This window comes from Lutra lutra, chromosome 4 (assembly GCF_902655055.1).
Source record: "Lutra lutra chromosome 4, mLutLut1.2, whole genome shotgun sequence".
NCBI classification, from domain to species: Eukaryota; Metazoa; Chordata; class Mammalia; order Carnivora; family Mustelidae; genus Lutra; species Lutra lutra.
In genome coordinates this window covers 135046597-135107544 of record NC_062281.1, presented here as the reverse complement: position 1 = coordinate 135107544, position 60948 = coordinate 135046597, and the positions used below count along the sequence as shown (strand labels likewise).

General features: G+C 39.2%; 2 protein-coding genes across 3 annotated transcripts; one reads left to right on the top strand and one right to left on the bottom strand.

Moving 5' to 3' along the window:
* Positions 1–2732: 2732 nt before the first annotated feature.
* CRYZ (crystallin zeta) lies at positions 2733–35695 on the bottom strand. Of its 2 annotated transcripts, XM_047726181.1 has the most exons (9): positions 35549–35623; positions 31293–31409; positions 29505–29657; positions 26140–26303; positions 21535–21586; positions 17455–17604; positions 13098–13199; positions 12904–12999; positions 10542–12459 (listed from the first exon to the last, which is right to left on the bottom strand). In XM_047726181.1, exons 2-9 carry the CDS (start codon positions 31401–31403, stop codon positions 12295–12297), a joined length of 993 nt encoding a protein of 330 aa, XP_047582137.1. In that variant the 5' UTR covers positions 31404–31409; positions 35549–35623; the 3' UTR covers positions 10542–12294. The 2 variants fall into 2 exon arrangements, with proteins under 2 accessions (XP_047582136.1, XP_047582137.1); XM_047726180.1 differs by lacking the exons at positions 10542–12459; positions 29505–29657 and adding an exon at positions 2733–4057 and having other exon boundaries at positions 35548–35695.
* A 12-nt stretch (positions 35696–35707) lies between these two features.
* Positions 35708–53401, top strand: TYW3 (tRNA-yW synthesizing protein 3 homolog). Its single transcript, XM_047726182.1, has 6 exons — positions 35708–35982; positions 38703–38783; positions 40669–40767; positions 41206–41277; positions 43585–43718; positions 52354–53401. The coding sequence occupies exons 1-6, from the start codon at positions 35809–35811 to the stop codon at positions 52571–52573; spliced, it is 780 nt and encodes a 259-aa protein (XP_047582138.1). The 5' UTR covers positions 35708–35808; the 3' UTR covers positions 52574–53401.
* Positions 53402–60948: the final 7547 nt, after the last annotated feature.

The following is a 60948-nucleotide window of genomic DNA, read 5'->3' as shown; positions in this document are numbered from 1 at the left end:
GATTTCCTCTGCTGTCAGAATAAATCTAAGGAATACGTGGTATCCACTGTCAGACAAGGGCATGCACTTTCTCCCTATATAAACCACTCTCTGCTTTGGGTAGCAGAGCATTTTTCCTTCTGTATCCAAATGCTAATGGATACTTTTTTCCCCATCTAACTCAGATTTAATCTAAATATTTCCATTGATCTGCAAGGCTCCCTGTTACCTTCTGGTGTTAATCTCTGTTACCCTCTCACTCCCTCATCCCACCCCATCAGAGAACCTCGGTCTTTTGGAAACACACCAAGGATGTTCCTTCCTCAAGGCTTTTGCATCTACGACTCCCTCTGCCCGGAAAGCTCTGTGTCCAGATATCTATCTGCACCACTGACTCCCTCATTTCCTTTAGGTCCTTCCTTTCTACGAAGGTTTCTGTGACCACACTACATAAAATAGCACCTGCTCTCGACATTCTCTTGCCCTTTACTCTGCATTAGCTGTCTGTATAGCTCTTATCATCACTCAACAGTCCATGTACTTAACCTGTTTATCACTGCCTCCCTCCACTAACATCCAAATGCTATGGAACCACAGGCTGTCACTGATGGATAGCCAGGGAGCGGAACGGTGCCTGGTTCAGAGTAGGTGCTTAACAAATATATTAAATGAATAATATTTATTGAAAGTATTTATTGGGTTTTTAGTCAGATGGGCAAGCTGGAGGCTTTCAATCAATTTACCAACCATGTACTATGTGGCAGGTGCTGTTCTCTACCTTTCATGAGAAAAAAGACCAACCTTGGATCCCCGGATAAACAGAACCGTGGGAGTCAGATAAGTTAGCTGATAATTATTGTCAGTTATATTTCAATAAAGCTGGGGGAAAAAACCAGATAGCTGTAATCCACCCGTTCATTCAACAAATATTTACCAAGTACTTAATGGAAGAGAGCTAAGTTTCTTGCAGGCTTTTTATGTGCTAACATTACGCAAAGGCATAGGAAGATGCATCTATTATATTTTTTAGAGCAACTAGTAAGGTAACTATTTTCTCTGATTTAGACCCATGAAACTGGAAGCTTATGAAAGCCCAAGGTTGTCACACTAGACCAGGTCTAGGTCTATCTAACTCTGTATTAGTTATTCTGCTAAAGGAACTCAGAGAAAAACCATCTAACCTATTAGTGGGGTCAGAACAGCCTTCCAAAGAGAAGTAACACCTAAGGTAAACCTTCAAAGTAATGTGTTAGATCTGGGCAAGAGTGGAGGGTAGGGTGTGCTGAGTGTGATGGATAGGGTGACATTGTACTTTCCATAAAGAAGGAAACTTCTGGGCCTTTGTTTTCATTAATAAAGTAGGTTAAATTTTGGCTCTTTGAATTACTGAAATAAAAAATACAAACACACACATACACATCCCATTATAAACAATAGCAAAATCAATTTAATATGTGATATAACTCAATCATGCAATGCAAATAATTAGCATGAAGGAATAATATAAACACAAGATTGAGGGAGATCTAGTATTCCAGATTCTAACAAAAGAGATGTGATTGCCTATAAACAACATTTTCCATTTATAGCATATAATTAAATAACTTATGTGGCAATTAAATTACATGCCAATTAAATAGAATTGCAAGCTTTAATAAAACAAGTTAAAAACAAGTGGAAGTTATTACTGAAGCACATCAATTGCCTTTTGCCTACTAAGTTGAATTGACATTTAAAAATTAATACTTACCTGTGTTATGTACTTTCTATATTTAGAATATAAGTTTAAGAATTAGGCTATTAAAGGCTTTCAAGCTAAAATTAATTAAGGTTTAGAAGTTCAGATGCTTGCTCCATTCAAATAAAATAATAAAGAAAACAAATTGTTTTAATCGGTTTTACTTTTATTTTCTTTAAAATTCCATGTTTTTTTCCTCTTAACCATCCAAAGTGAGATTATCTTTGAAGCAAGATGGCAGGTACCCAGAGCTGAGCTCTGACAGTATATAAAGCCAATTATTTCATACCTGATCCAAATACTAAATCTGCAATTTACAGTTAATGTATCAATATATTTACATATCTCTGTGGTTTTTCTGCGATAGTTTAAACTTCAAATTAAATATATATACATAATATACATTGTGTGTGTGTGTGTTTATAATACTTGGGATACAGCATTGTTTTTTAATAATGCTTAATAAACAAGTATTATTTCTGGAAGATGGGCTTCCACCTTGTTTGCGGTTGCCCCGGGTTATATTGCATAACTGGGACTTTATATGCTTCAAAGAGTTTAGATAAACACTGGTCAGGATTATTGGGAGTTAAATTCACATACACATACATATATTTGAAGGTATGGAAAAGCAGGCACACAGAGCACTTGACCTCCTTTGTACACCTGTCTGGAGAAAAAATATAAGTAATATGTGTGTGTATATATATGTATGTTTATATATATAATATATATAATATACATATATAAACATATAATATGTACATATATGTATGTACATACATTATATGTATGTACATATACATACATATAATATGTATAATATGTACATATGTACATATAATATGTACATATATAATATGTACATATATAATATACATATATAAACATATGTATACATATTATATATGTATATATATAAACATATATGTTTATATATGTATATATATAAACACTAGCCAGGATTACTGAGAGTTAAATAATTACATATATATACATAATATATATATAAATATAAATAATGTGCATTTATATATTACATAGAATAATATATAAATGTTATATATTATAAATAATTTGAATTAAATATAATTGTGTGTGTGTGTGTGTGTGTGTGTGTGTATGGTATGGAAAAGCATGCACACAGAGCACTTGAACCTCCTTTGTACCCGTCTGGAGAAAATATATAAATAGTATACTAAACCTAACTAAGGCTATTACGGTCGGGTTATTTGAAGTACCATTTTCCTCTCCTCCTGTCTTTTTTCCTACTTTCCAATGTACTCAAGAAAATTGAAAAATTATAATGGATCAATTAAAATATTTTCTTTTCTAAAAGCCTTTTTTGCCTGTTGTAAGGTACAGCACTCTACTCCTTTGATAGTAGAGACAGGCAGTTATCTGAATCTAGTTTAAAAAGGTTATGTAAAATAAAAAGAAATTGTAATGAAAGGGATACTCTGCTTTCCGAGTCCTTGTTTTCTCTTATTCTAGATAGGGCATATCAAAAATAGTTATGTAAAAAAAAAAAAAAAGTTGTCTTTATGGAAAAAATGAAAATGTTTAAAAATATATATTCATCTAAATATAAATGGCGCTATAAATAGAACTTGATATAGCAAAGTTTACAGGCAGGAAAACCTAACCCACCATTATAATCCTTCACTCCTCAAATACGTGAATGCCTGTCCTCTACAGCACTGTGTTGGGTTTTAGTTCCTCACCTCAAGAAGCTTAAATTCTACTTAAGCAAAGAAGTTCAATCACAAGATGAAAATATTCACTCTTCCTGATTAGCAACTGCTTACCATTCTAAGCTTCAGCCATTTCCCATTTCTTCCCACATGTGGTTTATAGCCATTTGCTTTCATTAGTGGTTTGAGTGACAGCTGATTCACAGCTGCTCCCACATACTACCTACCTTCCAGAGGGTAAAGTACCTTGCTCATCTTCCAAATACTTCACATGGGGATATATAAAGATCGTCTTGTAATTAATCAAATGCTTAATTTCTGAGTGTATTTGGAGAAAGGGTAATAAATGGGGCATAAATGGCACGAAGGGGTACACACAGAAAGTTCTGGGTTTGAAGGGCAAATGAGAGGAGACGGCTCGGCAGTACATGCTGTATTTGGCTGGCTAGAGCTTGGGCAGATGAAGTGAAATGATCCCGTAAGGTTGGGAACTGGAGGTTGATTCCAGGTTTGATGTTGGGTTAGGTTTTGCTGAGTGGTTCTGTACAACGATGGTGGTTTGTACATAGTTGACCATATTCCAGGGACGGCCTGGTGCAACGTGAGGGCTGGTTCGGGCTGGTTCAGGCTGGTTCAGGCTAACGGACTGAAAAGCAACGAAGGGTCAAATAAGTGGAAGGGCTGAATGCAGTCAAAGAGCAGGTAGGATCCATATTTTTAAAAAAGGGCTTTAAACCACCTCTGCTCCGAAGCTGATTTCTTCACTCTCTTGATGACGTTAGAAAGGCATGTTAATTTAAATTTCCCCAGTCCTCACCATTCGGGGGGCCAGGAGTAAAGCAAATGAGGTCACAGTAATAGTGAGAACACAAATTCTACTATTTCAGTGAGTCCAATGTCTGACCTAAGGTATCCAGCTCCCTGAAAACTCTTCCCCAAGTATTTCTGGGGGACCCAGAGCTACCTAGACTATGGCTCTTTCCTGGTCCTGTGGCTGATGCTTTTCTTCTGCACACCCCCATCCCCCGGGCAGCCTCTGAGAGGCCTCTAGCAAAAACAGGCACAGAGCTAGGTTGCAAATCCCCCATTCCTTGGTAAAACCACAGTGTTTGGAATTTTTACTTTAAAAATGTATTCTAGGGGCACCTGGGTGTGTCAGTGGGTTAAAGCCTTTGCCTTCGGCTCAGGTCATGATCCCAGTGTCCTGGGATCGAGCCCCGCGTCGGGCTCCCTGCTTGGCGGGGAACCTGCTTCCCCCCCTCTCTCTGCCTGCCTCTTTGCCTACTTGTGATCTCTGTCAAATAAAATAAATAAATAAATAAGTAAATAAGTAAAATAAAATCTTTAAAAAAATTTTAAAAAATGTATTCTAAATACATTTTCATGCAGAAGTTAAGGTACATTCTACAAATCAGTGCATAATAAATATTGATTAACTTATTCAATAAATGTTTGCTAAGTTCCTTCCATCAGTGAGGCATAGAGATGGGTTTAGGAAATGAAAGACGGAGTTCCTTCACTCAAGAAATACAGACCACTCCAGTCAGGAAAGCAGGCAAATAAACAGTAAATTGCAATAGTGTTAGTTGTGGTTTTTTTTTGTTTCTATGTTTGCGTGGTGTGTGTGTGTATGTGTGTGTGTACCCATCTTCTTTTACAAAGAATTTAATACCCTAGGCAGGGTGGCAAATGTTCAGATTTATTCTAGGGGCAGAGAGGCAGGGGACTAAACTCTGATTAAGGGTGGTCAAGGAGGATTTTTCTCTGGGAGGTTATCACATTTAGTGGGGCATGAAATTCTAAATACTGCCTTCACGTCTTTGAGACTGGCAAGGCCCTAAAGGCTTAGCTGTAAGCCCCCTACTCTTGGCAGATATGCCCCTGACCTGGTGGGAAAGGCTCACCCCACCCACCTTCACCTCTGTCAGCTGGAATAGCTACAACCAATTCTGTCCTCCACGTAATCCCACACATTAAGGGGTTTTAGTCAGACATTTCACAAAGATCACTCTGGTACTATGTGGCCAGTGGATTCAAAGTAGGGCAAGAAGAAAGGGCGGGTAGCCAGTGAGAGTGCCATGAAAGAGAGCCAGGCAGGAAGCAATGAGGGCTGAGACCCAAGCACTGACACTGAGTCAGGTTCTGTAGGTACAAAGACTGGACGCCACTCAAGTCAATGGCCAATGGCCGACAGGATGCAGTAGTGGGGATAAGGGAGAGGGAAGAATCAAAAATGCCTCCTGGACTTGGGTAGCCAGGTACAAGCCATTGTCTTTCACTGAGCTAGGGAAGAATTCAATTCTGGGCATACTGATTCTGAGAAGTTTGTGGAACATCCAAGCACTGTCTAGTGGACGGTCTGTATGTGGGCCTTAGAACAGGTTGGAGATACAGGCTTGAGTGTACAAAGGAGATAGTGATGCCTGGGCTCTGATTTCAGTCAAGAGTAATGTACGGAGAAAAAAAAAATCCCAAAGTAAAGCATGTCAACATTTAATAGGTGAGTGGAAGAAGACATGTTTACATAGGAAACTGAGAAGGGAAAAGGGGTATCAGGAGAATGTTGTTCTAGAAGTCAGGGTAGAAAACAATTTAAGGTGTTTCTATGTGTAGGGAGATGATGAAGCTGCGGGATTCAGGGAATAATTTTTAAAGGAAAGTTCATGAAGAGGCCAAAGCAAAGCGATCCAGAGGAAAGATAGAGAAGTTAATGCTTAATAAGCAGGATGGTCATCACTTCCAATGAAAGAGGAGATGAAGACAAAAAGGATACAAATAAATTTGTAAGTATAAATGGCTTAGTGTTTTCTTCATTGTGAAATAAGAATTCCAGATAAATTGCCTACCACTGAGTGGAACAACACTGGAAAACAGTGCTCCTCATTTAGTTAACCAGCAGGCTGAAGACAGAGGCAAAGAATTCTAGCAACTTAAGAGTTTTCATTTATGTGGAAATGTAGTTTGATGGACATAAAAAAGGAACATAATCTGAGAAGCACTTAGAAGCTATAGTGATAGGTCTATAAACAAGACTATGTGAAACCAGCTAATAAACTCAAACCTACTTTAGGATAAAAGAAACTGCAAGACATGTAAAAACCCAAATTACATGGATAAACTGTGAAATAGAATTACAGTGTTAATTCCTAAGCAAAATAATATTTCACCAAATAATACATGGGTGCAGTTTTGTTAAAATGCATTTGTCACACCTACTAACAGTGCTTTGATTACAAGTGATGCTTACAGTTGGATTTCAAATGTGATGCTGCAATCAAAATAAACATCCAAGACAAACTGATAAGCCCAAATTCATCTTGGTTTTTTTATTAACCATAAGTTAAATCTGGGAGTTCATTGCTAGAAATGTACACACACAGTTCTCAGATAGTTCTCATCATCTGAATATCTTTTTAAAGCAAAATGAAGCATTTTCTGAGGACAATTTATTATTTCAAAAAACAAGAATAAAGTAAATCGTTATGATACATTTAGTATAAATTTAACACATACACTGACATTATTTTTTACAGAGCATGTCATAAGAATAAACCATAAATTATCAACCCAGATAAAAATGAATTCTGAATATGCAGGCATATAATTGCAGAAGATTCTATATATATATACACACACACACATATATATATGTGCTCTGAAACTTAGTCATTTATTTTGATTTGTGATATTAAATTCTTTAGTTCCTAATATTTACTATTTAAGGAAGCATTTCTTTTTTTTTTTAAGATTTTATTTATTTATTTGACAGACAGAGATCACAAGTAGGTGGAGAGGCAGGCAGAGAGAGAGAGGAGGAAGCAGGCTCCCCGCCGAGCAGAGAGCCCGATGCGGGGCTCGATCCCAGGACCCTGGGATCATGACCTGAGCCGAAGGCAGAGGCTTTAACCCACTGAGCCACCCAGGCGCCCTAAGGAAGCATTTCTTTAAAATAAAATTTTGCTGATTTCCTAGAAGTAACTTCTGCTAAAAAATATTTGAAAATGTTGAAAAAAGTGCCAGGGGGAAATCTTTGTAATTCTACTACTAAATCAAGCCCTTCTGAAAAGTATTTAACAGGCATCTCTTGAAATGCATAGGTAAACACAATGAAATAGAACTGTAATTATACATATTTTGTATCTGCTTTTTAAACTTAGTATTTTTAATACTGTGCCCTGAACATCTTCCCATGTTAGTAGCTATATATCTACATGATATTCTAATAGCTACATCATACTGTGCTGTACAAATACATCAGCTTTTAATCACTTAATTGATGAAAATCTGGGTCGTTTCCAATATTTTACTATGATTAGCTAGGCTGCAGTGAAAGCAATCTTGACATATGCCTCTACAGACATGTCCCTCTCATTAGGACAAATGCCTGTAGTGGAATTAATGGGTCAAAGGAGATCCACATTTTAAACTTAATACACCTTCTATCTGCTCCCCAGAAGAGAAACAACTGTATACTTCCATCAATAGTCCATAAGTGCCCATTACTTGTATTACTAATGAGGGTGAACAACACTTTCCCTAAGTTTGCCAGCTGTATGCATCTATTCTCGCATTGATTTTCCACTCATTTCCATGTCTCCTGTGGGGTGTTCATCAATTGCTAATTAATTTGAATAATTTTTTTTTCTTTTTTTAGATTAGTAATCTTTATCTGTTACTACAGATCTTTTTTAATTTTTTCTATTTTCCTCTTTCTTTGATAGTTTGGGCTTCTGATTAATGATGTAAGGGGCTGTTCACCTCTCAAGATTATAAAAAAAATGTTCTACCATGTTTTTGTTTTATATAATTTTATTTATATTTAAAATTTTGAACCATCTCAAAGTCTATTGAGATTACATGTGAAGTAAGATTCTAGCTTATTATTTTTTCCCAAATGGGAAGCCAGGTCTCTCTTTTTTTTTTTTTTTTTAAAGATTTTATTTATTTATTTGACAGAGAGAGATCACAAGCAGGCAGAGAGGCAGGCAGAGAGAGAGGAGGAAGCAGGCTCCCTGCTGAGCAGAGAGCCCGATGCGGGGCTCGATCCCAGGACCCTGAGATCATGACCTGAGCCGAAGGCAGCGGCTTAACCCACTGAGCCACCCAGGCGCCCCTGAAGCCAGGTCTCTTAATAAGTAACTTTTTTCTCCACTTAAAAGCTGTATTTGTGGGCGCCTGGGTGAAAACATTTTTCAAGTTTCTAAAAAGTCCTATTGAAATTTTGGTATGAATTAATTTGAATTTTCAGAGTATGAGGGAAAAATCTATACATGAATCCAACCAAGAAATCTTTTGTTATATTTTGTTATCTTATGTTATGTTCCCCAGGAGTTTTACAGTTCTCTTTTTAAGGGTCCTGTACGTTTTTTGTAAATTTGGTCACTTATATTTCACTGTTTTTTAAATTGGTAATAGTAGTACTTCTATCATGAATAGACCATTTTCCATTATATTTTCTGATTAATAGGTTTATATTAATCTTTGTATATTTATTATGCAATTGGCTACCTTTCTGAACTCTTAGTAGTCTTTCCATTTGTTCTCTTGCTTTCTCCAGGTCTTGAATAATATAACGGCAAATGTGATTCTTCTGTATGCTCCCTTTCAATATCTGTATGTGTGACTTTTAAAAATTTTAAAGGCTCTGTCTTATTACCAGTAGTTTTCATTAATTTTGCATAGATCTAATAAAAACTGTCTGTAAATAAACGTAGCTCTTTGCGTTAGTTCAGGAAAGTTTTCTTTAATTATTGCTTCTTTCATTTTTCTGTGTTCTTTGGGGTAGCCCACACAGAATTCAAAAATTGTATTTTCCTTTTTTCTTCTTTTGTTTGCCATACCTTAATTTTTTCTCATCTTTTTTTTTTTTTTTTGAGTGATCAAATTTTTTGAGTGATCAAATTTACCCATATGACCTGTAAAGTTTTCAGTAGTGTCAGTTATGCGGATTTGTCCTCCTAAGAGAATTTGCTTTTGGAATTTCCTTTTATTTTTTTTTCATATTTCAGGATGCTCCCTTTTCATTCCTTCTCTTTAACTCAATTTATTCCTTCTTCATGGCTGATAAAAATGAAAGTAATTATTTAAACACTCCTTTGTACACACCAGAGCACTAAGTACCTCACAGACTTTAACTTGCTTACTTCCTACAAATGCTGTAATAGATATCATTCCCATGTTATGTGTGAGGAAACAGAAATTCTGGATGATGAGGCAATTTGCCCAGGACTCTGTGACTGATCAGTAGGAGAGCCAGGTCTTCTGCCTCCATAACCCATGGTTTTAACAACCCTGTTTCCACAGGTCCGTGGGCCTCCTCCCTGTTCACAGGCTTAATCACTAAGCTAACTGCCACAGCCAAATATTATTTGAACAAGTGTTATGCACTCTCAGCATTTGCTACAATTTAGGGATCCTCCACCTTCCATCCATTTTTAAGACTTCTTTGTGGTGACTGTATATCCAGGGGTGCAAAGTGCCCCTCACTCCTGAATCTGCAGTTGTACCAAAAATGGAAATCTGTAGTTTCCATCATGCAGGTGAAAGAAAGGGGCTGAGGAATACTGCACGGGTGGACAGTATTCAATTCTGGCTAGCACTGCTAGCAACAGGGACTTGATTTTCTAGATGGTGTAGCTTCTGTGCCCTGAGTTAGTGACTGAGTTGGGGCTTCTTCTTAACTTTTCTCCAGCTAATCTGATCAATGAATCAAATGATGGGCACTGGAGTTAATACAAATCCCCACTGGATTTTGGCACAGGATTTCCTCTTTAGCTTGTAGTACTGTCACAATCTTTGTGGGTATTTTTGCATGAAGCTGGGAAAGGATAACCAGGGACTGCCAACCTCTGACATGTTTAACATGTTTGACAAGCATTTGTATCCCACAGTGGCTTTGAGATTTAGACTCACCATTAAAGAGAATACATGGGCTGTCCCACCAATACCCGGCAGCCTGACTCTAGACCACAGTGAATCCAGATCCTTTTTTAAAATTCCTAACATTTTTGGGCTCTTTTCTTGGATGTGGGAAATTCCCCAAATATGCGCTCTTCCTAAATAGCTCATATTTTCCTATGGATTAGTAAAATCATCCTATGACAATTTTCAAATGATGTATTTTTTTAAAAAAATCACTATGCTAAAAAATGGCAGTGTGGGAAAAATAATGAAGGTTTGAGCTGACGTGTTTTCCCGTCTGCGAGATGTAGGTGAGGAGGCAGGCAGAGCCAGGTCAAAGTGACTCGACAGGTTTGGTTATTCTTGAATGTTATCCTGCACAGAAAAAAGGTTCTTTACACTGTGAATTATGGAAGCCCCTTGGCACACATAGCCCCTTGCCTCAGGAAAGCTAAGCTAAGGACATTATAAAATGTTACCACCCCCCCCCCCCCACCACCTTTTTCTGTCTTCAGAAGCTTGCATGTTATTTTGTACTTCCAGGGCCAAAGCTACTCTGGATGAAGGCAGCTAACAAATACATCAAAAATATTAAACATGTAATTAGAAATCCCAACCTACACTAAGTGCCCCTCATCTGTGTCTCTGTGTCACCTTCTTGTGATGATTGGTTTTATGTATCAACATAATATTGCCATGTTTCGTTTAGGGGTTTACAAAGAGTCACCAGGTGATTTTAGGTAGATTATGCTCAATAACGCAGGTGGGCTTCACTCATTGGGTTGAAAGCCTTCAGAATGAAACCTGAGGTTTCCCAGAGAAAGAATACTGCAAATTAGAAATCCTGCTAGCCCACCCTATGGATTTAGGCTTATCAGCCCCCATAACTATGAGAAAATTCCATAAATCTCTTTATACATATATGTGTGTGTATGTGCGTGTGTGTTTGTACGCATACAGGAGGCTACGCGCATATGGAGAAAAGAACAAAATTAACAAACTTCATTTCCTTGCACATGACATTGATGTCAAGATTTCTAAGAAATCATTCCTTTTTTAGTTTCGATAAGGACTTCCAGCACAGAACACTGTTAGAAATTAACCAATAGGAATTATGTAAAAGAGATGTAAGACAAGTACTATATCAAGACCAAATAGATAAACACAGGTTTTATTTTTTCTACAGAATTTACTGCAGGTCACCATGTAATGAAGACAAAAGCAGATCACTCTTCATGTGTCAGACTTGTTTATTAATTTAAACAAAAACATATGACTCCCATTACACAGATAATTCTAAATCTAGTTTGAAAATCAAATCAATCAAGAAGTATCTGTCAGGAGACTACGTACCTACCTATCTTACTACACCAAAAGTAAGGCTGTCCTCTTCCCAGAATATATGGATAATGAGCAATCAACCATCAACACAGTGGATGTGCTAATATTTGGGGAAATACTGGAAAACTATTTGTTAAAAAACAAATTTCTCTAGACATTATCTTGCCCTTGCAAAAGACTTGCAGATCCAGATGAGAGAAGTTTAGAAAAGGGGTCTTATTTAGTCCAGAAAATCTTCAGAGTATGATACAGTTCTGAGCTAACCAGATACTAAAGAACCTTCATAAGAACAAGTAGGCTTGGAAACCACACAGCCTCATTTTGAATTAACTTGCTTTTGTCAAAGGTGTGGAATTAATGACCAAGTACCAGGCATTTCTGTAATGTACCCAATGCCAAATGACTACTGACACTCTACTTCCTACTATAATGACTTCTTGATTCAAGGCAGGCGGGAGGCGTAAAGAATATTGTGAGCTGTAAAATAAATTGTACTCCAATGACCGCATCTCTAAAGATAAATCTTGTTTTTTAACATGAGAAACTCACTGAATCCAACAAATGCTGATTAGAGCAAAGGTAGTGTGAGTAAAACTGGGGCAGGAACCCTCTAACTACATTAGGAAGACATGAAAGAATTAGTCATTCTAAGAGAAGAATCATTTTCCCACTAGTTCCACTGTTATGGATGATATTTTTGTGAGCCTGGGCCACCTTCTCCAGCGAATACTGAGAACCTATTACAGGTTTCAACCAACCAATTTCCATTCCAGCTTGAAGGGCTGCTGCAAATTGCCTAAACTCCTCCTACATGAAAGAAAAAGGTCTTTTTGTAGAAGAACACATGACTTAATTTTCAGAAGGATTAAAAATTTTCAGATTCTAAGAGTCAGAACATAAACAGTTCCTTACAAATATGTGGCTTTTGTCATTTGTCCAGAACTACAGAAAAAGTTTTCTACAGACTAACCATAAGTACAATTTGCCTGAGGCAGTGTCAGCTTACAAAAACCCTATTGTCCTGAAGTAATTACTAACAGTATCTCCTTTCTCTCTCAAAAGTGTCTTGCCTTGGAAAATAAATTACATCTCCCCCCACCCCCACCCCAGTTATCTTGTAGTGACTAATCCTTAACATACCCACCCAGTCAGATAACTAAGTTCAACATCTACTGGAACTGTCAGTCTGCTTGAGTAGGCAAACTGTATCAATGTTTAAGTTATCAAAATCAGAGTCACTTCTTTTCCTACCTTAGTTGATGAATACAGAGCAACTCCAATTATACTAGATTCCTTTGCCATGGTGTCCCGTGGGTTTATTTCAATAGGACCTCTGCTGCCAACAACCTAGTAATTAAAACAACTTGTCTATAGTTAAGGGTCACTGAAAAATAGTACTGAATTATGGTAAAGCCTCAAAGTGGTAAAAAAAACAAAATACTTACTATTACTCGTCCTCCATATGACAGAAGATTCAAATCATTACTAAGATTTACATTAGCTAACATTTCAATGATCACATCAATTCCTTTTTCACCAACAGATTTCTATGTAATAAATAAGAATGCAGAGTAAGATAAGAGAGAACAAGTAAAAAAACCTGTAAAAGTTATCACAGTCACATATATTACAGAAATATGTTTCAAAAGACATAAAATGCTACATTTTTAAGACGAATAACACTAATTTTTAAATGATCTAATTATATAGTGTTGATGTAATTCCAAGGGACCAGTCACAACATCTAAAGTGATAAAGATTTATACTAAATAAATTGCAAGTGCTTTGACTCAACTTAACTATAAAATACTTCTCCTCAGTTGAAAATTTTCTGTTTTCAAAACGTATTTTTTTTAAAGATTTTATTTATTTATTTGACAGAGAGAGATCACAAGTAGGCAGAGAGAGAGACAGAGAGAGAGGGAAGCAGGCCCCCTGCTGAGCAGAGAGCCCAGATGCAGGACTTGATCCTAGGACCCTGAGATCACAACCTGAGCTGAGGGCAGAGGCTTAACCCATTGAGCCACCCAGGTGCCCCTCAAAACGTATTTTCACAGAGAAGCAAACAACAAATATCAAATCCCAAAAAGGCTTCCACTTTTGTTAAAAAACAAAAGACAGAAGAAGGAAATCATTGGCTATCTGGTGTTGCAGTATTTTCTTTGTATGCATTTAGTTTTGTCCCAAGTGATTTATAATCAGCCTGCCATACTACTCCTTTTCTTTTGGGTTTTCAGAGATGTTGGTTTGCAACATCCAAAACTGGCTCTTCTCTTAAATAAGTTATACATATATACCTTATACTTATTTTATTAAACAACAAAAAAAAGAAGACCAGTGCCAGGCATTGTTAAGTACTGGGGATTCAAAGATGGACAGAGAGAACTCAAAACAAAGCTCGGAAGAGAGATGGAAACATACTGCAGTCAAGGCCGTGATGGGATGAGCTAAGTGCTGCGACAATGGAAATAAACGATAGGTTATAGAGAAAAAGAAAGCTGTAAGTCTGGTCACCTGTAACGATCAGAGGAAGTTCCACAGAGATGAGGTCCTAGGCCCTGAGGAATGAACAGGAGTTCCTTAAGCAAAAAGGAAGGAAGAGGAGCCAGCAGATACTACACCTGAGGCAGAATAAAGAGAAAACAGAAGAGCTAGGGCCTAAGAGTCCAAGTCAGGATTAGAAAGTATCCCAGTGGAGTTGGGGCATGTGTTTCGGAAGGCGGGTGGGGGGAGAGGAAGAGGTAGAGAGGCGACTGTCAACTGCTATGGGCTGGGAACATGCATCAAATGCCATGTTAAAGGGTGTAGACTTTGGGGGGGCAGGTGTTCATTAATTAATTTTTGTGCCAGACACTGTTTTAGACACTGAAGGTGCAGCAGGGGACAAGAAAGACAAAAATTCCTACCCTCATGGAGCTTCCATTTTAGTTATTTCTGGAGATTTTTTTCTTTTTCTTTTTTTTTTAAAGGAGAACCAAATAATTCAGGAAACTGTGAAGACAGAAGGGGCTACTAGGTCACTTAAAAATAACAGACAAAGATGAGGACTAAACTAAGTCACAGCAGAGACGAGAAGGAAGAGGGAGACATATTTGAAAGGCATGTCAGAGTGGAAACTGACAGACGGAGGTGACCGACCTGACAGGTAGGAAGGAGAACGGTGATTAAAAGATAGGAATAGAGGCGCCTGGGTGGCTCAGTGGGTTAAGCCTCTGCCTTCAGCTCAGGTCACGATCTCAGGGTTCTGGGATCGAGTCCTGCATCAGGCTCTCTGCTCGGCAGGGAGCCTGCTTCCTCCTCTCTCTCTCTCTCTCTCTGCCTGCCTCTCTGCCTACTTGTGGTATCTCTCTGTCAAATAAATAAAATCTTAAAAAAAAAAAAGATAGGAATAAAAAATGAAATGTGGGTCTGTCTCAGATGAGGAGACCAGTGGCCACATCCAGCAGGCTGATGGCATGAAGGAAGGGAATGCAGCCCAGAAACAGTGCTGGAAATCCGCAGGATGTGGGCACAAACAAAGCCATGGGTACAGAGGAGACTGATCAGGGGAAGGTCTCGCACCATGGAAGACACGAGACCAAGGGGAAAAGCTAAGGAACAGCAACATTTAAGTATTATGAGGAGGAAGGGGACTGCAAATGAAGACAGGGAAGTAAGAAGAGAACCAGCTTCCAGGAGATGTGGTCAGGGTCAGCTGCTGCCCAAAAAATCACACAGGATGAGGCCAGGTCAAAAGCCGCAGATGGTTAATTAGGAGCTCACCAGTGACCTCTGACAAGCAAAATGCAGTGGAAGGTGATGGGAGGTAAGGAAGTAAAAAGAGTAAGTACTCACTGCTTTTTCAAGAAGTGTTGGTGGTAGAGGGGGTGAAGGGTGTGGTAAAAGGGTAAGGGAGTGATCTGGAGAATGAGAGAGACTTAAGCAGAAGGACCTAGTAGAAGAGTATGAAGCCATAAGACTTCAGGGTCTTAAAGTTATATGTCTGCAAAACAAAAACATATTCTTAAAATAACTGGCCATTTTTCATCTTTGTAAATACTCTTGGATGATGGTATCAGGAGTGAATACTCAATTAATTCTAGGTTTCTTAGACATACACAAAGGAGTAGCTTTACTCAGTTTTTTGGCAAGATGATTTAGTGCTAATAAATACACTCTCCCTTGTATTTTCCTCCATTTGTAATGGCTGAGGTTACACAGTAATCAGTACCTGGAAAATTTTAAGTCTCAACATAAGCAAGTAATTTGAGGTTTAGCAAAGTAATCAGTGTTTAGTAAATTGCTACTACAGTGCAAACAGAGAACTTCAGAATCTGCTTGAGTTCTGCTCTAATAATGGACTATATGCAACGACTAACTAAAGCCTAACTCCCTGTTCTGGATGAGGGAAATGATTATTCATTCCTCCTTGGCATCCAATTAAAAAATCAACTTTTTTCCCTAGGCTACACAGAGCCAGTTTGTAATCTCTAGGTACCTCACCTTCCATTGAAAAATTATACCAACAGAAATTAGGTTGGGAAAATCTCGTGGTTGCCAGAGGCAGGGGATTGGAAGTGGGTGAAATGGTGAATATGGTCAAAAGGTAGAAACTTCCAGCTTAAAAAAAAAAAAAAAAAAAGTCATGGGGATGTAAAGTATAGCCTGGTGACTATAGTTAATAAGACTGTATCACAGATCTAAAAGTTGCAAAGAGTAGATCTTAAAAGTTCTTAGAAGAAAAAAACTTTTGTAACTATGTATGGTGTTGGATGTTAATGAACTTATTGTACTGATCATTTCACAGTATCTACAAATATAAAAAAAAAAGGGGGGGAGCACCTGGGTGGTGCAGTCTGACTCTTGGGTTTCAGCTTAGGTCATGATCTCAGAGTTATGAGATAGAGCCGCATCCCCAGCTCCACGCTCAGCAGAGAGTCTGCTTGAGTATCTCTGTCCCTCTCCCTCTGCTCCTTCCCTCTGCCTCCCTCTGCCACACTCACTCTCTCTCTAAAATAAATAAATAAATACATTTACAGATGAGTGGATAAAGAAGATGTGGTATATATCTACAATACAGAATATTACTCAGCCATCAAAAATGCAATCTTGCTATTTGCAACAATGTGGATGGAGCTAGAGGATATTATGCTCAGCGAAATAAGTCAGTCAGAAAAAGGCAATGATCATATGATCTCACTCATATGTAGAATTTAAGAAACAAAACACAGGATCATAGCAGAAGAAAGGAAAAAAATGAAACAAGACGAAACCAGAGAGGGAGACAAACCAGAAGAGACTCCTAAACATAGGAAACAAACTGAGGGTTGCTGGAGGGTGAGGGGTAGAGGATGGACATTAAGGAGGGCACGTGTGTACTGAGCACTGGGTGTTATATAAGACTGATGAATCACAGACTTGTACCTCTGAAACCAATAATACACTATATGGTAATTGAATTTAAATGATTAAAACAAAACAAAATAAAAAAAATCTAAAAAAAGAAAAGAACACCTCAAGGCTCCAAATACAAAGCTGTGACTTTACTTAAAATGTGACTGCATTAAAGAGTACCAATTTTGATAGCTATAAGACTCTGGAAAGGGTAGGTTTTATTTGATAAACATAAACAAGACAGATGAGAGTAAAGGTTTGAAAATTAGACATCTCTGCTTTTTAGTTTACTAAAACTGTGAAACACACATAGGCATTAAAAAAACAGCAAACAACTTTAAGAGTGGCTATTTAGAAAAGAGCTCACAAAAAAAGGTAAGTCTCCCAAGAAATAAAATCTACCTTTATAAAACTGTAGAATTATTTTACCTTAATTTTATCAATATAATTAGGTTCTCTGTGATTGAACACTTCATGGGCTCCATTTTGCAAAACAATATTTTGTCCTTCCTCAGTACCAGCTGTGCCCAAAACCTTTAAGCCGTAAGCTCTGGCAATTTGGCATGCTGCTAGTCCAACCTGAAAAACAAAATATAAACAGCTAGTTTTGGATTCTTGGCATCCCTACAAATATTTATCAAATATATGTAATAAACTTAAGGTTCTTCTAGGTCCTCCCCTATCCTTAAAGAATTCCGAGTTTATGATAAGGTATGAAGAAAGAAGAACAATAACTAACTTTTACTGAGTATTTATAATGTGTCAGGTACCACACAATGCTTTATTTTATCCTTACCCATTGCTTTATTTTATCCTCACAATAAGCCTGGGAGCTAGATATTATTATTGTCCATATTCCACAGATGAGAAAACTAAAGCTCATGAAATATAAGTAACCTGACCAGGTCACAGAGATGGGAACATGGCCAAATCACAGAGCTGGACCAATTCAGTCTGCAGAGCTTGAGTTTTTAACCACTGTATCAAAATGCTTACTCAGCACCGACTTTGTGCAAAAGGTAAGGGGTTTGAAGACATTCAAAACTTGCTCACTGACTTCATACTTTAACGGTACATTATAAAATGCTAAATGACAAATGTGACATCATTTAAGTAGAATAGCTAGGTATACGAGCAAATTAATTCATTCATCCATATGATGACCATTTATTGTTTACTATATGCTACACACACTACTTCATGCAAGAAACTTACGTTCTGAGAAAGGGGGAAAATAACAAACACACAAATTAATGAATAAAATAAATTTAGCTACAAAAAAGTGCTGTGAAAAAAAACCTAGCCTATTGGGATAGGCAGAGAGACTAGTGAGGTCACCAAGAAAGGCAACTCTGAAGAGATGAGACCTGAGTCAAGTGAGGGACAAGCCGTGTAAAGATCTGGAAAGCCTGGTGGAGAATGTTGTAGGCAGAATGGTCCTGGCTCATCTGGTGACATGGGAATGAGCCTGGACAGAAAGAGGGTCAACGTGGCTTGAGGGTAGGGCACATGGGAGGCAGTGCAAGATGTGGCCAGAGGAGCATGCATTCACTTTGCAAATGCTGAGCTGTATTTGCTCACTTAACTGAGGATATGCAATAATTAGCTGAATATGCATGTGGACTTGGGAGCATCCAGAGTTGGAAATTTAAATTTGAGATTCATCACTTATAGATGGTATTTAAAGCCATGGACTGCATGAAATCACTAGATCACTATATAAATGTGCTTAGGATAAAGGAGAAATAAAAGCATATAAGGAATATAGACAAAAGCAGTTTTTTTTTTTTTTTTTTAATTGCAGGACTAGGAAACCTATGTTTGGTTACAGGCCACATGAATGGTACAGATAAGTGTCACACACATTTACAGCAGGGCTTCTCAAACCTAGCACTACTGACATTTGGGGCTGGACAATTCTGTGTTGCAGGGGCTAGCCTATGCTTTGAAGGATGTTTAGCAGCATGTCTGGTTTCTATCCACTAGACACCACAGCCCCTCCACCCAGTGACAACCAAAAATGTCCCCAGACACTGCCCCAAATGTTCAAGGGGGAGATGGGATGATGCCAAACCGCCCCTCAGTGATAACCAGTGATTCAGAGGAAGGTAAAACCATTACAGATTGGGCATGACAGAAAAGAATTAAGATGAAAAATGATGACAGAAACTGATTAAAACTGTAACAGAATCACAGACTCCCAGGCCTGAAATAGACTGTAAAGATTATGTGGCATATGGGAGTGTCGAGTCTGAACTCAGTTGGGTTTTGGCAGGGATCTGTTTGATTTAACCAAAACAAACAAACAAACAAACGCCTGGGACTCATGGTCTCATGAGTCAGAGAGACATCCAATTCCATGAAATACAATATAGTATGGAGTTAGCACTATTAATTTTTGCTACTTTAAATTAAAAAAAAAAAAAAACACAGGCCTCTAATAAAACTATATCTGAACTAAAGATTTAATGTAAATATGTCTCCTTCTGCTCTAAAGAGGCATTTAAGAGCTGTTCTGAAGGTACTGTTTATGCTCTTCTTGTCAACAATTATACCAGCAACAGTACTTCAACAGATTATGTACCATTATGTGTCAACTATTTTTCTTCTATTTACTTTGCTGACACTAAAATAGGGCACTCCCTACCAACGTATCTGGATAACAGCTGTGTTCATCAATGCCACACCATTTTAAATACACAACATAATCCCAGAGGAATTTGAATTAAATGAGGACAGATAGTACAAACAGAAGCAAGACAAAACCCAGTACTATTTCCCTCTGGTAGGGCAGGGAGGATCAGAAGTGCTTCTCACACCAGGCCGCCAGCCTATCCCTGCTAGCCAAGGATTTAACAAACTCAGCCAGCTCAGAGAACAGTGTGGATTTTGCCTTAAAAAAAAAAATTTTTTTTTTTTTTAAACCATGGTGAAGTGACTGGGCTTTTTACATGAGGGTAAAGGGAATAAAAAGATTTTCTTTAAATTCTTCTCTCCTCTTCCTATGAAACCTCTCCCTTTTATATAGAGCACCAGGTTACTTCTCTAAAAGCCAAAGCAATTTAAATAAATGCAAGTATGACAGATCCTTTAGTTATTTTGGGTTAAATTTAATTTAACCCAAAAATAGCCTCTTCGGTGAAGCTAAACAATGGGAATTTTTGACAAGGTATATCTGTCATATTTTCTCAAGTCCCCAAAAGACAATCTTAGTCTTTTTAGTAAATACTCTGATCTATGAAATCCTTCAGAACGGATCTGAGGTAGACAGGAGGCTAAGTGTGGAACCTTGTGCTTCATCTATTTAAAGTAACAGAAACACAATAGGCTGAATGCTCTGTACTACCTGCCCACCTTTAGAGGCAATTTCACATTTTCAGGATGCCATTCATTATTCCCGGAACAATGTGTCATTTAACAGGCTACTCCTTTCAACTACTCTGAGGAATACACGATGCTCTGAAAGGGTTAACCAGCTTCCTCAAGGTGAGCCATCCAACCCCAGGCCCTGTATTTTAAAAAAAAAAGTGAAATCTCATCTCCAAAATTTCCAAAGCCTCTACATGCAGGATAGAGGTCATGTGGATTTCTTGTTAAATTCCAACCTCAGAGCTCTAACTTTTCCTCTAAGCTCCTCAGAGGCAGATTGACAGCTGGTTTCTTGAAGAAGCTTCTGACAGCCCTGTGTTGGGTTATTTCACTAAAGAGCTTATTTTAAAGTTCTCGGTCCCCTCCCCCACCCACATTAGCATTTTAAGCCATGGGTTGTGGTGTTAAGGACACAGCTGTACAGCATGCATTCCATGAATGTCATCAAAGCACAGCAGGCGACCAGTGGAAGGGAGATAGAAGGGTCTGAGAATTCACCGTGTGGCTTTGCCGTGCTGTCTGGGGCAACATAGGTAAAGCTTTAATGAGCCTTAGTTTCCTTATCTAAGGGAATATGGAATTAATATTAACTTTAAACAACTATTTAAAATTCTAAATAAATACTCTTATAACATATGCTACTTGAAGGCAAAAACAAAGCTAGTTTATTTTGGTCCGCACCCGACACTGGTGGAAAACCTAACACAGACATTTTTTAATGGGGTGATCTGTTGAATGTTTTAACCGAGAAATGCTAAACTAATGACAAGGAATCACCTTCAGAAGACAGCATTTTTTTTTTTTATTTGACAGAGAGAGATCACAAGTAGACAGAGAGGCAGGCAGAGAGAGAGGGAAGCAGGCTCCCCGCTGAGCAGAGAGCCCGATGCGGGCCTCGATCCCAGGACCCTGAGATCATGACCTGAGCCGAAGGCAGCGGCTTAACCCACTGAGCCACCCAGGCGCCCCAGAAGACAGCATTTTAAGAAGCTTTACTACAGAGAGGAATCTCTTTATTGACTACAAATACTGACTATATTTATTAACTTGGCTTTTAAAAATGACTGAAAAAAAATATAATGGGAAACCTACACACATAAGCTCCTTTAAACATAAACTTAAAAATAAACAAATACTTACTCCTCCACTAGCCCCATGAACCAGAACACTTTCTCCAGCTTTCACACGGGCACTGCAAAACAAGACAAGGGTTCATCACCTCACTTTGAAGATAATGAAGCTCAGGTGTTTGTCATTCTTAAGGAAATTCTACCCTCAGTTCAGCTAACACTTCCCCAAACAAGAAAGTCATTCTGTTCTACAGCCCAAAATATTCTCCAATCTTCACAGTATCAGATGAGGGTTCTTCAGTCACAGACAAAGGAAAACATGAAATTCATTTGTTCATTCAACAAACATTTAATGGGAACCTATTATGTTCCAGGCACAGTGCTGGATGCTGGTAGCACATCGGGTGCTACCTTCCCTCTGGGAAGCTACAGTCTTTGGAGGTACATGAAGTGAAAGAGCTAAACCTAGAGGACCTGGAGTCTCTCATTCATTCCCACAGAAAGTGTCTCAAAAGAGGATTATGATAAGCACAGTCTTGATACTGTGACCCAGGGTAATGCCCAAGGAAATACAGAAGTTAGATGATTTAAGAAACCATTTTTTCTTCTCCATGCCTTAGAACATCAGGTCAGGTCGCACAGCCTCTAAGCCCAGGTTTCAGAGAGCAATGCTGAATCTGCAGTGGTACAACAGTAAGAAATATGATCAATCCTGTCACACCAAAAAATGTCTAGATCCTTCAGTGAAATGACATACTCTTTCCACTTCCGGTTCATTATACCGAAAAAATAAGGCCCACGCAGCAAGACAGTTAGGGGATGCTTTATTACTCTGGATGGACAAGTGCTAATGTCCCAATCCAGCAGCTGTTCTGTGATCCAGATCTGATTCTCAGGGAGAATCTCTTACTTCCTAGAAAAATAGGGGGTGGCCACACTGGACAGACATTCTATTCAGTCTGGGACTAAGAACACAATGACCCCGAGTCATGCTCAAGGCTGTGTACCAACAGCTGACAAACGGCAATTATGAGCAGTAAATGAAACTTCTTACAGTTCTCTTGTTTAGAAATAAGGGGACCGAGGGCAGTGAGTCTGAAATGATAAACTAAGATAACTATTACCAAAACACTTTGACATTTTAAAAAGTAAAATATAAATGTAAGGGAGTAGGATTACCAATACCATACTGTGGGATATGAAATACTTTTCCCAATAACGGCTCCTTTAAGAATCTTACAAACAAGCCCTCAAACACTGAGAGTACATCCTCCTAAACCATCGGACCTGGGGAGGGTGGTGAAAACGCAAGCTAACCCTCTCCCAAATCCCACTGCTAGAATCCTTCTACCCTTGCACAGAGTCATTGTGATGGTTAATTTTATGTGTCAACTTGGCTGGGCCTGGGGCCAGAATTTGGTTAAACATGATTCTGAATGTCTCTGTAGGGCCTCATCCAATCGGTTGAAGGCCTTAAGATAACAAAAACTGACTTCTGGAGCAGGAAGGGCTTCTGCTGGTAGATTGCCTTTGAACTTGAACGGCAGCTCTTTCCTGAGTCTCCAGCCTGCCACTTTACCCTATCAGACTTTAAATTCACCAAGCCTCCACAAATCAATCTCTCTCTCTCTCTCTGTATATAGGTATGTAATCTGTACGTACATGTTCTGTTGTTCTGCTCCTCTGGAGAATCCTGACAAATATAGTCATCTCCCCCAGGGGCTCACAGCAGGGGCATGAGCTTTGGCCTGGCCTTCCATGCTGCTGTTCCATGCTCCCTCCCAGTCACTGAAGATTAGCACCTGGCATGTAGGCTTTCTCTTCCACCCCAAAATCAGCCCTAATCTAACAGATTTCAACATTCTCTGGGAAGAAAACCTTAAATCACAATTCCTGAATTCTCTCCCAAGGTAGAACCTGGTAACCGCCCTCAACCACTCTATTGAAGAAATATATCAGACTCTAACAACTAGTGCTACGATAGTAATCTCCTAATTCTGTAAGCCTATATTCTTTCAACATCTTTTCTTCAACTTCCCAGAGATTGCTGTCTCCTGATTGCTCAATTTCTGCCCACTAGTTCCTCCTGGTCCTGTTTCCTGCATTAGCCAGCCAGGACCTCATGGTAGTTCAACCCAACTCCTCTCTCTTCATCTCCCGTGCTCTCACCTCCTTCACGCTACTGCATTATGCCACGGATACTCCAGCCCTGGATTAATGTTAAAATCTAACTTCCTTGATAACCTATCCAAATGGTGATGTACTATATTTAAAAAAATAAAATCACGTGATCATGCATTTTGGTGTCACTTCCATCCTGATTGTCAAAAGATCACTTTGCCTCCTATTTCATGATGAAAAGTGAGGCAATCTCTTATGAGTTCCTTCAACACTCCACCTCTTCCTACCCACAAACTTTTCCATAGTTATACCATCTTTACCGCTTCTCGGTTTAGCAGAAGAGCTGTCCTTTTGATGTCTGAAGCCAATCTCTCCATGTGTTCTACGTCTTTCCATCCCACCACCTGCCACTCCACCCTCTCTTCCAAACCTTCCATTGCTCCCTCGGCTAGATCTTTCCTCAGCTATAGACATATTCAACTCCCGTCTATACTTTTATCCCCACAAATTCCCAAGTACTCTTCTACTTCCTCCTCCCTAACTACCTCCATTTGAGGAACCCAATTCCACCTCCCTCCTCAGCCCACTCAAACTTCTGTCTCACCACTCTACTGAAAGTGACCTGACTCAAGTCACCAATCACCTCTGAATTGCTAAGCCCAACTGCTCTTTTTTCCAAACACACCTCACTCTTGCATTTGACAGCTAGCTTTCCTTCTTGGTAGTGACATCAACTATTGCCCCTAACACTATCAACACTGAAGGAATATTTACTCTGCACTGGGATCTGTACTGAGCTTAACAGGTATGATCTCACTGAATTCTCACCACACCCCTAGGAAGGAGGTGTTATTAGTATTCACGTTTTTCAAACCAGTAAACTACGGCTGAGACAGGAAAGTAACTGGACCACAGTCATATGGCTGCTAGTAGAAGACAGTACTGTAACCCAAGTCTTCCTGTCTTCAAAGAACATGAACTTAACAGGTGTTTATTATAGACACCATGACCTCTAGACAACCTTGGCCTTGGCAAACACTTCCTTTCGTCTCTTAGGTCTCTTTCCCCTACCTTTGACTATACTCCTACATGCTGATGTTCTCTAACTTTCTATTCTCACTCCACTGTTCTTCACTCCCTGAAGGATTTCAGTCGCTTTCATCTTGTCAACTCCCACCCACCGGCTGACAGCCCCATGTTGATATCTTTAGTCTCCAGGCATCAGATAATTTCACTCAACAGGTTTCTGATCTTCTCCATCACAATACCTATCTTGGTTTCAACTCCAAAACTGGACCAAGCTTCCCTCTGAAACTTTTTCCTTCTTTTCTTTGTCATAGTTCAACATTATCCAACCTAAAGAGCTAGAAGTATCTCTAAGTTCATCTTCTCTCTCATTCTCCACAGCAAACCGTCACCAAACACAACTGATTTTACCCTCTAATAGCTGTCCTTTCCCTTACACCTTTTCTACCATGGCCCTTCCTCTGGCCCTTAAGTATTTTGCTTAAAGGACACTCGTGTAAGACCCTCCAATCTCTTTCTCCATTCCTGTCATCGAATCCATCCTTCACATAGCTCATAGGTAATCTTAATAAAATACTCATATAACAGTATCATTCTCCTGAATAAAACATTTCATGACCCCAATCCCTTACAGAACAGTGTGTGAGCTCTATCATCTTGCTTTTTACAATCTGAAACCTACCTATTTCATGTGACAGCTATTATTTATTAAAAGATTACTATATTCCAACCTAATGCAAGACCACTCTTTGCCTTGAAATATTCTATCCAACAAAATCAAATTGCTATAGCTCTCCTTAAATATCATGATATTCACCCCTGACAGCAGGCTTTTCCCATTATCCAGAATTTCCTCTGCCTACCCCACCTCCACCATCACCAGGTATTCTTTCCCAAGAAAACTCCTTGATTAAAGTACAGATTTTCAGAAGGGTGCCTGGCTAGCTCAGTTGGTGGAGCATTTGACTCTTGATCTTTGGGTTGTGAGTTCACACCCCATGTTGGGTGTAGAGATTACTTAAAGATCAAATCTTTAAAACTATATATATATAAATTCTCAGATCCCAGCCGTGGAAACTGACCAGTGGGTCTAGGGAAGGGCCCTACATGGTATTTTTAAATTGCAGCAATTAGTTTCTAGGGCTGGATAACAAGATTTTTGAACCATGACTTTAAAATAATCCAAGCCTCACATCTTGGCAGGAAGCCCTATCTTATCACCACTGTTACATCCCTTATGATCCCATAAATCCCTATGCACATCTACACCACCGTACTTTCCACATTATACATCAATATTATTACTCTCATGTCTGTCTCTCTAACTAGACTGTCAGCATCTTAAAGATAATGACAGCGTTCTGCTCTTCTTTGTATCCCCAGTGATTAGAATAATCTCCCAAATTAGCACAGTTTCCAGTCCATAAATGCTTAATGGTAACTAAATAGTAACCAAATATGAGAGACATGGATGCGTGGTAGGAAGGCAGGCAATACTGGCTGTATGACCGACCGTGTGTGTCATTACCTGTGGAGCAGGGCTCGATAAGCAGTAAAATAGGGAATACCAATGGCAGCTCCTTGCTTCAAGTCCAGTTTTCCTGGTAGCGTGTAAACGGTGTGATCGGCTGCGAGAGCATACTCGGCATAGCCCCCTGAGATGGTGCTAGTAGTGAAAACCCTGTCACCTTTCTGGGGAAAGCAAGAAATTGATAAATGCAGTAGGGACTAAAAATGATGTCAAATGGGTATAATCCCTTCTAATGCAACTTTTGTAACAATGAATAAGTATTTATGTATTGTTTTCTCCATCTTAGGGTCTCATAAAAATATCTGCAGCATACCAAACATTCTTAAATGTTTTATTAATAGAAACCAGGAAGAAAACTTAAGGAAAATAGGAGAAAGTAAAAAAGGAAAGGAAAGAAAACCTCCAGAATGGTATAATGAGAAGACAACTAACCTTTACCAAGGGACCTTACTGTGCAAGACACTGTATTAGGAGTCTAATGAGTATTGTCTAATTTGATCATCTCAAGAGCCTATGAGGTAAGTACTTTTCTTATCACCACTTTAGGTTAATTCCACTACACAAATGAAGAAATCTAGGGACAAAGAAGTTCAATAATTTGCTCAGAATAAGCAGCTAGTAAATGGCAGTTAATACAACTGTTTTTTTTTTTCCCGAAATACTAGGAAGAAGAAATAAATAAGATATAAGGTTTCTTCCACACACCAAATACCTGTTCTAAATCCTTCCCCCAGGTTTCTTCACCCCTGCATTCCTTCCCTCATTTTTTATGCATACACCAAGGGCAGGAAACTATGCCTGGATCCTGACAGCAAGATGAGCCGGGACAGGCTTCTTCACTTGTTACAGCATCAGAAACACAGTAAACTCTCAGCAAACTCTGCTGGGTCCTTGCTATTGGAAAGGAGATGCATAACTGAGGGTGAGGTAAGGCACAACGGAAGCCTTAGAGCCTGCCCAAAATGACCTGCATGCTAGGGAAATCAGACTGGCTACTATAAACACCTGTCCGGACGCCCCTTTCTTGAAAAAAATGTAAATATTCCTTGGAATAAGCAAAACATTAAGGCAATAACTTTCACGGTACTTAAATTTGTCCTGTAAAAAAAAAAAAAAAAGATCTAAAAAAGTAATAGTCCTCTGCAGTGGGATAGAAACAGAAAAGATTCAAAAGGCATCCAGCAGTCAAAGACAAGTGTCACTGCTTACAGTGCCACTTGCAAATGGCCAAATATGACTGTGAAAAGATTAATCCTGTTTTTACAGCTTAAAAAGCTGTTGCACAGATTGCAATATAATTCAAACACATTCTAAGAATTCACTATGGAAAGCAGGACTTTGAGTTCTGTGATGGATACTAATAACAAAACAACTTCTCCTAATCAAAAGCATCTTAAACTCTAGGAAGATAAAAAAAGGAAAGGATAGGAATAACTACAATGCAAGAAAACATAATAAACCATCAAAGATTAAGTCCCAGGGGGTGCCTGGGTGGCTCAGTGGGTTAAGCCTCTGCCTTTGACTCAGGTCATGATCTCGGGGTCCTGAGATCGAGCCCCACATCGGGCTCTCTGCTCAGCAGGGAGCCTGCTTCCCTCTCTCTCTCTGCCTGCCTCTCTGCCTACTTGTGATTTCTGTCAAATAAATAAATAAAATCTTAAAAAAAAAAAAAAGATTAAGTCCCAGGAAAAGAAAGGAATTACTTCTAAGTTAAAGAATCAAAAATAGGTTCATTGAGAAGCTAAGATTTAAGATAGGTCCTAACCATCCTAATGAGGGAAAGCTGAGTGACGGGGAGTGAAACCACCGATGTCACCAACACAGTCGCACAAGAGCAGAGCAGATCTGATACGACAAAAGGTAAGCTCTGTTTTAGACACACTGTGTATGAGGTTACCAAGGGCTGGTGGCGTGGGTCCCGTCTCCCACATCTCCCACACAACTTTCTGTGAAGATGTAAACGTTCTGTATCAGCACTGTCCAGTAGGGCAGCCATTACAAACAGGGGCTATACGCATCTGAAATGTCGCTGGTGTGACTGAGGAACTGACTCCTTTATTTTACTTCAAGTTAATATGAATTTTAATTCACATGTGGCTAGTGGCTACCTTATTAGACAGGACAGGTTCATAGCTTAGTGGAAAATTCTAACCTAAAGATATCACATGTGATCATGGAAACCATGGGATCATCCTGAAGAAGGCACAGAATACCAAAAGCAGAGGTGTAAAACGAGATTGAGAACACTGGGCAATTCTGAAATTTGAGGAGCATCCCAAGAAAAAGCAGCTTGAAAAACAATGCCTAGGAGGAAGTGGGGAAAAGGACAGGAGAAAATGATGTCATAGAAGCTGAAAGGAAAAAAAAATTTTTAAGAAAAAGTTAAGTGGCTGACAGTGTCAAATGTCACCAAGAAGTCAAGAGAGATAATGACATAAAAGGGCCCATTAACTCTGGCAATAGAGAGGCCATTAGCGACATTAGCAAGAAGCGTTTCAGTGGAGCAATGAGGGCAGAAGCCAGACCTCCACGGGCTGAGGGGAGCACAGCCACAGGAATCAGAATGCCTTCCTGTGTAGAGGCCACGTTAATCTTCTCTGTCTCGGTCCAATTTTGGCAAATGTGCTGCCAAAGTGGAGTAGGTCAAGGAATTATGAGGAAAGATGCTGGAACATGAATATACTATTCATGATTTAGATTTCTTTTGGCATATAAATAACAAAAGCCCTGATCATAATATTTTCATTGACTCAGTCACCTTGATCTGAGTCAGAGCTCCAAAAATGTATAGTTGACCTGGCATTCTTTTCATCTTTTACTTATTATTCGAAAGAATTGGCCTTTCCTTTATCTTATGAAACTAAATTTATAGAAAGAATTAAACATTATGTTGGCTTGTGTATTATTGAGAGGAAATAGTATAATTTCCTTGCCTATTTTCTGTCCTTACATATTTCTCCTACATCAAAAGGATCACAGCTGAATTCTGTGAGAATGTGAAGATACAGAATTTACCCAGCGCTTATCCCCAACAATGGAAACTAGGAAGACCTCTAGATAAAAGCCAATCTCTTTTTTGAATAGAGGAGTCCCCCAAGTGGCAGAAATTGTGTAATGGGGCCTTTCATTTTTTTTGAAGTTTTTATTTAAATTCCAGTTAGTTAACAGATAGTGTAATACGAGTTTCAGGTGTACAATACAGTGATTCAACACTTCCATACAACACCCGGTGCTCATCACTGCAAATGCTCTCCTTAATCTGTAACGGGGCCTTTTAAAGACTAACGACATACTTTAAAGCTATGTTAAAATATTTTAAGAAAAATATTAAGCTAAAATGGAAATAATTTAAAATGTAATACCTTGAAAGTGGATACATTATCTCCAACAGCTTCTACTATGCCAGCCACATCGGAACCAGGAGTATAAGGTAAGAGTGGTTTTCTACTGTAAGTACCAGAACGAATGTATGTTTCCACTGGGTTTATACCACATGCATGGACTTTGATTAGAACCTGTAATGACAATGTATTTTCATTCACACAGAACATTTAGGTATTCATTCAGCGTTAATGCTACGACTCAGTACTGATTATGGGAATCATAAAAATGGATGGGAAATCCTCACCTTCAATGGGCTCCCGTTACAGTTTTGCAAACCAACATATACATAAAAAAGATAAGACAGAAAGGCTTATTAATGTGTTATATTAAAAACATTTTGGGAAAATAGTAGTGGAAATACTTGAAAGGATGTGCGGCACAAACCTTTATGTGCTCCTCAAACCCAATTCCTCCTCCTCCTGGGTCCATAGGAAGAATATTATTTCTTGGTGCCTTATAATTGAGTTTTAGCCAACAGAATATGAACAGAAGTGACCAGAGCCACTTTCTGGCCCATAAAGATGTTCTAGGCAATCCACACTGTGCCTTCACCCTTTCATAGACGTGACCCCAGAAGACAGAGGTGTTGAAGGTGGCAGAGCCCCATGATGGAAGAAGGCTGGGTCCACAAATCACTCTTTGAGAGTTACCCACTGATATTTTAGAATTTTGTAATTTAGTGAATGAAAAATAATTTTCTAATGTTGAGCCATTGAGATTTTGAGGTTACATCTACCACAGAAGCTAATTTTACCTTATTTAATATGTAATGATATCTTTTTTTTTTTTTAAGATTTTATTTATTTATTTCACCGACAGAGAGATCACAAGTAGTCAGAGAGGCAGGCAGAGAGAGAGAGGAGAGAGAGAGGAGGAAGCAGGCTCCCTGCTGAGCAGAGAACCCGATGCGGGGCTCGATCCCAGGACCCTGAGATCATGACCTGAGCCGAAGGCAGAGGCTTTTAACCCACTGAGCCACCCAGGCGCCCCTGTAATGATATCTTTTGCTGTAAGAGTAAGAGAAGGCCTTACAAAGAAAGTGGTATCCGAGGTAGGCCCCAAAAGAAGAGTAGATATTCTTTCAGAATGGGAGAAAAGAATGTTTCAGGTAGAAGGAATAGTATGTACAAAGACAGAAGGAATAAAAGCGGCTCTTGGGGAAGCCAGACAATGCTGCTTGTTACAGCACAGTCTATTGAAAAGGAGCAGTAAGATATGAATCTCTAAAGTTAGGTTATGGCCAAACTGTAAAAACTCTCAGATGCTTCAAGGTTCATTAAGGAAATGAGACTTGGGAGTCATGGAAGGTGCAGTCATAAAAATACATAATTTTTAATGAGAAAGTATATTGTTAAAGTCACCGGAAATGATTAAACTCTTCATTTAAATTCTCTTAAATCATATATAGGAGGCATGTATGCAGAAGAAAATGATTTTCCTACTGTGCACAAAATAGAACTCATGAAAGTCTGTAATAGAATAACTTGTTCAAAACTACTTATGACTCCATGCAGAAAAATTCAATTATTGCACTTCATAGATGATCCTCAACCTCAAAAATGTTCTTAGAGCAAGTTATTTTCCCTTTTCATGGATGTATCTCACTAACAGTTATAATTATGCTCTCTTTATAGCGTCAGTATAAACTGTCCTAATCCACTGTGTTTATGAATTATTGTGAATCTGCTTTTTTTGAACATGAGCCTGATGTGCTGGAGACTCGCACTCAGTGTAATTATTGCCTATTTTTATGGAATTATTTCCACCTGATGGTCTGTTGGAATTGGTACTGCCATATCCGACTGGAGTTTCAGCACTTCGGGTCCACCAAATTCAAAAACTCGAATCGCTCTCATCAACTTCTGTCCAGTTGCCATGGTGATCTAGACACCAAGAAAAAAAGACAGTCTACTGTCATATGGTATCTAGGCTGTATCACTATGTTTTTCCCCCTGGGGGGGCAGATCAAACAATTTTTCAAACAACAATTTAAATCATGAGCTTACATAGATCTCATTTCATGTTTAAGGACCTTTCATCTTACAAATCCTTCAGCTACAAAGCAAAATACTTGATATTACTTCCTGTAGGGATTCTTTGCCTTCCACAAGGGAATCAAACATGCAAACAAAAACATCTGGCTAGACATAGCATGAAACAGTATCTTAGGTTTCTTTTTGGGCAAGCTTGTGCTGTTACATCTTATAAATTTGTTAAGTTTTATTAACATTGGACAAATAGACCTTCTGTTAGATTATGATGTTGCTAGAGGGTGGTTTAGCAGTGACATGTCCTAAAGGGCAAACCTCAAATACAACGGGGCAGAAGGGGGCAGAAACAGGCAGAAGACATAAACCTAAGGTCATTGTAGAGCAGCTGAGCTGTCCCTAAGGATGACACCTGCGCGGGGTGAGGACCTGGAAAAGGCAGCTCACTCCACACCCACCAGCAGTCTCACTACTGAATTTCTATCTAGCTCTTCACTCAGGCTAGGTATTTCTTAGACAAGAAAGTGAAAATATAAAGACAATAAAACAAACAAACAAACAAAAAAACCCAGCAACAACAAAAATAAGAAACAAGGTTGCCCAGCTCACAGTTTTCCATTCTGGAGATAACACAGCTTTCTTTTCCCTTTTTGTCGTCAACACAGTGAGAGTACAGGTTTTGGAATCTGACAGCTTTCAGTATGAATTCCAGCTCTATCATTTCCTAGCCAGATGGCCTTGGGCAAGGCAATCAACTTTGTTGAGCTTCTTCATCTCAAAAAACTAGGCTCCCACTCAGGGTTATTGTGGTAGAGACACAGCAAGCATCAAGCACTGAACCCTGCAAATGTTCACTCCTATATATAGTAGACATTATGATGCCTTTCCCATCTCTTTTCTCCTTTCTTACTCATTAAATTTCTTACTCATTAAAATATTCTTGATTCTATAATTCCATAATCACTTCTGATTTTACATAACAATATTTACGGGACTCAGATTATAAACAAGAATTTCACCTCAAACAATTCAGTTTGGAGAATCATTTAAACAAAATATTAATAGCAAACACTGACTATTACTCATTCAGCATGTATTTTTTGAACATTAACTGTAAGTGAGGCACTGTGCTAACCCCAGAGAACACAAAGGGCAAAGAGAAAATGCCCCAACCCTCCTCTTAGCTCCTGTTAACTGTGCTCTCGTTCTCTCACACAGCTACATACACCATGTAAGATCTGCAGCGACTTTTCCACTTTTACCTACTTCCTACGTATTTATTTCTTTCAAGCACCTGCCTCTACCTTTTCACCAACAGACATCATTATTATCCTCAAAGAACTGTAGCAGTAATAAAAGCAAAATTACTCTGAAATAGGATCTATCAAAATTATCTAACATATACATACTGCCCCCCCCCTACATTTTGGTATCTGCTAGGTTGGGAAAAAAGAACAAAGGAAAAAGGATACTCATCCTTAATACTGGATTTAGAAGACTCTGCTGCCTCACCTAGTACTACCATCTTATCCTATCAAGCATGTAAGGAGACCAGGCATAACCTTGACAGCACTGTCTTCTACTTTGCTTCTGTCCATCTTATTTCCTACTGAGCCTTTGCCACTACGATGGATCAGGCTTCAAACTGCACAAATTGCCTTTGAAAACCCCTTCAACTATTCACAGAATCATCACCTGCTTCATAATATATAATACATAAGGTGATATGTCAAAGGGAATAATTAAAAGAATAAAATAATACAATACACTAATAGTAATTATAATCCTTAAACCCCTAATAACTGATTTCTTCTAAAAACCAAGGATTTTATGCCCACTGGTATAATTATTTTCACAACAGGGAGGAAAGCAACCATTTAATTGTACGCAGAAACAGAAATAAAATCACCATTCATTTTATGGATGAGAAAACATTCTAAGAGGTTAAGAGACTCACCAGAGTCACACAGAGGCAGAGCTAGAACCCTAGTCCTCTATGTTAAATGTTGATTGATTTTTTTTTCTTACTATACAGTCCTTTTCATCTCACCCTTTGAAATGTTGGCATAGAAGATACTTAACTTCTTAAAAATATACTTCATAATGATGATAGTGAGACAGGCTGAGCTAGCAATATGAAATTCAACTAACCTGCAGGTAGGATTACATATTTTATGATTAAGGCATCTGCTCAGAGTGTGAAATTTTCCAAAAGTCTGTAAGTTAGGGTGATCCAGTAGTGATATACAGGACATCATTCTATTAGGAAAACTAATAATTTCCTTATCTGTAAAATGGGGCCAGTACTCCCTCGCTTGCCATCCTTGCCGAGATTAACTGCAACAGTTGTGTGAGCACTCCGCAGCATGCCAGCATGCACCAGGCTCTGTTAGACTAAATCATTTACATGTCAGCAGGTCTGCCACCTTGCTAGTGTTTTCAAATAGATTTTTCTATTCATCAAGTGTAAACTTTAAATTAGAGGACCTGGCTTAATTTTGGGTTGTACTTTTGACCTATAAAAAGTTGCCAAGTAGGGCACTTGGGTGGCTCAGTGGGTTAAGCCTCTGCCTTCGGCTCAGGCCATGATCTCAGGGTCCTGGGATGGAGCCCCACATAGGGCTCTCTCCTCAGCAGGGGGCCTGCTTCCCCCACCCGCCTCTGCCTAGCTCTCTGCCTTCTTGTGATCTCTCTCTCTGTCAAATAAACAAATAAAACCTTTAAAAAGTTGCCAAGCATACTTCGGAAATCTAGGAAATACAGAATTTAAAATTCCTTCCCAATGATCTTTTTCTATGCTCTGTTTCAATCTGTTTGGTTTAATAAAAACTAAAGGGATGGGGAAACTGTTAGAACTATATTTTAATACAGAATGAAGAAATCAAGTCACAAAGCCAGAGCAAGGGCACTTAATGAGAGAAGGGCATAAGATTAAGTAAGAATTTCTGGCAAGACATAAAAAAAAAAAAATAAAAAGAACTTGGAAAGAGAATCATCATTACGAAATGTGCTGTTGTTGATCAAGAATGCTTCATGTAAGCCTTCTCTTTTTTTATAGTCTTAAGCTAGAAATGTAAAAAAAAAAAAAAAAAATTAAAAGTAACCTAAGAAATGTGGCTTCCTGGCTGTGTGACCTTGTCAGGTTGCTTTCTTGGTCTGGATCTCAGTGCCCACTTCTGGAAAGAGGGGCTGGTGGAGAAGGAGTTGAAAAGGTAATTCTAGACCTCTCCAGGTTCTTGGATGTAAAGACTGGATGGAACTAGGCCGGCCGCTTTCCAGGGCTGGAAAAGAGCTCGGTGGGATATGCAGCTGCTGACCAGACATATACGCAGCGTGCCCGTGGCTTCAGTGGGAATCGCACAACTTTTCCGCTACCAGTCCAAACTTCAGCCTTTAAAGAGTTCAATCATTAACGCATTCCCTGGTCACTGAGAAAAGCCTCGTCTCGGACTAAGTGAACATTTAACGATGTGTTTACGTGGTATTTTGTAATTTTTTTCCTTTGAAAACCATTCTGGGTCAGGGTCACCGGGGTTGGGTGGGGAGTGGGGGGGGGGGGTGTCAAGGAAACTAGGCATTTCTCTCCAAAAGTAATACAGCAGCTCTGATGGCAGAGGCGACTTCCAACCGGGCGGGCGGAACTCGGGAGAAGCGCGGAGGACAAGGCGCTTCCCGCCGCGGGGCTGGGTACACTGGGCTCGGCCGCCGCCGGCTGCAGCGGGAATGCCCAAGCCCAGGCCTGGCGGCGGGAGCGGGGCCCCGGCGCCTTGCGGGCTGCAGCCGAAACGCAGATCTCCCTGAAGACCAGGATAGGGGCTCGCGGCCGGCAAGCGAAAGTCCCTGCGTGATTTACGCAGGAGGAATTCGCATCCCATAGAGGGAAAGGTCTTCGGCCACGAGCTCCTTTTTCCGATTCTCCAGGACAGACCGCGGGACAAGAGCGCAACCGCAGTCAAACTCGGCTCCTGTGTGGACGAGCGGCGGGGAGACCCGCTGCCTCAACAACTAAAGAGGACTTTTTGAAACCACTTACCCGGTTCTAGAATGGGGAAGCAAAACCTGCGAAGGCTAGCAAATTCCACGAAAAAGGGGACGGACCTGGGCGTTTTCTACCCTTGCCGGCTCCGCCTCGCCCGCGCTTGTCTCCCCGCCCTCAAGGGAGGGCACGACGCGCTCCCGAACTCGGAACGAGGAGGAAGTTTGGGCCTTTCCGGCCACCACTCGCCTCAAAATGGCTTCCCCCGGGGAAAGGCAATGGCTGATGTCAAAGTAAAGACTCTAAAGCCTTCCTCGCATGGATCGTTCCGCAGAGTTCAGGAGATGGAAGGCCCAGTGTCTGAGCAAAGCGGACCTCAGCCGGAAGGGCAGTGTGGACGAGGATGTGGTAGAACTTGTGCAGCTCCTGAATGGGCGAGAACAGTACTTCACCACCAGTTCCTGCGCGGGGCGCATCATCCTCCTAGACGGGGTGAGGCCCTTTTGTTTCCCCGCCAGCCCTGCGGACTGCAACAGCAGGAGCCCTGTACCCCCCCCACCCCCCTCCGCCAGTGCACCCCAGTGCAGCCTGTGTTTGTCTTTCTGATGGGTGGGTTTGGGTACTTTATGAAACTTAGAGGTTGAATTAGGCCAGTGCTTCTAAAACTTAAACGGGTCTATTAATCAACGGGTGCTCTTTTATAACACAGATTCTGATTAATTCTGGGACGGAGCTGATGACACTATGTATTTCTGACAGGCCCCCAGTGATGGCGAAACTGCTGGCCTGAGAATGCTCTGGAGTTGCAAGGATTAGAGAATTTGATTCTGAATAGTGGGGGAATTTAAGGACTTCCCAGCACGACGAGCTTCCCAGCTTTTCTCTTCTATCGTCCTACCAAATTAACTACTAGATAGAACGTCTCCGGAGTTAAGGCGTTTACTGCCTCCTAGTGGCCCGCCCCGTTATTACAGCTCTGGTAATTTTTACATTATGCTAAATAAAATGGCGCGGTGTGGGTTAGTCTGAGATAGTGGTCAAGCCCTCAGGCTTTGGGGTGATACTGCTTAGATTCTAAGCTAATTATGGGACTTACTGGCTTTGCGATTTTAGGAAGGTTATCTAAACTCAACCCCTCTCTGTTCTATGAACTGGGGATAACAGTATTGGCTTCTTAGGGATTTTATGTAGTAGAAATGGGATAATTTGAAACATTTAGCCTCATGCCTGGCCCATATTAAGTGAGCTATAAAAGTTAGCTGCGTGTCAGTATTAATATTCGGATTGAATTCAAAGCATGAAAGACAGCACACTGACAAGCTCATTTTTTAGATCCCTTGTTGACTGATAATTTGCTGGTCTCCCAGGTTAGTGGGGTAGAGTATTTTTATATTGCCACCATTGCCTCCTGTGCCGTGGCACTCTAGTTGGGCTTACTCTCTCATCTACTGCCCTGTTTTACCTGGATTTCTGCAGCGTTTTCCTGATAGGTCACTGATCTACCATTCTCTCTACCCCAAACCATGTTACACACTGTTAACAGATCCACCTTCCTAAAGACAATTCTGTACATGTCACTCATCTATGCTGAAATCTTTTATTACACGTTTTTCCAACACGAAATCCAAACCCCTATTCTAGTGTACCTTCCAACCCTTCTGCAGCTCTGATATTTTCTGCTACTTCTCTTCATGTTTATCTCTTTACTAAAACTGAGCTAGTCTTTTTTTCATCTTATATTTACCTGCCCTTGCCTTTGTTCATATTTATTTTTCCTGAAATGTTTCCCCCCATCTCTGTATATTTGAGATGTGGCTTCCAAAACTCCCCTCTCCCATCTGAACACAAGCATACACACCCATTTGTAAGTAATGACTGCTTTTCTGAACTGCCTTAGGACTTCTTCTGAACCTCTTTTCATTTGATGTATATTATTTATTTTCATTTAGCCTTATTTTTGGGAAGGATTTGCATCAGCTTACAGAAAAGCAATATAAGAAAAATTAAAAGTGGGAAAATCTGGATGAAGGGACTATAGGTAAGATGAAACTAGAGATAGTTTTAGTTCCTAAATATGCCCCTAGATTCTGTAAATTTGCTAGAGGTGAGTCACACATTTGTTTCTAACATTTAGAGCAGCAGCATAAGATCAGATAAATGTCACTGAGGTCATTCAATGAAAGCAAACCGGTTACTTAGGACAGGCACAGCTCTTCCTCTTTCCTCTTTACGAAGCTAGACAGCCAAGTCTCCTGTGAACTCACTGTAAAAACAGTTACTTTGTAGAAGTACAGTGATTTAAACTAAGTGTGGTTCCCTGCATCTTCTTTCCAGCTTTTTTGAGGGTAGAATATGTTTATAACCAAAGAATCTAATAGAACTTTACAAGTAAACATTTTTTCAGCTAATAAAAAACAAAACAAAAACCCTAATGTTAAGGCATTGCTTCTTGAAGCTTTGACCTTGCAGTCCTAGCTCTGCCCTTTGGTTCTATATATATAGTCTAATCCTGATGTTACAAATGTATGCCTTTAGAAACTAGAGACGTATTATAAGGGTGTGAACAGTCCACCTGTCACTAAAAAGTAACAGGTCCTGTGTGGGATTGGTACAGTGCTTTTTTACAAAGGGAATTCCAAGTTGTTTTTTTGTTTGCTTTTTTAAATTTTGTGCAAGCCAAGGGACACCTGGGTGGCTCAGTAGGTTGAGTATCTGACTCTTTATTTCAACTTAGGCCATGATCTCAGAGTCGGGAAGCCTACTTAAGATTCTCTCTCCCTCTCTCCCTCTGCCCCTTCTACCCTACCCCCCACTCATGCTCTCTGTCCTCTTTCTCTCTCAAACAAAAAAAAAAAATTTTTTTTTTTTGCAAGCCAAATAAAACAACTAGAGTACAACTCAGGCTGCTAGCATATAACCTCTTACAATAAATAATCCCTTTTCTTCTGACAAAATCATGACCATATATCAGAAAATATTAAGTTTTATATCTTAATAAACAATTTATTTTCTTTCTATACCAAATAATTTGGTTTCATTTTTTTTTTCAGGTTAACTTTATCCAAAACCTAGTGAATTGTCCTCAGTAATACTTAAAATTACCACTTGGGATTATTAATTTAAGAAAGCTTACAATTATGCTATGCATTGTACTTATTATTTGTGTAAATATTATATGACTACATTAAATTATGTTTATTTTTTTATTTTAGGGTATAAATGGTTTTGAGGTTCAAAAGCAAAACTGTTGCTGGCTACTGGTTACACACAAACCTTGTGTAAAAGATGATGTGGTAAGTTTATATATATAAACTTAGAAGTAAATTTTTAATTCAGACTCACATTAAATACATACGAAAAGAATAGCACATTCACGGTGGATTTATGTGCTTAATTATAATGACTGGAGATTAGAAAGCCTAGGAGAATTCATTACGATGACTTTTTTGATTTGGGAGATAAAAGTATAAATATGTATATAAGCAATAAGCATTACTTATTGCTCAACAAAACACATCCCCTTGGACATAGAGAGTTCATGGATATTGGACACAGAGTAGATCAACAATTTGAATTTCACTTCTACCATTTGATAACTCTGTAACCTGGAATAAATTATACAAGGAGAAGGCAGCTCAGAGAAAAGGATAGTACTATCTATATATTACCAGCAAACAGACATAAATCAGTTATACATTATTTATCTGGGTTGCTTTCTTGTAAAGCTTCCTATCTATCCTAGGTTATTTAGTTTCGGGAATTAAAATGAGTTCATGTGAGTTTGAATTAGTTGGGCACTTTACATTAGCTATTCAGGTACTCAAGTGTTGTCTTAAGGTACTCACTCATTCTTCATCTCCTTATTTGGGTACTGGTTCTTTCTGCATATTGACCCGTATTTTTTTCTGCTATAGTCAGTCTTTGTGTTAGGAAAAATAGCTGCCAGTAGCCCCAGCAGAAAAGGACTTCTTCTTGCTAATATCCAGGTATTATTCCCAGAGGAGTCTGAGTCTTCCTGCTTGGGTTAGATGTTCTCCTCTTGAGATCAGTTATTTTTGCCAGAATGGAATGCTGTCCTTGATCAGACCTAGGCACTTGGCATCTCTGAGATTATGATAGCAGGAGTCATGAGTCATGATAGGGTCATGATTGACAATCCCATCGGAATCAAACGGTGTGAAGAAGGGAGGATACTGCCCAAGGACACTAGGTGGACAGAAATAATAACCACTTTGTATAAATTCTAGCTCAACACATATATGCATCTCAAACTTCAATCTAATAACAAAGCATTTAAATAGAACTTTTTTTTTTTAAGATTTTATTTATTTATTTGACAGACAGAGATCACAAGTAGTCAGAGAGGCAGGCAAAGAGAGGAGGAAGCAGGCTCCCTGCTGAGCAGAGAGCCCAATGCAGGGCTCGATCGCAGGACCCTGGGATCATGACCTGAGCCAAAGGCAGAGACTTTAACCCACTGAGCCACCCAGGCACCCCAGAACCTTTTTTTTTTAAGATGTTTTATTTATTTATTTTTGTAAGAGAGAGAGAGAGCAAGGGCACAAAGGGCGGCGAACGGGCAGAGGAAGAAGCAGACTCCCTGCTGAGCAAGGAGCCCGATGTGGGACTGGATCCCAGCACCCCAGGATCATGAGCCAAAGGCAGAGGCTTTACTGACTGAGCCACTCAGACACCATGAATAAAACTTTCATATCATATTCCTTTATTTTTTTTTAAAGTAGGCTCTGTGCATGTTGGGTACAAGATGGGCTTAAATTCGTGACCTCAGAATTGAGAGTCACATGCTGTATGGACTGGTCTAGCCATATTCCTTAATGAAAATATGTACCATATACCATATTCCATATACCATATTCCTTAATGGAAATCTGTTTTGGAATTAAATAGAGTAGTAGTTTACTTTCCAAGGTATGGCTGGAAAGAATGACACAAGGGGTTTATGGAAGAATTAGAAACCAGGTCTTTTAAAAGAATAGGCAGGTTAATCAGTGGTTGGAGAAAGAGGACCAGGAGAGCAGAGTGAAAAGTTACTACAGAAAAAGGATACTGGATGATTCTGAATGTTTCTGGAAAAAACTGAAGTTGCACAATGTGAAAGGTCACCATAGAGAAGGATCATGTATTGGTGTCCGATGCTAACATTTCTCATTTATTTAGATGCCAGCTCTGATGAAAGCAACTGGTGATGCCATTTTGAAATTTGAACCACTCATTCTCCATGTGCAGTGTCGACAGTTGCAGGATGCACAGATTCTGGTATCGTTTTTAGATTATACTTGAATTTATAGGTATGGGAGTAGATTTAATTCTTTTTTTTTTTTTAATATTTTATTCATTTACTTGACAGAGAGAGACACAGCAAGAGAGGGAACACAAGCAGGGAAAGTGGGAGAGGGAGAAGCAGGCTTCCCACGGAGCAGGGAGCCTGATGTGGGGCTCGATCCCAGGACCAGGGGACCATGACCTGAGCCAAAGGCAGATGCTTAATGACTGAGCCACCCAGGCACCCCAAGGGTAGATTTAATTCTAAGCTTTAAATCTATAAGAAAATATGATGTCAGTTTAATTAACTAGTTTTTAAATTTAATTATAGGTGTGAGGTTATATATATATTTCTGTAATTTGTAGAGCTAACCAGTTTATCTAATTAGCCAGATTATCAGAATTTAACAGTTTTTTTTTTTTTTTTAATAGCATTCAGTGGCAATAGATTCTGGTTTCAGGAACTCTGGCATAACCGTGGGGAAGAGAGGCAAGACTATGTTGGTAAGAAAACTTTTGGCAAAAAGCAGTTCTTTGGGCTTGAAGTGATTCAGATTATTGAAAAATCTCTTTGGACTCCCGGGCTTTAGTCTCTCCCTACCCAAATCTTGCCATTCCCTTGCTCAGAAATCTTCAGTACTTTACTCTTTCCTGTAGAGCAAAGTCAAGTTCTTAGATTTGCATTTGAGCTCTTATTTTATAGTGTCCTCCTCTACTTCCTTTCAGCCTGATTCTCTGTTGAGCCCTCCTCATCCTAAATAGTCAAAGCTCAATGTAATCAGTACCATGATGTAGTGGAGAGAATCATAGGCAAGGGGTCTAAAGTCCTCTGCTGGCTTATCACAGCTGTATTGCATGAACTTGGGCAAGCCCCTTAATTCCTCAGGGTCTCAATTTTCTTGGACATATCAGGGGGTACAGCAAACTACTGCCCTGAGACCAAGATCAGTCCACAGGAGGTCAGATCCCACTTGATAAAATCCTGATCCAGGTTGCTTTTGTGCTGTAGTGGCAAAAGTGAGTAGTTATAACAGATGCTGTATGGTCACAAAGTCAGAAATATTTACTCTCTATCTTTTTACAGAGAAACGTTGCCAACCGTGGACTAGATGATCTTTAAAGCCCTTGCTAATCCTCCACCCTGAGTCCTTTCATGGCCAAATCAGCTCCTAGTGATTTTGCCCTGTTCTGACTTCTATAGTATTTATTATTTGTAATGGTATGGATTCTTGGCTTTTGAACTATTTCGGGTTTTCTTCCATTCTAGCTTCCTAGACTTTCCTATTCTCTATTTTTAACAAATTTGCCATTTCCCAATAGAGATGGCTTACAAAAGAAGACACCTAAGAAAAAAAAAAATACGACACATTCCTAACTAGAAAGTCAAAGCCCACAGTACCAGTTTGTGTCCCTGTCTCCTTCCTGTACACTCCATCTGGGAGCCCAAGCAAGAACAGAACCGTTCATTCGCTTTCCATTCCTTTGTCTTGTGTTTAGTTACTTACAAGTCCTGTCACATCTGCCTCTAATTTCTTATGCCCAACTCCACCCTTCCAAGCCCTCTGTCACTGCCCCTACTTAAGCCATCATGATCCTCCCCCAGTCTTTACAGTGGTCTCCTGACTCGTTCTCCTGTTATCCATCTTCTCCTTTCGTCCCCCCTAGCCAATATTCTCAGAATCCCCCTTTTAAAAAAGTCAGGGTCTCCATATATTTCCCCTTGTATTCGAGGCCCTACCCAAACTATTTTCCACTTACCTTATTTATGCTCATCTTCTGCTAGCATACTTACGCTCCAGCCAGACAGAAAACTCTTAGCTCTTTCCCAAATGTATCGTGCTCTTTCATGTCTCCATGACTATAGATGAGCTGTTTCTCTGGCTGGAATGTCCCCTGCCCCCATTTTTATACCTGGTGAAATGGCACTTATCCTTAAAACCCCAACTCAAATGCTACCTTTCCCATAAAGCTGAGGCCTCAGTCTCAATTAGTTGTTCTCTTCTATGTTTCCTTAGCACTGTGTGTATGTGTCTGTATACACTCATGGACACGTTCGTACATATGTGTGTGTGTCTCTCCTGGTGTAACACGTATGTTGTCTTGTCACTCTTTGTTCACTTATTTATTTCCTGTTTTAAAGTGTGAGCTCTTAAAGGCAGGGATTATATTTATTCTGTTTCTTCACTCCTTTCATGAGGCCAAAACACTGTAGATGCTCAGTAAAAGTTCAACGAAAGAGTTTTTATTTCTTGTACTAGTTTTTGTTGCTGTTCTTAAACCATTTCCACATTGGCTGTTTCATCAAGAGGTTACTAAGATTGGCAACCCTAAAGCATGGAGAAGGCAGCCCCTTTGGGAGATAGACCAGGCATGGTTTATTCTCATCTCTCATAACCACACTCTGCTCAAGCAGCACTAAGAGGCTCTTTCACATTCAGTCCATTTTGATTTTTTCCTTGAAGCTTCTGTTGAGATTTCATTTTTTTTCTTTTCTTTAAATAGTTTATTAAAGCGCCCTAAGCTTTAGTGAGAGTGAAACTGTTAAAGTGATTGGATTTTTGGATATTTTCTGCTTTCCTAAAAGACAATGTATAGAATGACTTTCTTAAGAAATAACTTTATGTGATGGGAAAATCCTTTTAATCTCCTTTGATTCAGTTATGTTTAGCTAAAGTATATTAAAGCATAAACTTAAAGCCTGTAATGGAACCAAACTATGTTTAAACACAGCCCTAAATGGGACTTTTCTTTAGTTATCTTCAGTGTCTCTAGTGCATAAGTCATCATATCTAAATTGTCTGTTCCTTGCAGGCTATCCGGAGCACACATGGCTTAGAAGTTCCATTAAGCCATAAGGGAAAACTGATGGTGACTGAGGAATATATCGACTTCCTGTTACAGATAGCAAATCAAAAAATGGAGGAAAACAAGAAGAGAATTGAAAGGTATATTAATTGGATGTTTCTATGGTACTCATATATCTAAATCATCCTTGAAAATACTGATACACACATTTAACTTTTCTATTTGTAATCTTATCACATATAATAAAAAAATGATCAAAGTAACAGATGAGAGTAGCCCAGACAGTAAAGGTTACTAAATGGAGTGTAAAGGGGAAGCTCCATCAGGGTAGTGGGACGTGACTGGTAGGAACAGGCATAAAGGGAGAGAAACATCATCCCTCAGGTAAGAGAGCCCAACAGCAATGGGGACCATGACTGATGAAGTTGAAGGCAGCCAGGGAAGAGGTACACACTGCCCCTTGAATGTGATCTGCTGGCAATTATCTAGAATCTCCTTTTGAGGAAAGCAACTTGGTTAATTTTAGCTTAATAAACCTTTTACATATGTGGCTGGTTCTTACGGATTAGATCTAGAACTGCCATAATTGTCCCAGGTGGAAGGATCATGACTATCAATTCACATCTTTATACCTTCTCTTCTTAAATTTTACCTCCTGGTAAATAAAACTCTTACATTACTTTCTTGTCAACTTTTTCATAAAAATAGAGTTTTGACATGAAGAGGTGACTGTGATGCTATCTTTCTTATATGAAAGGAATGCCAGTGATCTGGCATCAGCAAGATGTACGCTTCTGAGTTTGTCAAGGAGTGATGGCCAACTTATCGTTTGTAATGTCCTTCCCCCCTCTCCCCACCTCCTTGGCTACCTCACAACTAGTCAGTCACTGCCTAAATTATTCTTAGATCATCTCTACTGTCACTTTCTTTATTTAAGGCCACTGCAATAGCCTTGTTAGCTGGTCTCATAATAGAATGTTTCTGGTGTGTCTCTCTGCCAAGCCATTCTTTATATCACCATCAGAATCCTGTCTGTAAAGTACAAAGGAATCCTATTATTTTACTTGCCTGCTTAAAATTCTTTTAATACCTACGGTTTTTGTGTTTTTTTTTTTTGTTTTTTTTTTTTTTTTTTTTTTTTTTTTTTTGAAGTAGCTAAAACTACAAGTGCCAACGGTAGCAGTGTGGAATTTGGCTCCAGAGGCAGAACTGAATTTGAATCCGGGTTCCAGCACAACTTACTCAACATCCTTGACTTCATTTGTCTTCCATCTAACTTAGGAGAAATACCTGTCTTAAAGAACAGTTTTAGTATAAATAGCATCTATATAATGACTGGCCCTATCCCTGTCATGTCATGGGTTCTCAGGATAGGGTCACTCTTTTCCTTCTTCAGTGACACATAGAGAAAATAAACCTATGATCACATCATTACAAACCCTCCAGGCTTTCTTAACCAGGACTCCTCATTTGAACCACAGAAGTCACAAACTTATTCAAGTGACTGTTTCTCAGTTCTTGCAACAATGGTGTACATCTTCTATTATAGATACACTGGAGAGAAGTTAACTCATTATAAACAATGGATGTCTTGGGGCATTGGAGCTTAATTTTCTAGTAGACCCCTGGTTGAAAAAAACCTGAGGGGTTCCCTGGCTACCAGGTGCTTTGAGCAAACATTCTAAATGAAGTGATCATTTCAAGTAAGTACTAAGGAGCACCCAGCCACCTCACCAGACTACCGAGTTTGAACTACATCTAGGTACTTATTGGTACCACTCCATAAGTTTACTATGTTTCTTAGATTGTATTCCGGTGAGGCTCTTTGCTAAAATGTAGGAAGTAACAAATCAGTTTCTCTGTTTCCTTACTTGAATTTCAACAAGATTATAAATATAGCCCAAGAGCAAGTAACTACACACCCTGGTGAAGTTAATTGAGCCACGTTCACCAGCTGTAAAATCAAATTACACTTTAAATCCATCGACTCAAAAATATGTTTTGAGATTATAGTATGCATGCTGCTATCAAGAGAGCCATGCTCATCATATAAAATCAATGAAAAATTAAAGAAGGGCAGAAAGTGTCTTAAGATACTGATTAGAAGATTACATGTGAATTCAGAAAGGGGGAACAAATTAGAGAGCTCCTCTGGGAACAGCTGTATATTCAACCAAATGCGGAGAAAAAGTTACCCTTCCGATGTGGAAAAGTGAAAAAAAAAAAAAAATACTGGAGGTGATAAGTTCTGCAATCAGACTTTGAGTACGAAATTGGTTTGTCATAGGACCAGAGTTTCACAATTCAAATAACTATAGTAGAATTTTTAAAAGTCAAGTCCTAATCAGTAACATGTTAGCAATAAGAAATAGTCTAGAAATGTAAAAATCAAAGTTAAGAGGTAAAACGTTTTTAATTTAAAAAAAAAAAAAAAAAGGTCTTGTTTGTGTGAAACAATTTCCAAACCCACTTTTTAGTGGGAAGAATAAGAGAACTTTATATATAATGATTTCTAACTAAAAAATAGGAAGTTTGGAGATCTCTTTACCAATTACAAGAGAAAGGTTCTCTTTGGATCTGTTAATAAGAGATCAGGACTGACTTGGGTCAGATGAAACCACTATTTGACTATGTATGAGTAGAACGAAATTACCCATGTTCTTCTCTTCACGAACTATATTGTAAGAAAATGGTAAATAAAGAGTAAAAGGGCTGACTACATTGGCATATAGTACTGTTGATAAAGCAAATTGGAGAGAAAAAGTAAAAATCAATTTCCAAAGGTCAGTTGTGCTTTTTTTTTTTAACTTTTCTATTTTATGGTAAAATATATATGCCATAAAACTTACCAGTTTTAACCGCACATTTCAGTGGCATTATGTACATTCACACTGTTAAGCGGCCACCACCGTCCACCTTGAGAACCTTTTCATCATCCTAAACTCAAACTCAGAACCTGTTAAACAACAAACCCCCATTGCCCAGACTCCCAGCCCCTGGTAACCATTCTATGTTCTGTTACTTTGAATTTGACCATTCTAGGTCCCTCACGCAAGTGGAATAGTATACTTGTCCTTTTGTGTCTCACTTATTTCCCCTAAGTGTACGGTCTTCCGAGTGTGTCCATGTTGTAGCGTGGATCACAATTTCATTCCTTTTTAAGGCTAAATAATATTCCACTGTATTTGTAGGCCACATTTTATTTATCCATTCACTCATCAGAGGACAATTGGGATTTTTCCGTCTTTAAGCTTTTGTGAATGACACTGCGAGGAACACATGTGGACAAATGTCTGAGCCCTGCTTTCAGTTCTTTTGGGTGTTTGCCCAGAAGTAGAATAGCTGCATCATCTGGTAGTTCCATGTTTCATTCTTCGAAGGACTGCTGTGCTGTTTTCCACAGGAACTGCACTATTTTATATTCCCACCAGCCATGCACAAGGGTTCCCTTTTCTCAAGGTCCTTGCCAATACTTGTTGTCTCTTGTGGGTTTTTTTTGATAGATGCCATCCTGACGCGTGTGAGGTGATGTATTTGTGGTTTTGATTTGCATGTCCCTGATGGTTGATGACATGGAGCATTTTTTCATACAGCTATTGGCAAGTCTATGAAATGCTGTTCTATTGCTCTGCTGCTTTCCTTCCTGCTTGTGCTGCCTGTTGTTCCTAGCCCATTCCTTCAGCTACTTCCCCATATAATTGATAGGTCCTCCAAATCTCTCCCAAGTCCTGAGCCTGTATAGCCAATAACCGTTGGAACATATCTAACTAGAATACTCCATCAGCCTTCTCTCATTAGCTTTCTTGTCCTAGTCTCAACCCCATAGCCATTTCCTTGGTTCAGATTTTTTTATTATTTACCAATGTCGTTACAGTTTATTCCTCAGTACAAAACAGAAATATGAACCATATTGAATTACATTAATTAATTGCATGTATGTCCTTTTCTTCCACTACAGTGTGGTCACATTGAAAATAGGACTGAGTTCTCTCTGTCACCAACCATATTCATACATGCTTTAAATATTTCTTATCCCAAAACCTAAGGTAGTGTCCAGCTCATAGTAGAAAACCAGTACATGTTTATTGAATTAATAATAAACAATAAAGGAACTTAAAAGTTAATCCATGAAATTAAGTTCCCCAGAGACAATGACAGTTTCTTATTTACCATTCTCTGAGGGTCTGGCATGAGAATAGTGCTTAATAAATGTTTGCTAAATTTGTTAACTTTTTCCATCCTGGTGCTACTTATGAGGCTTCAAAGCCTTAGATGATTATTCTGAAAGACATGTAAGACAGCCTAGAGATAAGAGTGAGCGGTGTAGGCTCTTGGCACACAGTTCAGGTGAGAAGTAATAGGAGCTTGAATAGCAAGATGAATGGGAGTGATAGTGCAGAATGTAAACCGAACATGGTGACAGACTAGAAACGGGGGTAGAAAGGAGGAGGAGACAAGGATAACAGATGTCTTAGACTCCTTGTTGTTGCTGTCTTATTTTTAAAAACAGAACTAAAACAGGTAAATAATAAGTCACACATTTCCCTATTACTTAAGATCAAAGAAGGAAATAATATAAAGTGAAAACTTTATATTTGTATAGTTTATTATTATATTATTATAAGTTTATTTTTGTATAGTTTCTCCCTTGGATAGTCTGTTCCTCATTTTTTTCCTCTCCTGTACCTAGCCAGCTTCTGTCCATCCTTGTAATTCAGCCCCGGCATTGAGTTATTTCTCAAGGAGCATTTCATGATCTCACTTGAAGCGAGGTACCCCTGGTGTACTCCCCTTTCATCTTGTCTGCTTCATGGCATGCTGAATGTATCTTTACAGTTCTGCAGCTCCCATTAAACCCTGAGCTGCGGGGCGCCTGGGTGGCTCAGTGGGTTAAAGCCTCTGCCTTCGGCTCAGGTCATGATCTCAGGGTCCTGGGATCGAGCCCCACATCGGGCTCTCTGCTCCGCGGGGAGTCTGCTTCCTCCTCTCTCTCTGCCTGCCTCTCTGCCTCCTTGTGATTTCTGTCTGTCAAATAAATAAATAAATCTTAAAAAAAAAAAAAAAAATTTAAACCCTGAGCTGCTCGAGGGCACAGCTGGGTCCTTTACCTCCTTTTCTAGCACCTGACACAGGCTCTGTCACATACCTGTTTTTTAATAAAAATGCTAGAGTTTAATCAAGTTAAAATCTAAATACGTATCTGTGAAAATAGCTTTCTTTGTTATGTGTGAATAATGGAACCCTAAAAGGGTATGAAATTGTGGCTAGGTTTCATTAATTTTGTATTCCTATTTCAGAAGTCAGAGAAATATCAGCTCTTTATTGCAAGTGGTTCTCTAACTGACCTGAAAAAAAGAATTCATTTTCCTAGAGCTGCTCTGAAAAGTTCTGTCATGGAGAGAGCTAAGTGCAAGTTGCCCCGTGGCATGATAATCTGACTGCAGAAGTAGAGAAACTGAAGACAATTTGATTTTCTTTGGGGGTGGGGAAGACAGTTGCCTGTGCATACATTTCGTTTTATCTTCTGAGTTCTTTTTCTTGTCTGTAAGAATGGAGAAAATTGCACTTTGAGAATTGGGCTTCAGAGTGCTGTGTAAAGGGGCATCGTATGAGGGGAGAGCATGTAATTACAAAACAAATTTCTGACTTACTGAGAAAGTTTCCCAAAGAACTTTTTAAAAATTCCCTTTAAAAAACAAAAGGAAAACGTATTTGGAGTATTTGTTCTTGGCTTTCAGACAACAGGGTCATTTTCCATTTTACCAGTTGTTTTTGGTACCCCAAGGATGTAACTTTAAATTCTTAGGTTCTTTAATGGAAGATTAAAGTAAGGCACCTGTTCCTCTTTAATTACCTTTTTTAATGTGATTGACAGGATATTTTACACAAGCTATTAATTCTCTATGATCATAAAAGAGCAATTTAATCTTATCTTTAATTTTCTAGGAATAAAGTATAATCCAGAAAAAAGACTCGGTGACCTGAGTCTAAAGTTCAGGGTTGGGTGGAGAATGGGAAAAAATGGAGTTGCATATCATGGATAGCCTCTTATGATCAGATAGGGGTGATTCACCTATCATGTGAATCATTCTTATCAATGGAACAATGATGTGAAATGATTCACATTCATTTGGTGGCATGAAGGTTTGGACTTATGTTTTATTTATTTTTTATTTTTATTTTTTTAAGATTTTGTTTATTTATTGGGCAGAGAGAGAGAGCGAGAGATCACAAGTAGGCAGAGTAGCAGGCAGAGGGAGAGGGAGAAGCAGGCTTCCTGCTGAGTGAGGAGCCCATGTGGGGCTCAATCCTGGGACCCTGAGGATCATGAACTGAGCTGAAGGCAGACACTTAACCAGCTGAGCCATCCAGGTGCCCCTGGACTTACGTTTTAGATAAAATGAGACATTCTACTGGGTCATTGTGTTAAACTATTCTAAATAGGCAGTATGGAAGATGAGAAGAAAACCAGTCATTAAAGTCACCCGGGATGATGGTAAGACCTGGAGGGAAAGATTATGCCGGGTGTAGGAATTTTCATGAATGTAAGAGACTAAACAAAATATCAGTAGATGACATGAGGGGCAGATGAAGGAGTTTAGTCTGGTGAAGTGTTGGTGAGCCAGCTGCATTCTCACCTCGTCCCAACTCTGTTAGGTGAGATACTGAAAAAATAAGCATACCCACTCTAGAAGAATGCAAAGCAGATGGTCTTTATGGGGGAACCAGGTTTCAGTTGGGTAAGGATATAGGGGTACATTAAATTAAAAGGTTGTTACCATGGAACAGGGTCTAAAAAATTATACAATAGTATTTTCCAAGTCTTTTGCTGTACCTCCTGCTATACTGTTTTTCCTGTACTATATCTCCTCTTTGAGATTGATTTATTCACCAAAGAAATATCTATTGGGTGTCTACTATTTGCCAGACATGGTGCTGGATATCAGGTATACATAACTGGTGAGTATGTAAGTTCTTGAAATATGGATAGGATATGGTGTAATCATGTTAGGTACATATTAAAATTGGCTGGACTATTTGGAAACAGGTGACTATCTTGGTTTTTTAGGGCAGTTTTAGAGCCTTTACAAGTAGAACTTATAGCCTGTTCATTCAATTAAATAAGAAAATTGATCCAAATAGCAATCTATTCCATAGGTGTCAAAAATTCCCTGTCATACTTTGCATTATAATAGAACATAAAAGCATGAGATCCCCACAGTAAACAAGGGAGTTCTCAGCTTCCAGATTACTCCGCTTGGGGACCTAGGGTAACATATCCATATTCACGTTTTTGTTCAGTGGTTGTTTATTCACTTATTTTTACCGAATGTCTTAGCATTGTACTACATACTAAGAATGAAACCGAAAACAAGATAGATGGGGTCCTTGGTCTCATAGAGTTTATATTCTATAAAAATGGTCATATCGAGAACTTTGTGCCAGGCACTGTGCTAAGTACTTACGTAGGTCACCTGTAACCTTCTGACAACCCAGCTCGGTACAGGATAATGTCTGCTTTTCTAAATGAGGAAATCGAGACTCAGTAAGGTTGGAATTAGCCTCCCTTTAACTTTCCCAGTGGCAAGCATGTGAAGCACGTGCAGTACACCATGCCGCCTCACTGCCTTCCCACATGCGCAGAAAGCCGCTGTGTCAGGTGGAGGATCGGATTAGGTATTAACATGGGAGGAGAAAAGACGTGAAGACCAATTTTGGGGGAACTAACGGTTTACTGTAGCACAAAATTAAAACCAAGGTAGAAATATGAGGAAAGGCAAAGAGTAATTCACATTTAAAAAAATCAAAATAACTATAAACATGAAAAACAATTTCAACGCAAACAAAAATGATAATTATTATTTTATAAGATACCATTGTCTCTTATCAATGTTATTTTTTATGGTAATATTCAACGTATGAGTGAAGTGATCTTTCAAGTACTGCTGTTAGAAGCGTATGTTTTTGAACATCTTTTCTGGAAAACAGGTGGTATTTATCAAGAGCTTTACAATATTCTCCCTTTAACCAGGCAGTTATATTTCTAGCAGTCTGTCCTAAATAAGTAGCTAGAAACTCAGATCATACTATTTTTAAAAATGTTTGTCACACTGTTGTTTGTATTAGGGCAAGTTTGAAAACAAATTAAGGCCAACCTGGATGATATAATGTTATACTACTATTAAAAAGTGTTATTTTGTTGTTTACTTAGTGATATAGAAAATGTTTTCAATAAATACTAAATTTGATAAAACAATGTAAAACTATAATAATTCTGTAAAAAGCAGTAGGTATGTGGGTACATATATAGATACATTAATTCAGAATATATTAATAAACTGGAAAGAATAAAAATACTAAGAGGTTATTTCTAGGTAATTCTGTAGAGGTAGTATATTTTTAACCTCATATATTTGCCAAATTCTCTAAAGTGAGATTTTATTACATTTATCATTTTTTATAAAGAAAAATAATTACTCTTCTGTTCTTACCTTTTTTGTTTGGCTCATACATGTGAAATAGAAGTTGGAGTAGAAAACAGATTGTTAAGAGGTGTTTCCAACCCAGTTTTCAGGTGTGTTCTTGAAGAACTGAAAACACACTTCCTAATTAAATGATCATATAAAAGTAAGAAGCATATTATTTCTCTGATTCATTTATATTTTAATGTTAATATGGGACATTATCAAATTTATAAAATTTAAAAATTATAGATGTATTTTAGTCATTCTGTTTGAGAACACAAATATAACAGTAATACTTATTTCTTTACAGGTTTTATAATTGCCTACAACATGCTTTGGAAAAAGAAACTATTACTAATTCATATCCCAAAGAGAAAATCAAAGACAAAAATAATTCATCATATACTCGTAAGAAGAAAAGAAACCCAGAAGCAGCACATGGCAAATGTATTACTGAAGAAAATGATGAAGATTGTGAAAATGATGATGACCCAGGAATCAGTGTTACTATCTTCCCCGAAGATTACTAAGATTTGGTCTTGGTAGAATAATATTTCTAATAGATATTACAAAGCTGCTCTTTACAAGAGTATTTTAGTTTCTTGAGTGTATGAGCTATTCAGAGAAGCAAGACTTATTCTTTCTCTATATTTTAGAGAAATCCTTAGTTTTTTAAAATAGCTGTGTATAATATTTGCTCATTAAATACCATCCGTTTTAGTCACATAGAGATTCATTGCAAAAATGAAATTGACTTTTTAATGCCTCTCTTTTTTAAGTTTCAATTTCTACTTCTGCAAAACAGAATTATAATACTCTTTCAAGAGAACCTTAACATTGGAAATGTTTGAGTAAAAGTCATCACAATATTTGACTTCCTTTTTCACTTTGAAATCTCCAGCCTTTAAAGGGGGATGAGCTTGCTTCTTGTCACTGTGGAGTCCAGTGACAAATCCTTCCCTTTATTTTGACTTTGTGGAGAAAACAACTGCTGTTGGACAGGACAAAATACCTGAGCCCTCTTCACATTATTTCTCACAGACCAGAGCTTGCCAGGGGCATGGTCTCTGCCACACAGGTGGGCCTGATTTCTCACTAAACCTGGTCAGAAGTGATAATTTAAGACCTAGGAATCTTTATAGAATCCTTGTATACTATTTTGGAAAGTTTCAAGGAATCAAAAGACTTGGGTCTAAGTTGTGACTGCTGCATGGAAATTGGAGGGTCCTTGAACAAATCATTCAGTTTCCAAGGCTTTCAGTTCCTCTTCTGTATAATAGTTCTGACACCTGCTGTATTTACATGACAGGAGTGCTGACAGCATCACGTTAAATAAAAATGAGAAAGTTATTAATAGACTTTTGCATATGTGTTACTATTTATTTCTCATTTATTTTCATTAGAAAATGATGCTTTCATACTGTATTTTCAGAAAATATCAAATCATAAAAGTTATACTTAAAGAGAGATTTATTAGTCCTAGAACTAATACATGCTAGGATAAAATTATCAGAATGTCAAGAAAAAAATTATACAACATAATAAACACTGAGTTGTGATTTTGGCATTTCCTAATATTTTATAGTTCGTCTAAGTCTTTATGTAAATTCCACTCAGATTTGCACCCCAGATGCTTGCTTTCTAACGTATCATTTTGCACTCTCATTTTTAAAATAGATGGACTTCAGAAACATCTGTTATCTTCTAAATTCCTCAGGGATGATGTCCGTGATGTTGAGCTGTTTCTTCCCTCCCTTTTTCTATCATATCTCTGAACTGCTCTCTTTTAGGTCTTTATAATAAGATTGTAATGTTTTTACTGTTCTAATTTCTTTTAACATGCCCACGGAAGTCTTCCAGCACAGTCTTCTCCTTCATTGTTCCAGAAAGAAGCTCCTTTGAATCCTTAGTGCCCTTGCCACTTGCAGCATTTGGTGCTGTTAATCACCTTGTGCCCACAGGCATCCCGAATGCTTTCTTCTGCCCTGATTATGGTGAATTCTCAAATCTTTTTCTCTGAAACCTTTTAACCATTTTCAACATTCATTACACCTTAGAATTATCTTCCTAACTTTGGAAAAATACAGAGATGATCTGAGACTTTCCAGAGAGGGACAGTAAGCATGAGTTTTGTTTCGTTTTTTTTAAAGCTATCAAATTGTTCTCTAATTGTAAACCAAATGTCAATAATGGGTAGGTATTCCCATATTTCTGTCTTTGGCTTTCTTGCATTTCTCTCTTCATCCCAGCCCTCTCACCCATTCCGGCAGCTCTGACCTCCGAGGCAGTTAATTCCCAACTCCTGCCCCAACCTGCCTGACGGCTAAGCTCCAGCTAACTGCTGGGCTTCTCCAGTACAGCTCTTCCTTTCTAAGGTCTCTTGTTACACGGTTTCCTGGTTCCTTGGCTAAAGAGAACAGGCTTGCATTAGGACCTTTTTTTGGGGGGTGGGCAGGGGCGGTCTAAGCCCACTGGCATTTCTGGGTCCTGGCTTTTCTAGTTCCCAGTCCGGGATATGTGAGGGAAGAAGGAACACCAGAGAACTTACCACTGTGTTGTTCTTCAGATCCCAAGATGCCTAGCCAGTCCACCTTCCCCTCTTCACCTTTCAGTCTTCTTATGTTTGCTTTATGTATAATGTCCAGAGTTTTTAGTTCTACTTAGTGGAAGGAATGGGAAAATCTTATCTACTCCATCCTCCAGAATCTGAAGTCTAACATACGTTTTAAATTATCGGTAACATCACATTGTCGGGATATTGTTGCTACCTCTGGAACCTATCCCAATAGCCACATTCCCTTTATTTAGTGCTGTGCCTCCTTTCCCAGATCCTAGGCTTTGCTGCTCCCGCGTCAGACTTCTGGGGCCTCTGCACTCAAAAAAAGAAAAAATCTGGAAGTCTGTTTCCTATCCACCTCCTACCCTGCTGTCACATACACACCCACTGTCTTCTAGCCAATAATGACAAGTGCAGAGCTTCAAAAGGCAACTCCGTTGCCCAGATATGGGATAAACTTGGACATGGAATTGCCATTTAAGCTCCCAACAGTGTCAGGCTGAGGCTGGGACTTCACCTGACTCCTATCATGTTTTTCTTATTTCCTTACCCGTTTCTCCTGGGAGCACCTGCTTAATAAATCCCTTGCACTCAAATGGTGTCTTCTGCAAGAACCTAACATAAAACAGGTATTGAGATTACTTTAGATCTATTTTTTTAAAGTGGTGACATACATTTATTTTAGAGAGTTGATGTTTTACTATGTTAGACATTATATCATTGGTAGTGATTGAAACTTATGATGTAAACATGATGCAAATAAACTTAAATTAAGTACATAGTTTTAAAACTTAGTTTGGGTGAGTATATGAGCAGCAATTTTTAAAGATCACTTCTTTTTTAAAAATATTTTATTTATTTAAAAGAGAGAGAGAGTGAGCAGGAGGAGGGGCAGAGGGAGAGGGAGAGGGAAAGGATCTTAAGACTCTGGGCTGAGCCGGACGCAGGACAGGGCTGGAGCCAAAACCAAGGGTCAGACGCTTAACCAAATGAGCCACCCAGGCGCCCCAAGGTTCACTTCTAGCCGACATACTGTTGTAAGAGCCTAGAGACAGGAATAAATGATTCTAGATGAGGTAGTACTAGAAATCCTTTCAGGAGGATGCCATTTCGTTTAGGTCTTTAAAGTCAAGAAACAAGTTCACTTGACTGAAAAAAATTCAAGAAAACTCTTACAGACAGAAAGAATGTGTAATGTAATTGAGGCACCAAAGAGCATGGTACATTCAGTGAGGGTGAAGATTCCAGAAAAGCTGAAATGCAATATATGGTATGAAATGAGTCTGATTGGTTGAAGCCCAGTTGTGGAAGGCCTTGGGGTCCACCATGGACACAGACCAGTGTTGCCTAAGCATGACTATGCATCAGAAATGCCCAGGCTTGGGGCGCCTGGGTGGCTCAGTGGGTTAAAGCCTCTGCTTTCGGCTCAGGTCATGATCCCAGGGTCCTGGGATCGAGCCCCGCATCGGGCTCTCTGCTTGGCAGGGAGCCTGCTTCCTCCTCTCTCTCTCTGCCTGCCTCTCTGCCTACTTGTGATTTCTGTCTGTCAAATGAAATGAATAAAATCTTTAAAAAAAAAAAAAAAAGGAAAGAAAGAAATGCCAGGCTTGCAGGGGCTTGGAAGGGTTGCTTTTTAGAACGCTGACTCCCAGACTTTACTTGAGATCTTTCAAGCCAGAATCTTCAATCTGGAGTCCAGGAATCTGTTTCTTTAAACCCATGTAAAGTGATCATGATAAATCAACACTTAGAATCCAGTGGTTAACAAATTTAATCCCGAAAGCATGAGAGAAAAATTAATGATTTTTTTTAATGGAAAAAAGTAACATGATCAGATGTTGCAAGGTACCCATGTAACAGATTCTGGGAATACACATTATAGGAGGGTAAGCAGGAGGTTCGAATATATTAATTAAGTCACTATCCTTATCCTTAGGTCTAAAGCCAGGAGGGATGACAATATGTACAGCTGTGCCCTTAGAACTCTGTTCACCTCCAGGAGGGGATATTCCCACAGATGACAGTAGGAATGGAACCCCTTAAAGGTGTGCAGTGCGCATTCTTATCTACTAACATACACGGCAGTCCTGCCAAAGGGGAATTTGGGCAGGAAAGAAGTCTTTTAGTCTCAGAATGTCTGGACCGTTTCTTCTAATTTAATGAATAAAATGTGGAAATGCCTGCCAGCAGGTAGATGAAAAGAGAAGAGAAATAGTTACAAAATAAAGCCCTAAAATAAGAACTATAAGAAAAGGGGGAGCAGGGAGCAGGGGGGGAATGGGGAGTGAGAGCCTTTGGTGGAATGACTGTGCATCTTGTTGTCAAAAAATCTCTCTAAAGAACTCATAATCCATTGGTTTTCATAATCCTTCACTCATTTAAACTGAGCCCATAGGGACTTATGTACCCCAAAATTTTATTAACTGAGTATATGCCTAGACTCAGGAATAGAGGGGCTGCGTCCTAATCCCTTCATCTAAGGTAACAGAACTATCCTGGACCTCTTAGAGCAGTAGAGGAGTGAGTCCAGCTGTTGGTCATAAGCCCAAAAGGACATCGAACCCCACTCACTCCTTAGCATGGTATATTAATTATCCTATATTCAAGTCACATGCCTGATCAAGAATATTAATAACTGCAGCAGGGCAACTAGTGATAATTTAATATGCAAGATAATCTATTGAGAATTACCTTGCAGTTTGTCCTCATTGTTACTCATCCAAACAAAACCAAAGGAGTCCTTTCTCTTCATGGGGGCAGGCATTTATTCCTAAGGCCTATCGTCTACAAGTTAACTAACTTTTTGTCCTAATTTAAACAAACAAAAAACAACAACAACAACAAAAAGATTTTTAAGTTTACTGAGAAATAGGAAGGGAAATTTAAAAACATGCTTTTGTTCTTAATATTCTAAGCCAGTGGTCATACACTAGTGGTTGCAGGTAGGGCCAAGCAGATGTGTTTTGGCCTACACAGAATATATTTTTTCCAAACTGAACCAATATTTTAAAATATGATGAGGTTTTTTTTTTAGGTATGTCTCTAGTTTTTCTTTAAAAATTGGAAGATCTGACTCTCCTGGGCCTGGACAACACTTAGCAGAGGCAAGGGCTTGCGGCCACAAGGCTTTCTGCTCCCCGCAGTTGCAGCGCCCCTACTGGCTCCCTGACACACCGGCTGCAATCCTTCCCTCTTCCGTGCTTGTCCCTGAGGCCACCAGCATTGGTAATTCCTGGTTAGAACTTCAGGGAGAATTAACCTACATAATGATGTAAGTTATGATATTACACAGTAAACAAGAGATCAGAGCAATACTGGCTACATAATTTGCAGAGGACAGTGCAAAAATGAAGATGGGGAGAGGACACCTTGCTGAGAAATATTCAATGACAAAATGGCAACAACAGAGCATTAGGTCAAGTGCAGGGTACTTCCAAGCATGGATCGCCTTGCAGTTGCACAGGTTGGACACCCATGAGTCTGACCCTGGACTGGAGGCTTGGTGTTTCTGGAGTTGAAGAGGGGAATGAGTGTCAGGGTGTTTAGCCAGCCTCTCCCCATTAGGAAAGAGGCAGAGTGCTACAGATTGTGGGACAGGCCTGGCCGAGGTGCTGGCTTTCACACAACACCCCTGAGGGGGCGGGACTGTGGGAGCCATTTGGGAGTGAACCAGGACTGAATATTCATCAATGACGTTTTGAAAGGCAAGGCAAAGTGCTCAGTGGCTAAACTCAGACCAAGTGAATTGGAGCCTTTTCCAGAGCCACCTGATTTCAAAGGCAAAGGTGAAAAGGAGGACCATGTTCTGAAAACAAAGGCTTTCCCCATTTCGACAGGAGCTGTGGAAACTCATGCGTGAGCTCTTGAAGAACCTTGAGAACTGGCTACAGTCATCCTTCTGTGTGTGGTCCCTGACCCACTTGAATCTGGTTGGGGGTGGGAGTAAAGCTAACAATGCCCTATAGGGTATGTAATAAGGGATATCTGTTTGGTTAGGATTTTTGGCCTTTAAACATGGGCTCTGACCCTCTAGCCTCTCTTTTCCCTACTCTATCATGCTGTTCCCAACAAGCAGGTTTCTCTTAGTGCAAAAGAATTATAATACCCACAAATGCTTATGTTCTTAAACTCAGATCTTTAATGAACTGGGTTTTTATGCATTTGGTTCTTGTTGAGAATTTATCTCTCAGCCCTTTTTCTTTTTGACTTTACAATGGTTCAGTTAAAGCTTTGATTTTAACTCATTTGCATGTGTGCCTATTTACTCATTTTTCATTATTATCTTTAAGTAATTTATATTATTACCTTTTATTTCTTTGGAGCAGTTTTAGGTTTACAGAACAACCAAGGAGAAAGTATAGGGGCGCCTGGGTGGTTCAGTTGGTTAAGGGACCAGCTCTTGGTTTTGGCTCAGGTGATGATCTCAGGGTCTTGAGATCGAGCCCCTCGTCGGCCTTTGAGCTCAGTTTGGATTGTGCTTGGATATTCTCTCCCTCTGTCCCTTCCCTCCCTTGTCCTTGCACACTCTCTCTCTTTTTCTCAAATAAATAAATCCTTAGAAAATAAAAAACAAGAAAGTACAGAGAGTTCTCATACACTTCCCTTCCCCTCGGTCCCCCACCTCAGTTTCCCATTTGTAACATCTTACATCAGTGCTGTGCTTTTGTTACAAGTGATCTGCCAATATTGATGCAGTATTATTAACTAAAGTCCATAGTGTACTCCTCTCCTCATCTCTGGTCTCTCCTTTTGAAACTATTATCATACACTGGGCCGACTTTAACTATCTGTTCTCCATATCTTTCCACCCACCACTCCCCTCCCTCTCTTCATGTTTACAAACTTTATTCTGTGTCATTGACTCAGATTATCTGCCAGCAAACTCATTCTCATTTCAACTCCGTTCAATCTATTTAGTTAGCTTGGTGAATTTTACATTTCAAAGACGGCATTTTATTTTTGGAAGTTCTGTTTGGTTCATTTTCAAGTCAGTGGCAGATTATTTAAAAGTTCCAGAAATGTATTTCCCTTTCCATACTCCCTTTTCCAGATATTTCTGTCAAATTTATTAACCCAACCTTTTCATATGTCTGTATATCATAGAAATGACCTGGCTTTAGCTATACCAAGAATGATTAAGAAGAAACTCCTTCTTCCAAATATAAGTCTTACAAGACGGAAGTGAAATCTTTCTCAACAACCAAATTGTTTACTTGCCATTCACATGTGTACACAACAATTGCACAATAGTTACTTAACAAATACATAAGGGGTGCCTAACTATGTGTCAGTCACATAGAGCCAAGACAAAGCCCCTACCCTGGCAGAGCTTTCCATCTCATAACATAAGAAAGACTGTAGAGGGACACCTGGGTGGCCAGCTGGTTAAGCAGCAGCCTTCCACTCAGGTCATGATCCCAGGATCCTGGGATTGAGTCCTATATCAGGCTCCATGTTTGGCAGGGAGTCTGCTTCTCCCTCTCCCTCTGCCTGCTGCTCTGCCTACTTGTGCTCTCTATCTCTCTGTCAGATAAATAAATAAAATCTTAAAAAAAAAAAAAAAAGACTGTGTAGTGGACACCAACACACAGAGGCCTAGGATGTTCCTTGCTCTTCAGATTCTACTCATCAGTCCAAGCCCAGTTCAAATATGGCCTCTTCTCAGAAGCTTTCCTGATGGCCCATTTCAGAATTAACGTCTTCCGTCTCTGCTTCCCAGAGCACATTCCCACCCTTATACTTACACAGCACATTGTCTGCATCTCTAGAACCATACATATCAAGGAGTAGCTTCATACTTGTTAACTGCACACATATACATCCACCAACATCACCCTATTAAAGTTTGACAACTTGAGGGAGAAAGGTGTGTTTCTATCATTTTTGTATCTCCAATGCCTTGCCTATGGTTGGTTTCTAACAAGCACTTTTTAAAAAGATTTTATTTATATGAGAGAGTGAGCGAGAGAGAGAGCACACGAGCAGGGGCGGAGGGATAGGGAGAAGCAGACTCTCCGCTGACCAGGAAGCCCAACTTGGGGCTCCATCTGGGGACCCTGGGATCATGGCCTGGGCCAAAGGCAGAGGCTTAAACCACTGAGCCACCCAGGCATCCCTCTAACAAGCACTTTCTAAATGATTTCAATTTATAAACACACTGTAGGTGGGAGAGTTCAGAGCATTATCTAATTTATTACTGTATAGACAAATGACAAATTCATTATCAAATCTTATTATTATTCCTTTTTTTTTTTTTAAGACTTTATTTGTCAGAGAAAGAGCCCAGGCAGGGGTAGCTGCAGGCAGAGGGAGAAGCAGGCTCCCTGCTAAGCAGAGAGCCCAATGCCA

Excerpts from the sequence above, each read along its gene's own strand:
- TYW3 (XM_047726182.1), top strand. The coding sequence starts at position 35,809 with ATGGATCGTTCCGCAGAGTTCAGGAGATGGAAGGCCCAGTGTCTGAGC. Across the intron at positions 35,983-38,702 it reads GCATCATCCTCCTAGACGGG|GGTATAAATGGTTTTGAGGT; the intron begins GTGAGGCCCTTT and ends TTTTTATTTTAG. Across the intron at positions 43,719-52,353 it reads AACAAGAAGAGAATTGAAAG|GTTTTATAATTGCCTACAAC; the intron begins GTATATTAATTG and ends ATTTCTTTACAG.
- CRYZ (XM_047726181.1), bottom strand. The coding sequence starts at position 31,403 with ATGGCAACTGGACAGAAGTTGATGAGAGCGATTCGAGTTTTTGAATTT. Across the intron at positions 13,200-17,454 it reads ATTATATTGATAAAATTAAG|AAATCTGTTGGTGAAAAAGG; the intron begins GTAAAATAATTC and ends TTTATTACATAG. Across the intron at positions 13,000-13,097 it reads CATATGGAGGACGAGTAATA|GTTGTTGGCAGCAGAGGTCC; the intron begins GTAAGTATTTTG and ends TTTAATTACTAG.